This window comes from Nicotiana tabacum, chromosome 14 (genome assembly GCF_000715075.1).
Source record: "Nicotiana tabacum cultivar K326 chromosome 14, ASM71507v2, whole genome shotgun sequence".
Classification (NCBI taxonomy): Eukaryota; Viridiplantae; Streptophyta; class Magnoliopsida; order Solanales; family Solanaceae; genus Nicotiana; species Nicotiana tabacum.
The window spans coordinates 54,335,066-54,407,154 of record NC_134093.1 but is presented as its reverse complement, the minus strand read 5'-3'; the positions used below and the strand labels follow the sequence as shown (position 1 = coordinate 54,407,154).

At 40.3% G+C, this 72,089-nt stretch overlaps 2 protein-coding genes and 1 non-coding gene across 3 annotated transcripts; all 3 read left to right on the top strand.

The window, feature by feature from the left end:
• Positions 1-13,873: 13,873 nt before the first annotated feature.
• On the top strand, positions 13,874-13,980 carry LOC142169285 (small nucleolar RNA R71). Its single transcript, XR_012698993.1, has one exon. It is a non-coding gene; the product is annotated as a small nucleolar RNA R71 (small nucleolar RNA).
• A 46,311-nt stretch (positions 13,981-60,291) lies between these two features.
• LOC107816912 (G-type lectin S-receptor-like serine/threonine-protein kinase LECRK3) lies at positions 60,292-62,615 on the top strand. Its single transcript, XM_075230133.1, has 2 exons — positions 60,292-61,127; positions 61,193-62,615. The coding sequence occupies exons 1-2, from the start codon at positions 60,292-60,294 to the stop codon at positions 62,613-62,615; spliced, it is 2,259 nt and encodes a 752-aa protein (XP_075086234.1).
• A 1,065-nt stretch (positions 62,616-63,680) lies between these two features.
• LOC107816911 (G-type lectin S-receptor-like serine/threonine-protein kinase LECRK4) lies at positions 63,681-66,339 on the top strand. The gene has a single exon (XM_016642658.2). It carries the CDS (start codon positions 63,899-63,901, stop codon positions 66,251-66,253), a length of 2,355 nt encoding a protein of 784 aa, XP_016498144.1. The 5' UTR covers positions 63,681-63,898; the 3' UTR covers positions 66,254-66,339.
• Positions 66,340-72,089: the final 5,750 nt, after the last annotated feature.

Sequence of the window (72,089 nt, the reverse complement as noted above, 5' to 3'; positions counted from 1 at the left end):
CTCGCATATGCTTTTACTGTTTTATGACTTGCGGGGATGGTTAGTTCGGGATTTAGAAGGGTTCGGGTTGAAATCGGAATACTTGGTTCCTTAGTTGGCTTCGGTCAATATTTTGAGAAAATGACCCCGGAATCGGGATTTGACAATTCCAATAGGTTCGTATGATGATTTTTGACTTGGGCATATGTTCGAATCGGGTTTTGGACGTCCCGGGAGCATTTCGACGCCTAATAGTGAAAATTGGTTCTTTGAAGGTTGTAAAATTCTTTAAATATGGTTTGGAGTTGTTTTCAGAGTAAATGAGGTCCGTTTGGTATTCGGAGCATGGTAATAGTTCTGTATGGTGATTTAAGACTTGCACGTAAAATTTGGTGTCATTCCGAGCAGCTTAAGTATGTTTCGGCACGTTCAGAGCAAGTTTAAAGAATTTGAAATTTCTAAGTTGAATCAATTTGGTTTGGGGTATGATTCTTTGTTTTAATGTTGTTTTATGCATTTTGAGGGTTTGAGAGAGTCCGTTTTATGATTTCAAACTTGTTGGTATATTCGGGCGGGGGCCAGGGGACCTCCGGGGCCTCGGGTGTTAACCAAACGAGGCTCGGACCAAGTTTGGACTTAGGAGCAATGGTTGAAGTTTCCATATTCTGGTGTAACCGCACCTGCGCATGGACAACTGCAGGTGCGAGCTTGCAGAAGTGAGCCACAAGCCACAAAAGTGGCCGAGAGGGGGGCTGCCAGTGACCGTAGAAGTGCGGAAATGGGCCGCACCTGCCATGGCGCAGGGGCAAGAAAGGCAGCACTGGAGCGAACGGAGGTCGCAGGTGCAACGCACGCACCACAGAAGCGAACCGCTGATCGCAGAAGCGGACGAGCTGGCTAAGGGGAAAAACCGCATTTGCGAGGTCCATTTCGCAGATCTAGAGCCACAGAAGCGAAAAACTGTTGGGCAGAATGTCTTAAAACAGGGCTCATCCATTTTTGAGCTCATTTCCTCCATTCTTGGGCGATTTTGGAGCTTTTTGAGAGGAGTATTGACCTAGCAACTTGGAGGTAAGTTAATTCTACCTATTGTGAGTTAAATAAATCGATTATGGGTAGATTATAACATGTAAATTATGAAAATCAAGGGTTTAGATGAAAAACCTAGGTTTTTATAAAAATGAGATTTTTACCACGAAAATGGTTATTGAACGGGATGCAAATTGTATATTTGAGTTTGTAAAGTTATGGGTGACGATTTTCTCTGCAAATTTCCAGAATTCGGGCACGTGGGCCCAGGGTGAATCTTAGGAATTTTACCAATTTGGGTTGATTAATTAATCTAACGATTTAATTTTGAAAATTTGAGCATATATTGATTAAATTATATAACATTTGGCTAGTTTTGGATTGTTCGGCACCAAATTGAGTCTTTAACACGAAATTGTGATCGGGAAGGGAGCTTTGAGACGAGGTAAGTCTCTTGTTTAACCTTGTAAGAGGGAATTTACCCCATAGGTGTTGAAAATAAATATTTGCTCCGAATTGTTGGGGCTACGTACGTACAAGGTGACGAGAGTACATGCGTAGCTACTATTAGGCTATTGTTCGGGTAGTTTTATTACTTAATTCATGAACTACTTGGAATTTTGCACTATACTTGTTAAATTCAAATGCCTAAATTATATTAGAACTTGTTAGAGAAATTTTGAAAGGTAGTTAATGAAATTTGTATTACCTTGGAGCGAGTCGAACGCTTATAAAAATATCCTTCTCTTCCCGTGGAGCGGGTCGAATGCCTCAGCAGTAGATATAAATCATATCTATGGATCATGTTGCACGTACCTTGGCAGTGTACACCACACTCTGGATCGGGCCGTACGACCTCGGCATAAATCATGCTAAATAATAATAATTACACGATGCTTTGACACTTTATTGCAGCTTGTGATGATAAATGATTTATTGGAAATTATTAATTATTAGAGAATTATGTATTTCTGCTTGTTAAGGAAATTTTTGTTATTCACATAAACCATGTTCATTTAAAAATATTTATCTTAATATTATGGACCCATAGTGAGTGTCGAAGTCGACCTCTCGTCACTACTTCTTCGAGATTAGACTTGATACTTACTGGGCAAACGTTGTTTACGTACTCATGCTACACTTGCTACACTTTTTGTGCAGGAACTAAGACGTGTTTCAGGTGGTCCTTCTGGCGTGTACCCCTGATATACCGAGGCCTAGTAGTGAGCTGCTTCCTGAGTCGTTCTGCAGCCCTAGAGTCTCTCTCTCTTTTGTATTTATTTGTATTTTGTCAATTTCGTATCCAGACAGTGGTTAGGAGTTTGTATAATCTACTAGATGCTCATACACTTGTGACACCAGGTCTTGGCACATACTTTAGTTGAACTGTGGGTTGGAATTATTATTTTGGATTTTATTTATTTAGGCGTTCTATTTTCCTTAAATCTTGCAAGTAAGGAAAGTATAATTACTCAAAAATTTATTAAAAGAGAAAATATAAGTTAAATTTATTGGTTGGCTTGCCTAGCGGATATGTTGGGCACCATCACGACCTATAGGTGAAATTGGGGCATGACAACATGGTATCAGAGCACTAGGTTCACGTAGGTCTCACGAGTTATGAGCAGGTCTTATAGAGTCTTGTGGATCGATACAGAGACTTCTGTTCTTATCTTCGAGAGGCTATACGGTGTGAGGAAACTACCTTTCTTCATCTCCAATTGTGCAGTTGATGTAGTAATAAGTATCTTTCTCGTATTCTCTCACAAATGGTGAGAACGCGCTCTACCGAGGTTCCAGACCAGGGAAGAGTTGCTCACCATATTGTTAGAGGCCGAGGGAGGGCTCCAGCCCGTGGTAGGGGACGAGGACATCCCAGAGTTTTTCCAGTTATGACACCAGTGGATCCAGTAGAGGATCCTATCATCGAGGAGCAGGTCAAGGTGCCCGCAACAGAGCCAGCTCCGTTAGATTTCACATCCGTACCAGGATTTTAGGAGGCCATGGGCCGAATGTTGCGGTTCATGGATACCATGACTCAGGCCGGTTTATTTCCTGCAGACCCAGCCACATCTCAGGTGGTAAGGGGGTTGAAGACCCTACCGCGCAGGCTCATGGGCCTGCAACTGCGGTATATTAGACTCGGGGTGCACTGCCCGTGGGCAGAGCCCAGCCTGTGAAAACAGCTACATCTAAGCCTAGAACAGCTACGGTCGGCGAGCCGGAGAAGCTATTGGACAGATGGACCAGGCTACATCCTCCTGTCTTTGGGGGTGAGCGACATGAGGATCCCCAGGACTTCGTTGATCTGTGCAGGGTCAGACTGCACAACATGAGGATATTGGAGTCCCATAGGGTGGACTTTGCTACCTTTTAGCTGTAGGGCAGGGCCCGTAGATGGTGGCAATACTATCTTCTTGGTAGGCCAACAAATTCTCCTCCCATGACTTGGGACAGGTTCACCCGTATCTTCATGGATAGGTATATTCCACCCTCCCAGAGGGAAGAGTTTGCAGTTTCAGTTCGAGTAGCTCCAGCAGGGTTAGATGTCAGTGACCGATTATGAGGCGAGGTTCTCTGAGTTGTCTCGCCATGCACTTATTATATTACCTACTGGTGCAGAGAGAGTGAGGAGATTTGTTGCGGGTTTGCACACTGGTATTCAGGCCACCATGGCCCGAGAGGTTGAGATAGGGACTTCTTATGAGCTGGTTATAGAGATAGCCTAGAGGATTGAGGGTGTGCGTCAGCGTACCCAAGAGCAGGTTATGAGAGTTAAGCAGTTTAGATATTCTGGGGAGTTCAGAGGTGCCCCGTCTGGGGGTAGAGGTCAGTTCATGAGAGGGCAGTCCAGTAAGCCCCCATATCCAGCACCACCACCTCCTCAGGGTGCTCTAGTGCGATCTTATTTCAGTGATATGCCAGAGAGTTCTTACCGCCCACCGGCTTTTCAGGGTTCTTCCATTGGGTATTCAGGTCATCAGGGCCAGACCTCATGTCAGCAGTCCATCGTACCGAGGGGTTGTTTCAAGTGTGGGGATTTTAGTCATACGTGGAGATTTTGCCCTAGACTTCGGGGTAGGCCCATGGAGTAGGGTCAGCAGCCTATGATTACAGCACCAGTTGCTCCACCAGCCGTCCGTCCGCCCAGAGGCAGTAGGAAGGTGTGTAGGGGTCATCCTAGAGGTGGAGACTAACCAAGTTGTGCTCCAGCTCGGTTCTATGCTTTTTCGGCCAGACCAGATGCATTTGCCTCAGATGCCATGACCACATGTATTATTTGTGTTTGCGGCAAAGATGCATTTGTATTATTTGATCCAGGGTCTACATATTCCTATGTGTTATCTCTATTTGCTCATTTCCTGGGTGTTTCTCGTGAGTCCTTGGGTACTCCTTGTTTATGTGTCAACTCTTGTAGGCTATTCCATTGTTGTGGATCGGATCTATCAGTCCTGCATTGTTACATTCTATTGTTATGAAACTATAGCAGATCTTCTACTACTTGGTATAACCGACTTTGAGATCATCCTGGGCATGGATTGTCTATCCCCATATCATGTCGTCCTAGATTGCCATTCTAAGATCGTCACCTTGGCGATGCCGGAGTTACCTAGATTGGAGTGGAAGGGTTCGTCTGCCGGTGCATCTAGTCAGTTTATTTCCTTCTTAAAGGCTCGACACATGGTTGGGACGTGTTGTTTATCATATTTGGCCTATGTGTTGGGACACTACTACAGAGATTCCGGTGAAGGATTCGGTGCCAGTAGTCCGAGCGTTCTCCAATGTGTTTCCTTCTGATCTTCCAGTCATACCACAAAATTATGATATTGATTTCTATATTGACTTGGCTCCAGATACCCAACCTATATCTATCCCACCATATCGCATGGGTCAGAAAGAGTTGAAGGAGTTAAAAGAACAGCTTGAGGAGTTGCTAGCCAAAGGGTTCGTCAGACCGAGTGTATTGCCTTGGGGTGCACCAGTATTATTTATGAAGAAGAAGGATGGAACTATGCGGATGTGTTTGATTATCACCAATTGAACAAAGTTACCATTAAGAACAAGTACCCGTTGCCACGTATTGATGATCTATTTGACCAGTTGCAGGGGTACTAGGGTGTTTTCTTTGATCGACTTGAGGTCGGGGTACCATCAATTGAAGATTCGGGATTCGGATGTTCCGAAGACTGCTTTTCGGACTAGATATGGTCATTATGAGTTTCTAGTGATGTCCTTTGGTTTGACTAACGGCCCGGTGGCATTTATGGATTTGATGAACATAGTGTTGAGTCCATATATTGATTTGTTTGTCATTGTCTTCGTTGATGACATTTTGATCTACTCGCACAGTAAGGAAGAACACGAGCAGCATATGAGAGTGGTGCTTCAGACCTTGCGGGAACAAAAACTATATGCTAAGTTCTCAAAGTGTGAGTTTTGGATAGACTCTGTAGCATTTTGGGGGCATATTGTATAGGGCGAAAGTATTAACGTTGATCCCAAAATGATCAAGGCAGTTCAGAATTGGCATCGTCCCACTTCGGCGACTGAGATCAAGAGTTTCCTAGGATTAGCAGGTTATTATCGTCGGTTCGTTGAGGGATTTTCATCTATTTTAGTACCTTTGACTAGATTGACCCAGAAGGGTGCTCCGTTCCGATGGTCCAATGATTGTGAGGTGAGTTTTCAGAAGCTCAAGACATCACTGACTACAACACCAGTGTTATTGTTGCCTTCTAGTTCGGGGATGTATACAGTGTATTGTGACGCTTCACGCATTGGCCTGGGTTGCGTATTAATACAGGAGGGGTGAGTTTTTTCATATGCTTCACGTCAGCTGAAGCCTCACGAGCAGAATTACCCGGTGCATGATTTGGAATTAATTGTTATTGTTCACGCTTTTAAGATTTGGAGGCATTATCTTTATGGGGTGTCTTGTGAGGTTTACACTGATCATCGCAGTTTGCAGCATTTGTTCGAGCAGAGGGACCTAAATTTGAGGCATCACAGATGGTTTGAGTTACTAAAAGATTATGATATTACTATCCTATATCATCCGGGCAAAGCAAATGTAGTTGCAGACGCCTTGAGTAGAAAGGCGGAGAGTATGGATAGTCTGGCTTTTATTTTAGCAGAGGAGAGGCCATTAGCTTTGGATATTCAGTCCTTGGCTAACAGACTTGTGAGACTGGATATTTTAGAGCCTAGTCAAGTTCTAGCATGTGTTGTTTCCCAGTCTTTACTATTTGAGCGAATCAAGGCTCACCAGTTTGACGATCCACACTTATTGGTTCTTCGAGAGACGGTACTATGGGGTGGTGCCAAGGAAGTTACCATTGGTAACGATGGTGTCCTGCAACTCCATGATCATCTTTGTGTTCTTGATGTGGATGGGATAAGGGAAAAGATCCTAGAGCAGGCACACAATTCTCGGTATTCTATTCATCCAGTTGCTACGAAGATGTATCGTGACCTGAGGCAGCATTATTGGTGGCGGTGGATGAAGGACATAGTTGAGTATGTAGCTAGGTGCTTAAATTGTCAGCATGTTAAGTATGAGCACTAGAGGCCAGATGGCCTACTTCAGCAGATGACTTTATACCGGAATAGAAATGGGAACACATTTCTATGGACTTTGTAGTTGGGTTGCTGCGGACCTTGCGGATGTTTGATGCAGTTAGGGCCATTGTAGATAGCTTGACCAAGTCGGCACACTTTATTCCGGTTGTGACTACGTATACTTTAGAGAGGTTGGCCCAGATTTATATTCAGGAGATAGTTCGGTTGCACGGTGTGCCAATTTCCATCATATCATATAGAGGCCCTCATTTTACTTCACATTTATGGAGAGCAGTACAAAGTGAATTGGGGACACATGTATAGCTCAACACAGCCTTTCATCCGCAGACCGACGGGCAGTTAGAGCGGACAATTCAGATTTTGGAGGATATGCTCAAGACATCTGTGATTGACTTCGGAGGTCGGTGAGATCGTTTCTTGCCTTTGGCCGAGTTTGCTTATAATAACAGCTACCAATCCATCATCGAGATGGCCCCCTTTGAGGCTTTATATGGTCGGCGATGTCGTTCGTCCATCGGATGGTTTGAGTCGGCGAGGCTAAATTATATTGTATTGATTTGGTGAAGGATGCCTTGGAAAAGGTGAAGTTGATTAAGGAGCAACTTCGTACAACACAGTTTAGACATAAGAGTTACGCGGATCAGAAGGCGCGTGATTTATCATTTATGGTGGGTGAGAAAGTACTCTTGAAGGTTTCACCGATGAAGGGAATCATGAGATTTGAGAAGAAAGTCAAGTTAAGCCCAAGGTTCATAGACCTATTTAAGGTGTGGAGGCGAGTTGGGGAGGTTACTTAAGAGCTTGCTTTGCCTCTTAGTCTATCGGGAGTTCATCCAGTTTTCCATGTATCTATGCTCCGAAGATATCATGCCGACCTATCACATGTGGTAGACTTCAACGCAGTTCAACTAGATGAGAGCTTGGGTTATGAAGAGGAACCAATTATCATTGTTGATAGGCAGGTTTGCCAGTTGAGGTCCAAGAAGATTTCTGAGGTAAAGGTTCGGTGGAGGGGACAACCAGTCCAGGAAGTGACTTGGAAGGCGAAGGAGGGCATGCGGAGAAGATATCCACACTTATTCAGCACTCCAGGTATAACTCTTAACCCGTTCGAGGATGAACGTTTGTTTAAGAGGTGGAGAATGTAACGACCCAGTCGATCGTTTTGCCTTCTAGAACACCATTCCCCTAACTAAGACTTTCTGTATGTGCGTTTACTGTTGTATGACTTGCAGGGGTGGTTAGTTCGGGATTTGGAAGGGTTCGGGTTGAAATTGGAACACTTGGTTCCTTAGTTGGCTTTAAAAAAGCTAATTTTGACTTTGGTCAACATTTTGAGAAAACGACCTCGGAATCGGGATTTGACTGTTCCAATAGGTTTGTATGATGATTTTGGACTTGGGCATATGTTTGAATCGGGTTTTGGATGACCCAGGAGCGTTTCGGCGCCTAATAGTGAACCTGGTTCTTTGATAATTTTAAAATTCTTTAAATTCGGTTTGGAGTAGGTTTCGGAGTAAATGAGGTATGTTTGGAATTCGGAGCGTGAGAATAGTTCTGTATGGCGATTTAAGACTTGCACCTAAGATTTGGTGTCATTCCGAGTAGTTTAAGTATGTTTCGGCGCGTTCAGAGTAAGTTTAAAGAATTTGATGTTAAGAATTTGAATCAATTTGGTTTGGGGTATGATTCTTAGTTTTGATGTTATTTTATGCATTCTGAAGGTTTGATCGAGTCCGTTTTATAATTTCAAACTTGTTGGTATGTTCGGGCGGAGCCCCAAGGGCCTCGGGTGTTAACCGGACGAGGCTAGGACCAAGTTTGGATTTAGGAGCAATGGCTAAAGCTTCGAGCTTATGGTGTAGCCGCACTTGCGCATGAACAGCCGCAGGTGCTAGCTCGCAGAAGCGAGCCACGAGCCGCAGAAGTGGCCAAGAGGGGGGCTGCCAGTGTACGCAGAAGAGCAGAAATGGACCGCACCTATGATGGCGCAGGTGCGAGGAAGGCAGTGCAGGAGCGGACAGAGGTCATAGGTGCGACGCACGCACCGCAGAAGTGGTCTCTTTGAAGCAAGCCGCTGATCACAGAAGTGGACGAGCCGACTAAGGGAAAAAATCGCATCTGTGAGGTCCATTCCGCAGAAGCGGTTGTCGAGCCGCAGAAGCAAAAAACCGCTTGGCAGAATGTCTTAAAACATGGCTCAGCCATTTTTTAGCCCATTTTCTCCATTATTGGGCGATTTTAGAGCTTTTTGAGAGGAGTATTCACCTAGCAACTTGGAGGTAAGTTAATTCTACCTATTGTGAGTTAAATACATGGATTATAGGTAGATTATAACATCTAAATTGTGTAAATCAAGGGTTTAAATAAAAAACCTAGGTTTTATAAAAATGAGATTTTTATAACGAAAATGGTTATGGAATGGGATGTAAATTGTATATTTGAGTTCATAAGGTTATGGGTGACGATTTCCTCTGCAAATTTCCGAAATCTGGGCACGTGTGCCCGGGGTGAATCTTAGGAATTTTACCAATTTGGGTTGATTAATTAATCTAATGATTTAATTTCGAATTATTGAGCATGTATTGATTAAATTATATAACATTTGGCTAGTTTCGGATTGTTCGGCACCAACTTGAGGCTTTAACGTGAAATTGTGATCGGGAAGGGAGCTTTGAGATGAGGTAAGTCTCTTGTCTAACCTTGTAAGAGGGAATTTACCTCATAGATGTTGAAAATAAATATTTGTTCCTAACTGTGGGGGCTACGTACGTACGAGGTGACGAGAGTCCGTGCGTAGCTATTATTATGCTATTGTTCTGGTAGTTTTAGGACCCAATTAATGAACTACATGGAATTTTGCACTATACCTGTTAAATTCAAATGCTTAAATTATATTATAACTTGTTAGAGAAATTTTGAAAGGTAGTTAATGAAATTTGTATTACCTTGGATATAAATCATTAATAATGTTTAAGTCAAATGTTTATAAAAATATCCTTCTCTTCTTGTGGACCAGGCTGAATGCCTCAGCAGTAGATAGATGCATCTATGGATCGTGTCGCACGTCCCTCGGCAGTGTACATGACACTCTAGATCAGACCATACGACCTTATCATAAATTGTGCTAAATAATAATAATCACACGATGCTTTGACACTTTATTGCAGCTTGTGATGATAAATGATTTATTGTAAATTATTAATTATGAGAGAATTATTTATTTCTGCTTTTTAAGGAAATTTTTGTTATTCACATAAGCCATGTTCATTTAACAATATTTATCTTAATATTATGGACCCATAGTGAGTGTCGAAGTCGACCTCTCCTCACTACTTCTTCGAGATTAGACTTGATACTTACTGGGTACACGTTGTTTATGTACTCATGCTACACTTGCGGCACTTTTTGTGCAGGATCTGAGACAGGTGCTTTAGGTGTTCTTCCGGCGTGTACCCCCTATATCCCGAGGCCTAGTGGTGAGCTGCTTGCTGAGTCGTTCTGCAGCCCTAGAGCCTATCTCTCTTTTGTATTTATTTGTATTCTGTCAATTTCGTATCCAGATTGTGGTTAGGAGTTTGTATAATCTATTAGATGCTCATACACTTGTGACAGCAGGTCTTGGCACACAGTTTAGTAGAATTGTGTGTTGGAATTATTATTTTGGATTTTATTGTTTTAGACGTTCTATTTTCCTTAAATCTTGCAAGTAAGGAAAGTTTAATTACTTGGAAATTTATTAAAAGAGAAAATATAGGTTTAATTCACTGGCTGGCTTGCCTAGCGGTGATGTTGGGCGCCATCACGACCTGTAGATGAAATTGGAGCATGACATTATCTGCATAATTTTTAAACAAGTAAGGTTCATTCCACAAATAATACTTTATATCAAATATAAGCTTTTTTCTTTGTTGGTAAGAGATTTCTTGGGGTGTCCACTTTCCAACTAAGTAGTTTGCAATATTTGCAAACCAGGGTGGTTGAGTCACTATTGAGTTAACTGAGAAAATGTGTTCATCAAGAAATTCTTCCTTTATCTCACTAAACTCAAGGGGGAATTTTCTAATCTAGACAAATGGTCAACCACTTGATTCTTTATTCCTTTTTTTTTGTCATTTATCTCAAGGTCATATTCTTGTAGAAGTAAAATCCATCTTAACAATCTAGTCGAGCATCTTTCTTTGCTAAGAGGTATTTTAAAGCTGCATGATCAGTAAAAATAGTGACCTTGGTTCCTATCAAATAAGATCGAAACTTATCAAAAGCAAATACTACTGCTAGTAACTTTTTTTTTTTGTTGTGGCATAATTTAGTTGAGCCTCATTCATTGTTATACTAGCATAGTAATTGCGTCGAAAGATCTTATCCTTACTCTGGCCTAAAACAACTCCAACTGTTGTATCACTAGCATCACACATGACCTCAAAATATTGATTCCAGTCTAGGGACAAAACTACATGGGTAGTTGATAACTTTTCCTTAAGGGTCTCAAATGCTTTCAAACAATCACCTGAAAAATCAAACTTAATATCTTTCATCAAAAGATTAGTCAATGGTGTTGAAATCTTTGAAAAGTCATTTATAAACCGTCTGTAAAAACCTGCATGACCTACAAAGCTTCTAATGCCTTTAACAATTGTGGAAGGGGGTAATCCTGCTATAAGATCAATTTTAGCCTTATCAACTTCCATCCCTTTAGCAGTGATTTTATGTCCTAAAACAATTCTCTCAGTAACTATAAAATGACATTTTTTCCAATTAAGAATCAAGTTTGTCTCTTCACATCTCTTAAGAACTAAGGTCAAGTGGTGAAGACAATCCTCAAATGTTTTGCCAAAGAGTGTAAAATCATTCACAAAAATTTCAAGAAATTTTTCGGTCATGTCTGAAAAACTTGTTGACACGCAACGCTGAAATGTACAGGGGCGTTGCATAGACCAAATGGCATTCTCCTATAGGCATATGTTCCATGAGGACATCTGAAAGTTATTGTTTCCTGATCGTCAGGTGAAATTGGTATTTGGTTATACCCTGGATAGCCATCAAGAAAACAGTAAAAACCATATCCTGCAATTCTTTCTAACATTTGATCAATAAATGATAAAGGAAAATGATCTTTTCTAGTGGCATCATTGAGACGTCTGTAATCAATACCGACTCTCCATTCTGACAGTTCTTGTAGGTATAAGTTCATTACTTTCATTTTTTATAACCATCATACCTCCTTTCTTTGGTACTACCTGAACATGGCTTACCCAAGGGCTGTCTGAAAAGGGATAAATAATACCTGGTGCTAAAAGCTTTACGATCTCCTTTTTTACTACATCCCGCATTGCTGGATTTAATCTCCTTTGGGGCTAGACTATTGCCATGTAGCTATCCTCCATGACGATTTTGTGCGTACAAACAGCTGGATTAACCAGTTTGATATCTTCTATAATCCATCCCAAGGCTCCTTTGTGTACTTTCAACACTTCAATCAGTATTTCTTCTTGTCCTGTAGTAAGAGAAGATGAAATAATTACTGAAAATAATTCTTCCTCAAGATAAACATATTTTAAACTAGATGGTAGAACTTTGAGTTCAATTTTTGGTTGAACTTGTTCTGGTTGCATCTCCTCATCTTCAGAATCTTTTTCTAGTATTTTGTCTTATCTTCTGATGATAGGATAATCATTTTGTATAGTGCCAGATTTGGCCAAACATCTTTCTATTGACTCTGAAATTAATTGGTCATCTTTGAATTCATCTGTAAGACAATTAAGCATGTCAATCGAAATACAAGAAGATGATGTCTCATCTCTTAAAAATCTTAATATCTTTTACATATAAAAAATGACTCTTTCTTCATCAACTCTCAAAATTAGTTATCCTTGATGAACATCTATGATTTCTCTACCTGTGGCAAGAAATGATCTACCCAAAATAATTGATTCTTTGGGACATTCCTTTATTTCAAATACTATAAAATCTACAGGGAAAATAAATTTATCTACTCTTACAAGCACATTTTCAATTATTCCCATAGGTTTCTTAGTACTTTGATCTGTAAACTGAAGAAAAACACCTATGTCTTTCATTTCACCAAGATTTAATTTTCTAAAGATAGAAAATGGCATCAAGTAAATTAAAGCTCCAGAATCACAAAGTGCTTTTTCAAAATATACTCCTCCCAAAGTGCATGGAATTGTAAAACTACCTCCATCACCAAGTTTTTATGGGATTTCTTTTTGTAGAATAGCACTGCATTTTCCAGTAAGTATCACTACAGAAACATTTTCCAATTTCCTTTTACTTGACAAAATTTCTTTTAGGAATTTTGCATAAGAAGGCATTTGCAATAAAGCATCAGTGAAAGAAATATGAATGTGAATTTGTTTTAAAATCTCCAAAAACATTGAAAATTGATCATCAAGCTTTTCTCTTTTCATTTTTTGTGGAAAAGGAATTGTCACAGGGAAAGGAGTCAATTTTTACAATATTTGCTTCTTCTTTTTTATTGACGTCTTTCTTTTCAGATGGTTCGGAGGGTATTTCAACCATCTTACTATTGTTTACCTGTTGTTCTAACTGGTCTGCATAGGGTTCATCAAGCTCCATACCTGACCATAAGGTGATGGCCTTAAGGTGATCCTTTGGATTTTTCTCTGTATTATTTGGAAAGGGACTTTGAATCTTTTCTGACACAAGACTTGAATGCACTTGTTGAGGCCTTTGCTAATATAACCCTGCTTGTTGATAAGGTCTGTAGTTTGGTTGCCCACGGTTCTGATTCTGGTATCCTGATGGACCTTGTACTTGTTGCTTCTGTAAGCTTTCAGAGTTCTCTACATCATTAGTATTGCTCCATTGAAATCCTTGATGATTTTGTTCCATTGGACTCCCAAAAGGGTACGGTTAATAACCGAAAAAATGGACATGTTCGACATTATGATTGTTTGCTTGAAATTCATGGTTCATATGGTTTCCTCCACACATGTCACAAGCTTCAGACTGGCTTGGTTATTGTGTATTCATCTGAAACGATTCAAACTTTTGTGCCAAAGAAAAACTTTGATGTGTTAGTATATTTAAAAAATCAACCTGATTTGCCATAGCAGCCTTCTTGATCATTACACACTCAAATGGACATTGGATTGCATTCTCAGAAATATCGTTCAATAATTGCAATGCTTCTTTCGTGGTTTTTTCCATTACAGAACCTCATGCAGCTGCATCAATCACATTTTTAGAAGAGAGTTTTAACCCATGATAAAAAAAAATATACAATTGCCTATGTTCAGGAATGTCATGGTGGGGGCATTTTTTTAATATTGCTTTTAATCTTTTCCAAACTTGATAAACTGACTCAGTGTCAGTCTGCAAGAAATTAAAGATGTCTTGTCTTAACTTTATAGTTTTAGCAGGGGAAAAATATTTGTTTAAAAATTTATGAGTCATTTGGTCCCATGTAGTAATGGAACCTTGTGACAAACTTCGCCACCAAGTCTTGGCATCTCCTTTTAAAGAAAAAGGAAATAGCCTTAACTTGATAGCTTCAGGAGGTACTCTGTAATGACCTAACCGGTCGATTTGAGAATTTGCACTTCGCTCGGTCGTTTATGGGCATGAGTAGCTCTGTATGATGTATTATGACTTATGTGAATTGTCAGTTTTGGTATTCAGGTTATTCGAAATCGATTTAGAAGAAAGAATTTCATTGTTGAAGCTTTAAGTTTAAAGAGTTGATCAAGTTTGACTTTTTATGAATTTGACCCTGGAAGGAGTTTTGATGGTTCCGTTAGGTCCGGATGGTGATTTTGTACTTGGGCATATGCCCGTATTCGCATTTGGATGTTTCTAGAAGGTTTCGGCACAAATTGGAAAAAATTGGGAATTTGAAGGTTTGGAAAGTTCAAAAGTTTGACCGAGAGTTGACATCTGGATATCGGGTTCGGATTGTAGTTTGGGAGTTGAAATAGATTCGTTATGTCATTTGCGGCTTGTGTGCAAAATTTGCGCTCATTACGATTTGATTTGATATGTTTCGGCACGAGTTTTGGAAGTTGAAAAGTTCAAAGTTCATTAAGTTTGATTTGAGGTGTGATTTGTCAACTCGATGTTGTTATACGTGATTTGAGGCCTCGAATAGGTCTGTGTTATGTTACTGTACTTGTTGGTATATTCGGACGGGATCCCGAGTGGCTCGGATGAGTTACGGACAAGGTTCAGATCACTTTCATTGCATAGTGCATTGCTCAAGGTTGTTGGTTCTAGTTCGATCGCACCTGCGGCTAGTTTTACGCAGGTACGATGGCTGCAGAAGAGATAAAGGTGATGCAGAGGCGAGATGAGTGCTGGGTGAGGAACACCGCAGAAGCGGAGATTTGGGCGCATATGTGGATCGCAGGTGCAAAGTGATGAAGCGTAGGAGCGAGGTATTTCGCAAGTGCGGATGGTGGCTCGCACCTGCGATGTCACATAAGCGGATATTATGTCTGCAGGTGCGATGGTACATTTCTCAGCGGATTCCGCAGAAGTGGCGGTTATGTCACAGAAGCGACGCTGCAGAAGCGGCTAATGTGCCGCAGGTGCAAAAATTTGGGTTTTGGTTTTTTCTTTATTTTTGCGATGTGGGACTCGTATTGAGGCGATTGTTTGAGCAAATTTCATCACAAGGATTGGGGTAAGTATTCTACACTTGGTTTTGATCTTATTCCATGAATCTATCTTCATTTTTGGCAATTGGTTGATGAATTTTAAAGAGAAATTTGGGGTTTTAGCCTAAAGTTTCATAAAATAAATTTTTGAGTTTTGAACACCGATTCGGAGTCGGATTTGAATGAAACTAGTATGGTTGGACTCATAATTGAGTGGGTTGTCGGATTTCGTAATTTTTGTCGGGTTCTGAGGCACGGGCCCGGGTGTGACTTTTGGCTGGTTTTGGGTTTTGATTAAGGATTCGATCTTTATCTTTTGGAATTATTTCCTTGGGCTTTATTTGATGTATTAGAGTTTCTTTTGGCTAGCTTTGAGCCATTCGGAGGTCGGTATGAGTGAGATGTCATTTTAGAGCATCGCTTGCCTTGCTCGGTATTGGAATTAGCTTGTTCGAGGTAAGTAACACTTCTAAACTTAGTGCTGAGGGTATGAAACCCCGAATTATGTGTTATGTGGTCGATGTTGTGGTGCCGTACATGCTAGGTTACGGGTGTGTGGGCGTGCACCGTGTGAATTGTGACTATGTTATTCTGTAGTACTGTGTAGTTACCTGATCTTACCTATAACCATGCAATTTCTACATTCTTGAACTATTGAGCTGTGATCCATGTTAGAAACCATGTCTACGCTACATGTTTATCTTTCTGAGACCCGCTGAGGTCATTTCTACGGTTGAGTTATCTTCTTTCAATGCATTACATACTCAGCCATGCGCATTCATATGCATATCATATCTCTGTCTCTGTTGTTAATTATTGATATATCATATCATCATTTTCGGGCTAGTTTCACCGCGAGAGAAAGACTGGAGAGATTGATGACTGAGTGAGGCCAAAGGCTTGATTATGAGTGACATTATGGGATCAGGCTACACGTTGGAGCGGTTATACTGATTAATGATAGCGCTTGGGCTGAAGGAGCCCCTCGGGAGTATGTACACACCTCCAGTGGGCGCGGTTGATTTATATTGAGGGATGGATCTTCCCTGGACATGTCTCTTATCTGAAGCATTTATATTGAGGGATGGATCTTCCCTGGACATCGATCTTGTCCAAAGCATTTATACATGGGTATGGATCTTCCCCACGAGCTGGATTGGCCCTACTCAGTACTGAGTGACCTATGATCAGTTGATGTATACATTCCGGGATGGATCTTCGCTGGGCCGGATAGGCCATAAACAGTACAGAGTGATTGAGCATGATGAGTGGAAAGTGTGAGCCAGTAGGATTGAGTACTCTGAGAGTGTGAGTACATGAGTTCATCTCTGAGATACATTGTGTTGACATGCACACATGACATACAGGCATAGAGATGTATTTTCCTCATATTGTATGGTATCACGTCATTCATGACTTCTCACACATATTGGCATATGGTCATAGGGATGCATTTTACATTAGCTATTTGGAAAGAAAATAAAACATCTTATATATTATTGAGAGGATTTTTGGGAAAATTACTGTTTTCAAACTTACTCATACTTTTGGAAACTTCGGTTAATGACTTGGGTTTTCACTGATATATACTTGAAAGGCAGAATTATTTTTCGGGAAACTATAAATAAGCTGAGCATTTCATCTTTGAATTACTTCTTTTATTACTTGTTTTACGTTATTACGAATTGTTATTGGCTATTGGTATGGGACCCGACCTTGTTCTAGCTTGTCACTACTTTCAACCTAAGGTTAGGTTTGTTACTTTTTAAGTACATGGGGTCAGTTGTACTCATACTACACTTCTACACCTTGCATGTAGATGTTCACTGATGATGTTGCTATGTTCGATGAGAGCTGGACTTGAAGACGTACCTGTATTCCAGTTGCAGCTGCCTCTTGTTCATGAGTGGTTGGATGGCTATATGATGAGTATGATGTGACTGCGGGATGTGTTCCGACATATTGAATTTGACGAGAAGAGTTTGCTTGTGATGTAAAAAGCACTATTTGGTGATTGATTTCTGTCATGATTTGATGTAAAGTTTCTGGTTATGGATGTGTTGAAGGATCTTTCATGAGGATTAATTGTGGAACAAATTAGAATCGCATGCCTTGTTGGTGAGTTCAGACTCAGGAAGATTAAGTGATTGCGTAGTAGTTGTGGCTATGAAAGGGTATAAAGATATGTTAGTTGAGGCTAAGCATGTGTGTTATAACATGCGAGGTGATCTACAGATGTATGATTTTTATGATATTGAGTGGAGGATTTCTTATCCACCAGTGGGTTATATTTGTGCGATTTAAGTTTGGATTGGTTGTAGTAGTTGACCTGACTGTCACAAGGGTGAATCCGAGATTTGCAGATAATTTGAAGTATTAGATGGTTTGCGTTACAGGAGCTCATGAAGGATTTAGTTGAATCTCGATGTAGTATTATGGCAGTAATAGAGTATGGGCATTGTGAGTTATTGTGTGTTTTGATCTATGGCTTTGGGCCAAGTGGCGGAGTCTGCTATCAATAAGTTTATTGCACGGTTATGTGTTGTATTGGTTTCGGTTTGAGGTATACTTGTGAATCAGTTATGACTTGCAGAGGTTGAGTTCGAGAATGACTCGAGTAAGGAAATTTCTGGATATGGGTTATGTTACACTTTGTGGGTATATGGGAAACATTGAATGATTGAGTTGTTATTTGTAAAGGATGTAGTGTGCATGGAGGAGGGATTCACTCAGTTCCTTAGAAGTGTGGATTATACATTTCAGTATCAAGAAGGTGAAGGAAACAGTTTTAGGTTCACGTAAAGTCTTTTGAGAGCAGGTGTCTCGATTGTGGTGCTTTTGGGGTACTTAAGAGGGTATTCAATGACTTATGGGCCTTACGACGTTGTGGTTCTATGCTAGGGTTCGTGGGGTGAGTTGTGGTCAAATATCATGATATTTTAGCAAGGAGAAGTATTAATTTGAAGACAAATTTGGAAGGGACTCGCAGAAATAGGACAACTTGGTAGTAGGTTGGATCAGCATGGTAATGGATATGATCGGTTCTTTGGGTGCTTATGATGTAGGGGTTTCTATAGGTTCTTTGTGGAAATACTCTTGGGTTTGGCGACATGCATGGCTTGGTTGAATTAGAGAGATTCAATTCTGATGACTTGATTATGTGCAAATGGTTTCCAAAGCATTCTCGAGGATTTCTAACACGATTTGAGATGGATATTTCCTACCAGCATGAGGAGCATGTTGAATATTATGATTTTCTACCGGATGGGATCAAATGGAAGGATTCTGGCTGATCGGATATGTATTCTACTTGTGATTCAGAATGATTATGAAGTTCTCATATTTTTCATATGATGGCATGATAGATGCGGTGTGTTGTGTGGGATTAAGGTTTGCGTGTGCAAGGTCACGGTTTAGTTTTGAAGGGGAGGTCATAAATTCTTAGATGACATGGACGATTTTCGATGTTTAGATGAATGCTATAACTATTTGGTATTGCATGAGTAGAGTGTACATTTCAGAAGGCGCACTATGTTTTGAATTATGGATATTTCATAGGTATTGCGGCACTCTCCTGGTTGATCGACTGCTGATTTTAAGATGTTTCTATGTGGCATAAAAGAATGGGAAAAGTATTCCTCGTGGGATGATCGTGTATGAGAGATATGTTAGACATTCGAGCGGTGGAGATGGGATCAGATATGGTGATTCGTGTATTCTATGGATTTGGAGACTGGGAGTTTTCGGGAGCAGATTGTTTCATGGTTGTGGACTGTGAAGTCGTGGCCAAAGCTAGCCAGATGATAGTATATGTTATAATTCAGTCATTGTGGACTTTCGAAGGGTTATTTATCTATTTGTGGGTGACCAGAGTTGATTAGGGGGTCTATTGGTAGGCCCAATTAGGATGTGTATTCTACACCAAATCTGATTTGTTGGCTCCATACTGCTATTGTTGAGAGATGTGCAATTCAGTTGATGTTGAGGTTATTCGTGTTCTAAAATGATCTGTGAGTTACTCTTCTATGCTACGAGGAGTTTTGATTCATTGGTTATATGCACACATGGTGCGGTTCTATTGGCGGCCTTATAGCGGAATTTAAGCGAGATGAGTATTTGGGTATTGCATGACTGATTGCGTATTGGTTATATTCTTTCAGGTTTTGTGTGGCATTGTGTCATTTTCCTCTCCGTGGTTATTGATTTGGAGGAGCGTGGCTCGAGGTATATAATATGGACCAGCGTGTGGATGGGATCACGCATTACAGCAGAGTTATGTTAAGGTATGAACCTTGTGTTAGAATCGTGTGATGGTTCTACGGTGTGTGATGGATTTTCAGCATTTCGTTGTGGCGGTACTTGTTAATCTTGCGGGGCAGTTCTCTTATTTGAGTTATTTTCCATGACTGAGTACATTTGAATTGTTGCGTATTGGTGCACGGATGGCACGGTTTGTGGCTCTAGGTAGTATTGGTGTGACATGTCAGTAGAGTAGATGGTATTTGATAAGATGAGGTCATCAGATCTAGAATAGGTGTTATCAGATCTGATTGCGATATATTTGAAAGGATAATGTCGTTGATCGTCTTAGAAATTGGCTATATTTCTTGTCGAAGGAGAGGGAGCTCCATAAATTGTTGATCTGATGAATGGTTATGAGTTTCTACATGTCTCTTTCATCATCGGCTGTGTACGAAGGTTTTTGAACGAGGTTTTGTTTGATATGAGGTTTATTACCAGCATTGTGTTATTTTGAGTAGCTACTGTGATCGGAAATTTTTCCATGGGTATTTGAGTTATGTGGTATATCCGGTGATTGTGTCATGGGTTATGGTTATGGCTTGATGCAGTTTGTTCAGACTTATACAGTGTATGGATGCGAGATTCCGGTCTTATAGGAAATTTCGGATGTTGGAAATTGGATTCTAAGGCTTATGGGATAGGTCAAATTAAGAAATTTTAGTTATGTTGTGTAATCGGACTTATATAGGATTGGGTGGCGTGGGATCACCCCCGGGTATGTGCATGGTAAGTTTACACAGTAGTTTGATGGCTTTGGAAACAACTCTTGGCACATTCGAGGACGAACGTATGCTTAAGTGAGGGAGGATGTAACGACCCGACCGGTCGTTCTGGGCATTTGCACTTCGCTCAGTAGTTTACGGGCATGAGTAGCTCCGTATGATGTATTATGACTTATGTGAATAGTCCATTTTGGTTTTTAGGTTATTCAGAATAGATTTAGAAGAATGAATTTTATTGTTGAAGCTTTAAGTTGAAACAGTTGACCAAGTTTGACTTTTTATGAATTTGAACCTGGAATGGAGTTTTGATGGTTCCGTCAGGTCGAGATGGTGATTTTGGACTCGGACATATACCCGGTGTCACGACCCAACTGGAAGGTCATGACTAGAACCCGGGCCATACTTGCCGAGCACCAACGTACATTTTATCTAACCTTCCTTATTATCTTTAAAGGCCGACAAGACCAATATAAATGGTAGACATAGATCATGAACATCCAATAATGAAAGATAATGTCATGAACATACGTAACATGGGACGACAAGACTGTCAAGAAACTATATATAAGGTACGAGCTACCATGGTGACATGAAAGACTATACAACAAAAATCAGCCGACAAGGCATTCCAAACCATACATGAGTCGACACCTGTCTATGAGCCTCTAAAGGAACATAAGTGCTACAACATTGCCGGAACAGGGCCCCCACGTACCCATAATGTCTATAACAAAAATGCATACCAAGACCACGGCAAGTCCGGAGAAGGGATCTCGCCAATAACCGCTGAACCGGATAGCCTACTGTGATGGGGGAGCTGCGTCTACCCGTCTATCAAGACCTGCAGCACGACATGCAGCGTCCACAAATAAAAAGGACGTCAGTACGAATAAAGTACTGAGTATGTAAGGCAGGAAAGCATAAGTAAGAACAATAATGTAAACAGTGATAGGGAATATACAACCTGTGACATCTGGGTACCTCTGAGGGCTACTGACATGAAATACATGATACATACATATATATATATATACATAAACGTTTAAAACATATGCCTTTGTGGGCATCATCATCATCATATCGTACCCGGCCATAATAGGCTCGGTAAAACGTACCCGGCCATCATAGGGCTCGGTAGAATCGTACCCGGCCACGTGGAGCTCGGTAAAACCCAACTGATCAGTGGTTGCACAATAGGTGCCGTACCCGGCCGACTATAGCGCGGCTCGGTAGAGTAAAATAGATACATATATATGATGCATGCTGGACTCATTGGAATCACATTTTGAACCTTTCGGAGTGACGTAAGATCGGTATCCTTCGTACACGTTATTAGGATTAACTCTTCATCAAGAATCTTATAAGAATCAGGAACTACCAACAACATTGATAATATAAGAATAAGAGAAGTAACATCAATATCAATCGTTTCATAAGAAGGGCAGCAATGTAAGTACTGCTATCTTCTAAGAGTAGAGTATCTTTGGGAGCTCGTTCAATACATTATGTACAATTGGAGTCGTGCAAAAGAATGAAGGGGATAGCTTCACATACCTTGTATATACTGCCCAACCTCAAGCTATGCAAATGTCACGACTCCTTAGTCTACAATAAGAGAAATGACACTATCATTATCGTTTAAGCGTCGTAACTATTATGTATCGACCGCAACCTATTTTACGATGAAACGGATAGCACCTCCCCTATTTATATGACTTCCCAAAAGTCAATACAATCACCAAACAGCCAAAACAACATCATTAATAATCATATTGAGCCTCCAAAATAGTCCACCAACCAACAACATTACTACCAAGCCTTTCGATATATATTTCACAAGTTCTAGCTTCAACGACTTAGCCGCAACTTGGATAATATTAAATATATATAGAGTAAGAGGCTCCTTACCTTTAAACAGAAAGAAAAACTCCAATTTGACCTTAATTTGCCACGAAATATCCCTCCAATTCTACCACAAGAACAAGGAAGCGAAACTAGCAATTAATTCGGGTTTTTCGGTACTAGAATTACTTTAGAAGACTTGAAATCACCTAGGGTTGATATTAAAAAATTGAAGGTGTATTTACAGAACATAAAACACTTAAAACAACCTCCCACACGAGCTGGAACAACACAAAAATCAGCAACAACAAGAAGAACAAGAAACTTACTAGCGCCACGGGATTCCCGACATTTAATTTGTGTTGTTTGCCCTTTGTTTGGGTCTTGGATCATGAGAGAACCTTGAGAGACTGTTTTTAGGGTTCTAAGGTCTGAATATAATGAAATATAATGACTTCAAACGGGGTTGAGGTATCATATATATATCCATAAGTCTTAAACCGCCTATGTGGGCCCCATAGAGCAGCTTGGCGCACTCTCGCGAAAATGCGAATATCTCTCTATTCCGAGATCATATCGACAAACAATTTAATGCGTTGGAAACTAGACTCATAGATCTTCAATTTGATAGGTAGATCACCCCATAATTCCAAGCACATTGGGAGAAAAATGCAGTAACATTTGACCTAAAGTTTAAGTAAAATTATAAACCTAAGTTGCGACAACTTTTATCGACTTTTGTTTTATAACTCGCTTGACTTCAAGACTTATGATACGGATATTATATGATTCAAATACATTAAAACAAGACCTCTTGGGACAGTTAATCACCTCTAGTGTTCCCCGAAAATACAGGTTACAACATCCTTGATTCGTTTAACTTCTAATACTTGTTAACCACTCTTATACACCCTTGTATCGTTTAAGACCAATAGGATTAACTTCTTATCATCTAAAAGATAATATCTTCTTGGATTTATGTCGAATAACTTACAGCGTGATCTATGGTATGCGAATTTGGGTTGTAACACCCGGATTCGAATTTGGATGTTTCTAGAAGGTTTTGGCACAAATTGGCAAAAATTGAGAATTTGAAGGTATGGAAAGTTCAAAAGTTCGACTGAGAGTGGACTTGTGGATTTCAGGTTCGGATTGTGGTTTTGGGAGTTTGAATAGATTCTTTATGTCATTTGGGGCTTGTGTGCAAAATTTGGGTTCATTCCGGATTGATTTGCTATGTTTTGGCACAAGTTTTGGAAGTTGAAAAGTTTAAAGTTCATTAAGTTCGATTTGAGGTGCGATTTGTCGATTCAATGTTGTTATGCATGATTTGAGGCCTCGAGTAGGTCCGTGTTATGTTATTGGACTTGTTGGTATATTCGAACGGGATCCCGAGTGGCTCGGTTGAATTTCAGACGAGGTTCGGATCACTTTCGTTGCATACTGCATTGCTCAAGGCTGTTGGTTCTGGTGTGATCGCACCTGTGGCTGGTTTTGCGCATGTGCGATGGCTGAAGGATTCACAAAGGCATCGCAGAGGAGAGGTGAGCACTGGGTGAGGAAGACCGCAGAAGCGGACATTTGGGCGCATATGCAGATGCGTATGTGCGAAGTGATGGAGTGCAGGAGCGAGGTATTGCGCAGGTGCAGATGGTGGCTCGCACCAGCGATGTCGCAGAAACGGATATTTTGTCCACAAGTGCGAGGGTCAAGTTCTCAGATGATTCCGCAGAAGCGGAGGTTATGTCACAGAAGCAACGCCACAGAAGAGGCTAATGTGCCGCAGGTGCGAAAATGCTGGCAGAAGCTATAAATCGAGGGTTTTGGTTTTTTCTTCATATTTTGAGATGTGGGACTCGGATTGAGGTGAATTTTGGAGCAAATTTCATCACAAGGATTAGGGTAAGTATTCTACACTTGGTTTTGATCTTATTCCACGAATCTATCTTCATTTTTGGCAATTAGTTGATGACTTTTAAAGAGAAATTTGGGGTTTTAGCCTAAAGTTTCATAAAACAAATTTTTGAGTTTTGAACACCGATTCGGAGTCGAATTTGAATGAAACTAGTATGGTTGGACTCATAATTGAGTGGGTTATAGGACTTTGTGAGTTTTGTTGGGTTCCAAGGTGCAGGCCCAGGTGTGACTTTTGGCCGGTTTTGGGTTTTGATTAAGGATTCGATCTTTATCATTTGGAATTGTTTCCTTGGGCTTTATTTGATGTATTTGAGTTTCTTTTGGTTAGATTTGAGCCATTCGAAGGTTGGTATGCGCGAGATGGCATTTTGGAGCATCGCTTGGCTTGCTCGGTATTGGAATTGGCTTGTTCGAGGTAAGTAACACTTCTAAACTTAGTGGTGAGGGTATGAAACCCCGAATTACGTGTTATGTGGTCAATGTTGAGGTGACGAACATTCTAGGTGACGGGTGTGTGGACGTGCACTGTGTGAATTGTGACTCTGTTATTCTGTGGTATTGTGTAGTTACCTAATCTTACATGTAACCATGAAATTTCTACGTTCTTGAGCTATTGAGCTGTGATTCATGTTAGAAACCATGTCTAGGCTACATGTTTATCCCGTTGGGACCCACTGAGGTCATTTCTGCTGTTGAGTAATCTGCTTTCATTGCATTACATACTCAGTCATACGCATTCATATGCATATCATATCTCAGTCTCTGTTGCTATTTATTGATACATCATATCATCATATTCGGGCTAGTTTCATGACATTGTGAGCCCACGAGAGAGAGAGACAGGAGAGATTGATGACTGAGTAAGGCCAAGGGCCTTATTAAGAGTGATATTATGGATCGGGCAGCACGCCGAAGCGTTTATACTTATTTATGATAGCGCTTGTGCTGAAGGAGCCCCTCTAGAGTCTGTACACACCCCAGTGAGCGTGGTTGATTTATATTGAGAGATGGATCTTCCCTAGACATGCATCTTGTTTGAAGTATTTATATTGAGGGATGGATCTTCCCTTGACATGGATCTTTTCCGAAGCATTTATACCTGGGGATGGATCTTCCCCACGGGCTGGATTGGCCCTACTCAGTACTGAGTGACTTATGATCAGTTGATGTATACATTCCGGGATGGATCTTCCCTCGGCCGGATTGGCCATATACAGTCTTGAATGATTGAGCATGATGAGTGGAAAGTGTGAGCCAGTAAGATTGAGTACTCTGAGAGTGTGAGTGCATGAGTTCATTTCTGAGATACATTGCATTCACATGCACACATGATATATAGGCATAGATATGTATTTTTCTCATGTTGTATGGTATCACGTCATTCATGACTTCTCACACATATTGGTATATGGGAATAGGGATGCATTTTACATTGGCTATCTGGAAAGAAAATGAAACATCTTATTAATTGTTGAGAGGATTTTTGAGAAAATTACTATTTTCAAACTTACTCATACTTTTGGCAACTTCGGTAAACGACTTGGGTTTTCACTGATATACAAGAAAGGCAGAACTATTTTCCGGGAAACTATAAATAAGATGAGCATTTCATCTCTGAATTACTTATTTTATTACTTGCTTTACATTGTTACGAACTGTTGTTGGCTATTGGTATTGGACCCGACCTTGTTCCAACTCGTCACTACTTTCAACCTAAGGTTAGGTTTGTTACTTATTAAGTACATTGGGTCGGTTGTACTCATACTACACTTCTGTATCTTGCGGGCAGATGTTGACTGATGATGTTGTTGTGTTCGATAGGAGCTAGACTTGAAGACGTACCTGCGTTCCGGTTGCAGCTTCCTCTTGTTCATGGTAGCCTTAGATTCATAAAACTCTATTTCTGTACGTTTCGAATAGATGATGTATTTATTTCATACCAGCTTTGGAAATTCTATTCTTAAAAGCTCATGATTTGTACTACCTTTCCATGGGGAGTGTATAAGATTCAGATAATCTTTTCTATTTAATTATTTTATTAATTTCATTGGAATTAGATATTGTTAATTGGCTTACCTAGCGGGTTGGAGTTAGGTGCCATCACTACTAGTTGGATATTGGGTCGTGACATACTCCATTATACTTAGCTGTTTCAACAAGTTCCAAAACGTCAATCAAATGACTGTGTGGATCTTCACTTGCGTCTCCAGTGAGGATGCAAGACCGTTGAATCGTTTGAATCAGGCCTGTCCTGATTTCAAAGTTATTGGCTGCCATTGGGTGTTTTCTGACACTAGATTCACAGTTGAAGCGGTCAGGTCCACCATAATCCCTTAGGATTCTGTTTGATAGCCTTGGTGCTACTTCATCAAACTGATCCTCTACATGGACTGGTGGTTGAATGTTTTCTAATCCCTGATTCTCCATTCCTTCACGAGCTATGCTTTGAGAAGATGATGTTTGTCCTTTCCTACACAATCGAAGAGATTTTTCAATTTCTAGATCGTAACTAGCCAACTTTTTTGTAGAAGAGCGGGTCATAAACTACCCGAAAGTTTTAAATAAAGGAAATGGAAACCCTTTTTAATTTGTTTGTAGAAAATTAAAGTTGTTCCTAAAATAATGATAGTACTAGATAAAAAAAATACGAACTATTGTAGTAGTATTACTAAATAACAATTAATCGTTTTTGGAAAAATTAATAAAAATAATAACTTAACAATAATTATAATAATAAGTACTCAAATTAGTAAAAAAATATTTAATGTGAGGTAGATGTATGCCAATCCCCGGCAACGGCGCCAAAAATTTGATGAGGCCAATGTGTATTTTAACTATTATTTGAGAGAATCAAATTGATGAAAAGTGAGTGAGGTTTAAAACTTGTTAATTGAAAGATTTATAATTTTAAAAAAAAAGAGTTGGGAATCATTGAATTCACTTGATAATATTACTATAATAAAATCTCAATTTCTAAATTTATTTATTTAAAGAATAATTAGTTATTTCTAATAAAATTATATTTCTCTCTCTAAGAAATAACCAATTAATAACACTCCGTGTGAATTATGTTAATTAATCAACATAAGACTAGTGACGTTGAAACAGAAATATTTTTCTTGCTTGAATTGTGCTAAAAGAAAGTAAAAAATTCGTGAGAATATTCTTACTAAGGATCAATAATTTTGCCTACAACAATTCCTCCGTGAGAATTAAAACTGAGGCAGGCAAGATTACTGACTTGAAATAATAGTTTAATGAACAATTACTTTTACTCTACTATTTTATTCATCAATTATTATATATTAATTTTGCTCCGCGAGAATTACAAAATTAATATATGAATAACTTAGAGATAAAATATATCGACGTGATAATAGAGTAATTAAAAACCATCATTTCAGCACTTTGTGGAATGTAATAAAAATTTCAAGCCAAGAATATATAAAAACTGAGATAGTATTATAAAATATATCAATCTTCATCAACTATCTCAACGAAAAGAGATTACTCCATTGTGGAGTAAGAAAAGCTAAAAAAGATATTTACAAGACTAGAAATATTTAAAAGACTAAGGAAATGTTTTTACTATAAAGAAAGAAGACCAAGACTAGTTCTTGTCTTACAAAAGATGTTTTCCCTTATACAAAGAGAGCTTGCTATCTATAGGAAATAATGAGTAGCTTTTGTCATGTTCCACTTTTGCAAATGTGAAATCCACGTATGCGAAGTGACCTTTGTGTACGTAGATTCCATATATGCAACTATGGCACTTGTGCTTCACTCTTGACTTCAAGAGTTAGTCTTGCAAATGTAGGTTCCATGTATGCGAATGTGACCTTTGCAAATATAGATTCCACACATGCATCTATGACTCTTTTGCTTCCATTCTTGACTTCATGGGTTAGACTTGCAAATGTGTGTTCCATGTATACGAATGTAACCTTGCGTATATAGATTCCACATATGCAACTATGCTCCTTTTCATCTCTAATTATCTCTTTCCATAAGCCCATATGTATATTCCACATTTGCGAATATATAGATGATGTGTGCAACTATGGCTTTGCTTCATTCTCTTGTCTTTTAGCCTTTTTCCTTCTTTTTCATAATTACTTCTTCCTACAAGATTTGTTAGAAAGTGTGCGAGGATAGGATATCATTATTCATATTTTATTTTAAAAAATTATTTTTTTACATATGAAATTACATGAATACTTTATATCCATCAGGTATCCTCTCTTCTTCTGGAGCAGGCCGAACGCCTCGGCAGTAGAATAGATGCATCTATGGATCGTTCTGTATGTCCCTCGGCATGGTACATGTTATTTTGGATCGGGCCGAACGATCTCGGCATAAATCATGCTTATTAATACTCGGAGCCTAATCATACTTGACATTATTATGTGGCTTGTGAGGTTAAAATTATTTAATGACATAAATTTACTTGGGGTTTATAAATTTGTGACAGAATTAATTGTTCCTGCTTGTTAATCAGTTAGTGTTATTATTTATATAACCCACGTTTATTTATAATTTCTGTATTTATATTGTTAGCCCATAATAAGTGTCGAAGTCGACCCCTCATTACTACTTCTTCAAGGTTAGACTTGATACTTACTAGGTACATGTTGTTTATGTACTCAAGCTACACTTCTGCACTGACCGTGCAGGATCTGAGACAGGTGCATATGGAAATGTCACCGGCGCGCACCCTCCTACCCGAAGGTCTAGTGGTGAGCTGCTTTCCTGAGCCATTCCGCAACATCCTAGAGTCTCTCCTTTACTTTCATTCATGTCTATTATTATTTCAGACGATAGCTAGAGTTTTGTATAATCTATTAGTGTGTATACACTTGTGACATCGGGTCTTGGCACACACTAGTAGACTTATGGTTTTGGATTATTTCTATGGTTATGATAGGACTCAGCTGCTCTCGTTTTATTTATTTTAAACTTGTTGTTCCTTAAATCTTTTAAGTTAGGGAAAGTTTAAATTACTTGGCATTCTATTAAAAAGTGAAATCACGTGGTTATTTCACTGTTGGCTTGCCTAGCGGCGCCATCGGGTGCCATCACGGTTTATAAGAGAATTGGCTCGTGGCAACATGGTATCAGAGCCCTAGGTTCACATAGGTCTCATAAGTTATGAGCAGACCTAATAGAGTCTTGCGGATCGGTGCGGAGACGTCCGTACTTATCTTCGAAAGGCTATAGGGTGTTAGAAAACTTCTCTTTCTTCATCTCCTATCGTGCAGTGATGTGGTACTAAGTATCTTTCTTTTATTCTCTCATAGATGGTGAAAACGCGCACAGCTGATGTTCCGGATCAAGGAGGAGTTTCTCCCCCTGTTGCTAGAGGCCGGGGGAGGGCTCCACCCTATGGTTGAGGATAAGGATGTCCCAGAGTTGCTCCAGCTATGCCACTAACGGATCCAGTAGAGGATCCTATTATTGAGAAGCAGGGTGAGGTGCCTACAGCATAGCTATCCCCGGTAGATTTCATGTCAGCACCGGATTCCAGGAGGTCATGGGCCATATGATATGGTTCATGGACTCTATGACCCAAGCTGTTTTATTTCCAGCAGACCCAGCCATATCTCAAGCGGGAGGGGGAGCACAGACCCCTACTTCTCAGCCTCCAGGGCATGCAACTACCATATATCAGACCCCGAGTACACTACCCGTGGGCGGAGCTCAGCCAGTTGCAGTAGTTATACCAAAGCCTAGATGAGTTGCGGCTGGCGATCCGCAAAAGCTATTGAACAGATGGACCAGGTACACCCTCCTGTCTTTGGAGGTGAGAGATATGAGGACTCCCAGGACTTTATTGGTCGGTGCAGGGACAGACTGCACAACATGAGGATATCGGAGTCCCTTCGGGTGGATTTTGCTACTTTCCAGCTGGAGGGCAGGGCCCGTAGGTGGTGGCAGTCCTATCTTCTTGGCAGACCAACAGATGCCACTCCCATGAATTGGGATAGGTTCACCCGTATTTTTCTGGATAGGTATATTCCACCCTCCCATAGGGAAGAGTTACGATTTCAGTTTAAGCAGCTCCAGCAGGATCAGATGTCAATGATCGACTATGAGGCGAGGTTCTCTGAGTTGTCTTGCCATGCACTTATGATACTTCCTACCGATACATAGAGAGTGCAAAGGTTTGTCATAGGGTTGCACACTGGTATTCAGGCCACTATGGCCCTAGAGTTTGAGATGGGGACTTCTTATGAGCTAGTTGTATAAGCAGTTTAGGTATTCTGTAGAGTTCAGAGGTGCCCTGGCTGCGGGTAGAGGTCAGTTCGTCAAGGGTCAGTCCAGCAAGCCCACATATCCAGCACTACCGCCTCCTCGGGGTGCTCCAGTGTGACCCTATTGCAGCGCCATGCCAGAGAGTTCCTACCATCCACCATCTATGTAGGGTTCCTCCAGTAAGTACTCATGTCATCAGGGTCAGACTTCAGGTTAGCCATCCACCGTGCCAAGAGGTTGTTTCGAGTGTGGGGATCTTAGTCATGTGCGGAGGTTCTACCCCAGGCTTCGGGGCAAGGCAGTGCAACAGGGTCAGCAGCCTATGATTACAGCGCCAGCTGTCCCACAAGCCGTCTGGCTTCCCAGAGGTGGAGGGCAGGTGGGTAGGGGCCATCCTAGAGGTGGAGGCCAGTCCAGTGGAGGCCAGTCAGGTGGCGCTCCAGCTAGGTTCTATTCTTTTTCGGCTAGACCAGATGTAGTGGCCTCAAATGTTGTGATCACATGTATTATTTTAGTCTGCGGTAGGGATGCTTCAATACTATTTTATCCAGGGTCTACATATTTATATGTCTCATCTCTGTTTGCTTATTTCCTGGTATTTCCTGTAAGTCTCCGGGTGTTCATGTTTATGTGTCCACTTATGTGGGCAATTTCGTTGTTGTGGATCAGATCTATCGTTCATGTATTGTTACATTATATGGTTATGAGACTAGAGCAGATCTTTTATTACTTGATATGACCAACTTTTATGTCATCCTGGGCATGGACTGGTTGTCTCCATTTCATGCCATCCTTGATTGCCATGCCAAGGACTATTACCTTGGCAATGCCAGAGTTGCCTAGATTTGAGTGGAAGGGCTCGTCTGTCTGTACATCTAGTCGGGTTATCTCTTTTTCGAAGGCTCGACACATGGTTGAGAATGGTTGTTTGGCTTATCTAGATTATGTTCGTGACACTACTGTAGAGGCTCCATCGATTGATTCAGTGCCTGTAGTCCTGGAGTTCTCCAATGTGTTTCCTTCTGATCTTCCAGGCATGCCACCATATCGTGATATCAATTTTTGTATTGATTTGGCTCCAAGTACCCAACCTATCTCTGTTCCAATGTATCACATGGCTCCGAAAGAATTGAAGGAGTTGAAGGAGCAGCTTGAGGAGTTGCTAGCAAAGGGGTTCGTCAGGCCGAGTGTATCGCCTTGGGGTGCGCCAGTGCTATTTGTAAAGAAGAAAGGTGGGACTATGCGGATGTGCATTGATTACCGCCAGTTGAACAAAGTTACCATTAAGAACAAGTACCCGTTGCCGCATATTGATGATTCATTAGACCAGTTGAAGGGTGCCAGGGTGTTCTCTAAGATCGACCGTAGGTCAGGGTACCATCAGTTGAAGATTCGGGATTCGGATGTTTCGAAGACTGCTTTATGGACTAGATATGGCCATTATTAGTTTCTAGTCCTTCGGTTTGACTAATGCTCCAGTGGCATTTATGGATTTGATGAACCGAGTGTTCATGCCGTATATTGATTTGTTTGTCATTGTCTTCATTGATAACATTTTGATATACTCATGTAGCATGGAGGAGCACAAGGAGAATTTCAGAGTGGTGCTTCAGACCTTGCGGGAACAGAAGCTATATGCTATGTTCTCCAAGAGTGAGTTCTGGTTAGATTCTGTGGCATTCTTGGGACATGTCGTATCGGGCGAGGGTATTAAATTTGATCCCAAAAAGATCGAGGTGGTTTAGAGTTGGCCCCGTCCTACCACAACGACTGAGATTAGGAGCTTCCTGGGGTTAGCAGGTTATTATCATCGGTTTGTGGAGGGCTTCTCATCTATTGCAACACTTTTGACTAGATTGACCCGGAAGGGTGCTCCATTCCGTTGGTCCGATTATTGTGAGGCGAGCTTTCAGAAGCTCAAGACAGCTTTGACTATGACACCAGTTTTAGTGTTGCCTTTCAGTTCAGGGATGTATACTGTGTATTGTGACGCTTCACGCATTGGTTTGGGTTGCGTATTGATACAGGATGGGCGAGTTATTGCATATGCTTCATGTCAGCTGAAGCCCCAGGAGAAGACTTACCATGTACATGATTTGGAGTTGGTCGCAATTGTTCATGCTCTTAAGATCTAGAGGCATTATCTTTATGGGGTGTCCTATGAGGTTTACACCGATCATCACAGCTTGCAGCATTTGTTCAAACAGAGGGATCTCAATTTGTAGAGCGGGTCGAACGCCTCGGCAGTAGAATAGATGCATCTATGGATCGTGCCGCATGTCACTCGGAAGTGTACACATTTTTCTGGATCGGGCCGAACGACCTCGACATAAATCGTGCTTATTAATACTCGGAGCCTAATCATACTTGATATTATTTTGTGGCTTGTGAGGTTAAAATTATTTAATGACAGAAGTTTACTTGGAATTTATAAATTTGTGAAAGAATTAATTGTTCTTGCATGTTATTGAGTTATTGTTGTTATTTACATAACCCACGTTTATTTAGAATTTCTATATTTATATTGTTAGCCCATAGTAAGTGTCGAAGTCGACCGCTCGTCACTACTTCTTTAAGGTTAGACTTGATACTTGCTTGGTACATGTTGTTTATGTACTCACGCTACACTTTTACACTGACCATGCGGGACCCGGAGGTCAAGTGGTGAGCTGCTTTCCTGTACCGTTAGGCAGCATCCTAGAGTCTCTCCTTTACTTTCATTCCTGTCTATTTTTTATTTCAGACAGTAGCTAGAGTTTTGTATAATCTATTAGTGCTCATACACGTGTGACACCAGGTCTTAGCACACACATGTAGACTTGTGGTTTTGGATTATTTCTATGGTTATGATTGCAATCAGCTGCTCTCATTTTATTTATTTTAAATCTGTTGTTCCTTAAATCTTTTAAATTAAGGAAAGCTTAAATTACTTGGAAATCTATTAAAAAGTGAAATCACATGGGTAGTTCACTGTTGGCTTGCCTAGTGACGACGCTAGGCGCCATCACGGCCTATAAGAAAATTGGGTTGTGACAATTGAAGTCTACCAAATGCAATTGATGTAATTAAATTGGGCATAACATAACAACTTGCTTGTCTTCTCCAGCACCTCATCTATAATCCAAGAAACACGCTGAAAAATACTCCAACGTTCAATAATGCTTGGAAAAAAAATTCATTCTAAAGGAAGATAGTGTCACGACCCGGAATTCTCACCGTCGGGACCGTGATGGCACCTAACATTTCACTTGCTAGGCAAGCCAACGTTAGAAAATCATTTAACCAATTCTTATCCCATTCAGTAAATAACAGCAAATTAGCTAAGGTGAAATATAATGAATGCGGAATAATATAAAAACTGCATTAATTACTACCACCCGGATCTGGAGTCACAATTCACGAGCATTCTAGAATTCACTACAAGTAATAGTCTGAAAGAAATACAACTGTTTGAATGAAATAAACAGTAGAACAAAAAAGATAGATGGGGACTTCAAGGTCTGTGAGCGCCGACAGATCTACCTTGAGTCTCCGGATAGCGGTCCAATAGAAAAATCTCGATCAACCCGAGCCGATACCAAAATCTACACAGAAAGTGTAGAGTGCAGTATCAGTACAACCAACCCCATGTACTGGTAAGTGTCGATCCTAACCTCTATGAAGTAGTGACGAGGCTAAGGCAAGGCACCTACAAATCAACCTGTATAATTTAACAGTGTATATACAAATAACAGTAATGAAGAGCTAGACAAGAATTATCGGGAGGGGGAAACATGCTGGGGGAAAATATGAGAAAAGGAACTACAGCAGAATGATAACTGGGACAACCAATATTCTATGAATCAATAGAAACAACGAATACAGTAAAGGAAAAAATGCACGACATCACCCTTCGTGATTTTACTCAATCTCACCATAAAATCAATAAAAACGGCACGACATCATGGCACGACATCACCCTTCGTGCATTAACACTCACAATATGGCACGGTATCACCCTTCATGCATTAACACTCACAATATGGCACGGCATCACCCTTCGTGCATTAACACTCACAATATGGCACGGCATCACCCTTCGTGCATTAACACTCACAATATTGCACGACATCACCCTTCGTGTATTAACACTCTCCCTTACCATAATGCAATGAACAATTAACAACAGGGAGATAAAATAACAAGTACAAGCCTTACCTCAACATTTGGTTCAACAATATCAATCTCAACTTTGAAATAAATACTCAATCATCACCAGAAAATCCATAAACATGATAAGAACGATCAATTTGACAACACTAATGTAAACACGTAGCAATTAGGCATAGGAAAGAGACAATATAAGAATAACGGAAGAAAACATGGAAAACAGGTAAATTGGCGGCGCATAAGTACTCGTCACCTCACATATACGTCGTTCACATGAATTTCACATAGCAAATAATCTAAGGTTCCTAATTCCCTCAAGTCAGGGTTAGACACAACACTTACCTTGCTCCGAAGGCCACTTAATTCTCAATCACGGCTTTTCCTCTAGAATTCACCTCCAAACCACTCGTATCTATTCAAAAATGACTCAATAATATCAAATATTGCTAAAGGAATCAATTATATTGCATAAATTAAATTTCCCAAATTTTCCTCCAAAAGTCAAAAATTGACCCTGGACCCGCCTGGTCAAAACCCGAGGTTCAGACCAAAATCCATTTACTCATTCACCCTCGAGCCCAGATATATTATTGGTTTTGGAATCCAACCTCAAATTGAGGTCTAAATCCCCAAATTTCTGAAATCCCTAGTTTCTACCCAAACCCCTAATTCTACCATGAAAACTCTAGATTTTAGGTTGATAATTCATAAAATGTAATGGGTAATTTAAAGAAAATGGTTTAGAAACACTTACTAACACTTTGGGGAAGAAAACAACTCTTGAAAATCGCCTCTAGTCCGTTTGGTTTTTGAGAAAATGAAGAAATGGCTAAATTCCGTGTTTGGATTCTGTTAAGTGTTGGGTGACAGTGTGCATCGTGTTCGCGAGGCCACTGTCGTGTTCGCGAAGAGTATCGACTGCCAAGCCTTCACGTTTGTGAGACATTGCTCGTGTTTGCGATGGTTACCCCCTGGCCTTTGCGTTCACGAGGCCATGCTCGCGTTCGCGATGAAGGATCACTAACTCTCCCCCAGGTGTGCCTAACACTACGCGTTCGCGAGGAGCTGGTTGCATTCACGAAGGGTAACGCCCCCATCGCTTCGCGTTCGCACCAAGCCTTCGCGTTCGCGAAGAAGAAAATTTCAGCTAACCAGTATACTCTTCGCGTTCATGAGAGTACCTTCGCTAACGCGAAGAAGGACAAGCCAGAACACCAGAATCTGTAGAAAACTAGATTTTCCAAAGTCCAAACATCCCGTGGCCTATCCGAAACTCACCTGAGCCCTCGGCACTCCAAACCAAACATGCACCCAAGTCTAAAAACATCTTACGAACTTTCTCGTGCGATCAAATAGCAAAAATAACACCTAGAACTATGAATTTAGCACCAAATCAAATGAAATTCTTAAGAACACTTTAAAATTACTATTTTCTTAACTGAACATCCGTATCACGTCAAATCAACTTCGTTTCTCACCAAATTTGACAGACAAGTCTTAAATATTATAATGAACCTGTACTGGGCTCCGAAACCAAAATACGGACCCGGTACTAAAAATGCCAAACATCAATCAATTCTTAAAAACCATTAAATTTCATATATTTAATTTTCATCAAAAATTCATAAAAGTTTTTCGAAAACACGCCCGGGCTGTGCACGCAAATTGAGGAGGGTAAAAATGAGATTTTTAAGGCTTAAGAGCATAGAATCGATTTCTAAAACATAAGATGACATTTTGGGTCATCACAGATAGATATTCTGAATTTAGACTTGCATTATAAAATGATATATGTGAAATGTGATGGTTTTTATAGAAATACAAAAAATAAGCTCTTGGATTGAAAAATACTCGTTTATATATTGCTTGAAGTACAAATCACTCATTTATGTTGGTGTCTTACAGGTTTGGTTGCATTCTAAACAAGTACGCATTCACTTTTGCGAGAAAAAACTGTAAGTGAAATACATATCTTTAACACACACACGCACAAAACACACACATATATAATAAAAACTACACCTTTCTAAATGAAGTATTCATACTGCAGGACAAAACTTCAGCGTGTTTAGTCTGAAGTTTTAATAAATGAACTAAATAACTTCATCATATTTTCTCTGAAGTTTCGGAAAAACTCATTACAAAAATTGTAGACTACTGGACAAAGCTTCAGCATAATTATTGTGAAGTTTTAGGAAATGAACAAAAAAATATTCCGCATGGATGAGTCTGACTCTTAAAAGATATAGTTATAGCCTTATATATGCCTATTAACGGAAAATGTTTGCAAAAACACTTCAGCCTATAAAGTGTGACTATGAAAATCTATAGATGATAACTTCAGATAAAAAAGGTTCAAGTTTCTAACTTATATATGCTAACTTCAGTTTATAAGGCATGAAGTTTTAGGTTGACACGTATTATTTATTACATTAAAATGAGAATGCAGCCTTCAAAATTGAAAACAATTATACACAAAAACGTAATGCGATTTTCATTTATATAACATATTACAAGACAAAAACCACACAAAACAAAAGAAGAGCCATAAAAAACATTAACAAAAAGACAGACGAAAAACATAAAAAGGGGATTAAAAAACTAAGCATCACCACCATCATCATAACAGTACTCCTCAATTTCTCGATATATCTCATCATCATCCGAATTAGAGATAATTATAGGATACTCGAGAAAAATACCACAAAGTCTCATAAGATCCCACATTAACTTGATGAATTGATCACACAACTAATTTTGTTCAATTATTACCCTCTCCATAAGATAAGAAAGACTCTTCAAGCTATTTTCCAGCTTGGCATAGTCGTCCCTGATAGGAAACTTAAAAGAATCAAACTGCTGGACAACCTTGTCTAACGAGGTTGAATAACTTTGACAACTGCGTTTGAGGTTCAGCCTATTCTGGAATGATTCATCGGCTAAAAACTGTGGTCTGATTCTTTCCCAATCAGCCTTTATTTGCTCCCACTTCTGCATTAGATTAGCCACTGGTATGCTACTATTCCAATCAGACTTTAAACTCTCCCACTTCTGCATAAGTTCATCCATTGTAAGTTTTCTACTTCCGCTAGCATCAAACATTGTTTCTTTAAAAAAGCTAAAAGGCTATAGATGAATATAAATTTAAAAAAATATGATAGAAGTGTCACGACCCAAAATCCACTATAGATCGTGATGGTGCCTAACGCCGCCGTCAGGCAAGCTAACGGTAATTAACTAAATTAATTACTCACCTTAGAAATTTGAAATCACAATATTTCCTTAATTAGACAGTATAAAAATAGAATTTACAGAGTAAATGAAAATATCTACACGAACCACAATAGTGAATAACCTGTAAGAACCCCCAAAACCCGGTGTCACAAGTGCATGATCATCAACTAGGAAAAATATGATAAATGCAACATCTTCCTGAAATACAAATTAGACAAAAGTATATAAATAACTTTGATGGAGACTCTGTATGTTGTGGATTCGTAATATGGGATGCAACTCAACGTAATTCCCTGCGATAGGTGCGCCTCTGCGCATAAAAGATCACTAGACATATACGTACCTGCACAAAAATGTGCAGCAAGTGTAGTATGAGTACGTAAATCAATGCGTACCAGTAAGTATCAAGCCTAACCTCGAAGAAGTAGTGACGATAGGTCGACATCGACACTTACTAAAGGTTCAATAAAGCAACTTAATAAAGGTGTAAGCATATATGAAATGCACAGCAATAGTGGGGTAAATCTATAAGGTTTATAATCTTCCAATTATTCCTTTTAAAGCATAAGTTTCTCGATCTTGTATTCTACATTAATATCTTATAAAATTTCCAAGTGTCAATACCAATTAAGTAAGAAATACCATAAAATGTCGGGCTTCAGTGGGAGGTTTATCTTGTGAATATTCGAACTACTAACGATAACGCACGATTCTGCCGAGGTCGTTCAGCCCGATCCAGAATAACGTGTACACTGCCGACGGATGTGCAGCACAACAAAGATGCATCTATACTGCCGAGGTATTTGGCCCACTCCACAATAAAGAAGGACACTTTATGAACCTCCGAAATGAGAAGCTATAACAAGGCTAACACATAAGGACGTACAATTTCTATTAACGGTCGAGTAATTTGCACAAAATTCAAGTATGTTAAATTTTGGTCTTTTACTATTTCTTCTAACAATTTCCAATATGATTCAAGTACTTCAATTAATAAAGGATGCAAACATTACAAGTAATTCATAATTTGGGTCCTAACTACCCGGACATAGCATAATTAGTAGCTACGCACAGACTCTCATCATCTCGTGTGTACGTAGCCCCCACAATTAGTAGTAGATATTAATTTAAATCACCCATAGGGTAAATTCCCTCTTACAAGGTTAGAAAAGAGACTTACCTCGCTTCGAAATTCCATAGCCGTCTCCAACACCACTCTAACCCCTCAAACTGATGTTTGTCGATCCAAAACTATGCAAACAAAATGTGCAAATCAATCAATATGTGTTTTAATATCCATAACTAATCAATTTAAACAATTTCCAACTCCGCTCGAAAAGTTGTCAGTGGGGCCCACGTCTCGAAACCCGACGAAACTCACAAAATACGAAAATCCATCAAATTATGAGTTCAACCATACTAATTTCACTCAAATCGGACTCTGAATCGGTATTCAAAACTCGAAAATTTATTTTATGAAATTATAGAAATTTCCTTCGATTTCTCTTGAAGATTCGATAATCATATACCAAATATGAAGATTAATTCATGAAATATAATTACAAGGGAGTGAAGAACACTTAACCCAAGTTGTGTGGTGAAATTCCTCTCAAAAGTTGCCCAAACCGAGCTCCGAAATCTGAAAAATGGGTGAAAATATCGAACCCTCAAACTTTAAGGGTTCTGTCCAGTCATTTCCGCTTCTGCAGACACAAAAGCTGCTTCTGCGGAAGCTTCCTCGCTTCTGTGGAAGACCACTGTTAGCAGACCATCACACATGCGGAAATTCTTCCGCTCCTGCGCAACCGCAGGTGTGACACACCCTAGTGCATCTACGCACATTCCCGCACCTGCGACCCTTACTTCGCTTCTGCGCACATGCAGGTGCGTTGCCCCTTCCGCTTCTGCGACTTCACACCCAAGCTGATCTAGCCACTTCTACGGATCTCACCTCGCTTCTTCAAGGCAAATTCTGCGTCCAAACCTTCGTAGAAGCGGTCACACCAGCTGCTGCCAGCTTCAGCATTTCCTAAGTCCAAAAATAAATCCGTTAACAATTCGGAATCCACCCGAGGCCCTCGGGACCTTAACCAAATACACCAACACGTCCCAAAATACGATACAAACTTAGTCGAGCCTTCAAATCACATCAAACAACGCTAAAAACCCGAATTGCACTCCAATTCAACCTTAATAAACTCAAGAACTTCAAACTTCTACATTCGACGCCTAAACCTATCAAATCAAATCCGATTGACCTCAAAGTTTGCACATAAGTCATAATTGACATTACGGACCTACTCCCACTTCCGAAATCAGAATCCGACTCCGATATCCAGAAAGTCCACTCCCTATCAAACTTTCTAAAAACCTTCAAATTTCCAACTTTCGCCAATTGACCTCGAAATGACCTACAAACCTCCAAATCCATATCCGGACGTGCCCCTAAGCCCAGAATCACCATACAGAACTATTCCCAGACTCGGAATCCCAAACGGACATCGATAACATCAAATTCCACTTCAACCCAAACATAGGAAATTATTAAGCCTTCAAAACACTATCCTTTAGTGATAAGTGCCAAAATACTCCTGGACCACCCGATATTCGACCCGAACATATGCCCAAGTCCGAAATCATAATATGAACCTATTGGAACCTTAAATTCCCGATTCTGAGGTCGTTTGCTAAAAATTCAAACCTTAGTCAATTCTTCAAACTTAAAGTTTCTAAATTTAGAATTTTCTTCCCGAATCAACTCCAAACCTCCCGAAATTCGATTCCGACCACGTGTACAAGTCATAATACATGAAGTGAAGCTACTCAAGGATTCAAACCGTCGAACGACGCGCTAGAGTTCAAAATGACCGGTCTGGTCGTTACATTCCCCCCCCCCCCAACTTAAACATACGTTCGTCTGTGAACGTGCTAGGAATTGCTCTGGAGTTATCCAAAATCATAGTTTCACACCTTGTGCACCTACCCGTGCTATCACAATTCCAATTTGGCACCTCAACTCGAGCCGCATTTAAGGTCCTCCCCTTTTATCCAATCAATAAGCTTTAGAACCAAATTCCAACCTCCAAATTTCTTTACAATACCTGATTCTAACATACGAACACCGTATCAATCACTACACACTGTACTTAAACACGATTTTGCATCTATGCAGAAATCACACCACGTACCACATAAGTCGGTTGCCCATAATAACATCCATCAACCATAATAGCTACAATTTTACGAATCGGATGCCCGCAATACACCTCATAATACAAATAATCCTAGTTTCAATCCTCATAATTCTTCCATGATAGAGAAGATATGTAGAAATTCATAACCACCTACTGAATCAATCAAATAATGGAGTCGCTTCTCCTATCAAGGACCATAACCTCATCCTGAACTGAATAACGATATCCTCTCTTTAATATACCTTGTATAAATTTGATTGCACTGGTTTCAGGTCCAATAGTCTCATCTTACCCAGTATAAGCTACCCAGGCAATGAGCCACCTCAAACACTGACCAAGATCTCGTATGACACCAACCATGCACCAACAGGCTACAAACTTAAATGTGATGTATAAGGAAAAGCAAACTCTAGAGTGGAACTTCCCAGCCCACGTAACAAATAAAATGGTCGAACAGACACTATAAACTCTCCTCAGTGAATGAGAAACAAAGAACACAGAAACAAACATATGGAACTGTACCCACCATCTCACTGTTACGGCGTGCAACCCGATCCATCATGACATTGTTGCTACTAGCAACACGATCCCAACATTAAATACCCGTGGCAGTATGCCACCCGATCCGAACATAAAAATCAAGAATAAAACACACACATTAAGTTGTAATTCTTATACTTACAAAATGCCCGGATATCGACCACAAGCACAGCTAGTGCATAATACAAATCCTGGGAAGGCGAATAGCACCACACGCTATGAAAATCAAGCACAACTAAGGTGCGATAAATGACATGCATCTCGAGAGCTATCCCGCTCATATAACACCGCAAGCTACACAGGACCTTAACACATGTGTGAATACTCAAGCCATCTCACAACCCACGTGGTACAATATAGGCTACACGGAATAGCTGACAACAGAAATAACATCCAATGCCCGACGACTCCTTCGTAAGTAATGTTATGACGAATGAACACGTCCGACCTTACGTAGAGCACACATTCACAATAGACCCACCAATGGACCTCAAACCGATTCTGATCATACCATACTGGGCTAACAACCTTTCAAGGATCTACAATGGACCTATTCATGACATACACAGCAACCGTCCCAATTCGGAACAAACTCTCACATTAACGATAGTACCCAAAAATCTCCATACTTGGTTTTAATCTTTAGCAATCAAGTGACTAACATATCACACTTATACATATTTCCTCGTGGAGTACTCTCCCACAACCTTCCGCTCAAGTAGCAAAGTTTGCACATCCATACCACCAACCGTACTACTTCTGTAAAGCAAATTAAGAATCCGCAAATCAATACACAAAGCCCCTTACCTAGGACGTCGTTCAAAGACAATGCCAACTTACTCTGAAAATTTGAATTCACCCCTGCTTATCCAAGCGAGTGACATCATTGTCAGCACTGAACCGCAACCTTGACTTTAAACTTCCAGTTCCTATGCCACTCACTGCACTTATCATGCTACTGCGCGATAATACACGTATTCCATAACCCTTGAACTACAAGTGCACTAAACACTTTATTGGCTAGAAACCTTTCATTTAGCTCATTTCAGAAGAACCTATGCAACACGCAACTGAATTCCCAAACCGCATAAAATACAAACCTCAAGTTGTGGTCTAAACTGTCGCAACTCTTCCGGAAATCCATTTATACCATAAAGCCATTTGAATCGAATACCTCCCAAATCAATCAAGTTGTGGTGATGCTCAAGCCCACGCGTACAACCACAAACCACCTGTGTAACTTCACGCTGAATGAGTTGATTACTGCCACAGTCATGCTGATTCAACCATTACTAACCAACCCAAGTCCTTTAAATTTACAAAACATAACGAACTAAATCTGCACTCATCCCGAGTGACGAAGCATCACGAGACCACCCCGTCTCAATACTCCTAAACCATATCATACTCTCCTTATACTCGCAATAGCATCCCCAACTAGCACACCCATTCTGCAAGACCTCCCGCAAATCTGAAGTTATTTCTTCCTTTACTCTAATACTGCACCGCATACCCGATGATGACATAGAACATTCCAAGTTCCGTTCATAATCCGCTGCGAAGACTCGATCCTTAACCATACAACAGACCCGAAATACTTAGGCACTGCACTTTAATTCTTGAACCCACTAGGACCATTGTTAAGAGTCACCCACTCTGACCCGGTCTCGAATATAACCAAACTTTATTGCTCTGCTAACACATGAATACCCTCACAAAGAAGCAATTGGCTGAATCGATAAGACGGAGTTTTGCACACATTTCTTAAGTTCCTTACTCGAATTACTCCTAGTGTTTTCTTTTCTTAGTTATAAATAGTTTACTAATGCACCGATAGCTAGAAGCTGCACAAGCAGACAACCATGCGATCCAATCATAGACGGTGGGGCTCCCCCACTTAGCTTTAAGCTACCATCACATAATGTAGAGCCCACCATGATTCCTCCTTTTCAATTACCATGATCTCGCATCGTTAACTCGCCAAATTCTCGAAATCCATTTGTTAATCTTTCCCTGAACATTATGAGCCATCAGCCACAATCACATATCCGACCTCTTACTGGGTAGCGGGTAAAATTCTTCATAGAAGCTTCATCATCATCTCTCAACCGTTATACTTCTCACAGGAGATAACCCACCTATGAACTTCCATGCCGACATCTTCCAACGACGTTACGCTGGGTGCAACTACCATGCATTCAGTAAACCTCTTGAGCCTATGCTCGCCCACCAGCCATACAAGTCCGTTCACTCCCTATTGACATCAACTGAGAGTTCAACAATAGCATCCATCTCAAGTCATATTGCATCTAAATGATAATCAAATCTTCACACCCCTCCTCATTTCAAGCAAACTTCTTCCTGTTATATTAAATCTCTCTCCATAAAATGATTATTATTCCAAATACAATACGTAGGCCAAATCATTTTTCATCACGATTCCCAAGTCGTTAAACAATTTCTCAAGGCACGTGATTATTCTACCATGAAATTCATATGCTACTCTGCCTCTCCCACTTTGGTCAAACCATCTCCTTTAAACAACTTTTCAACTTCCGCTTCTCATACTTGACCTGCTAGTAATTCGACCACCGTAAGACACCTCCCTGTGTCCTTCCTTATTCTTCATTACCGAGAGTTGTATCAAATCAAAATCCATATCTGTAAACCTGAGCTAATGAATTGCTACCAGCTTTACGCCTCCTGGAAGATCATCTTTCTCGAGCTGTCACATTAGAAATACCAATTTGACCCTGAACCGCAACACACCACAGCTCATGCACTATTTCATAACACCCCGCGCCTTTGGCAAAAATCAAAAAGACCATAGCACCGGTAAACTGAAAATGGGTTCAAACCAGGATGACGTCACCGCATCACAATGAAAATTCCACACGCTCAAAAATACCAACTCTCGTTACTCCATCAACCCAAACCCGAACATTCATAGTCCAATCGCGTTTCCTTTAATAGAATTAAATACTTAACCTTTAAATCATGCACCGAGAAATCCTCTTTCGAGTCATTCACTAGCTTGACACATAGACATGCACCATACCATTACACCAACTCTGTGCATAGCCTCAAAACTGTAGGAATTACTGATACTGAGCTAAAATGATTGAACCTCCTTTCGCAAGAAGACGATAATAACTTGTTAGAATGCGTAGGGAGAAACATCCTGCTCCACGTATGTAGTACCACTGAAACTCCTTGATGCCCAATAGACACGAGTGTTCAACATCGTATAAGAATGAGTAGGAAGTAAATTAAGGCACAAGCCTCAATGGAATCGAACTGCACGATAAAGGAATCAAGAAGGGAAGTGCTCCTAACAGCCCTGTAGCCTCTCGAAGATAAGTACATATGCCTCTGTACCGATATGCAAGACTCTACTATACATGCTCATGACTCGTGAGACCTACGTGAACCTAGTGCTCTGATACCATGTTGTCACGACCCAAAATCTACTATAGATCGTGATGGCGCCTAACGCCACCGTCAGGCAAGCCAACGGTAATTTACTAAATTAATTACTCATCATAGAAATTTGAAATCAAAATTTTTCCTTATTTAGACAATATAAAAATAGAATTTACAGAGTAAATGAAAATATAAGCATGAACCACAATAGTGAATAACCTGTAAGAACCCCTAAAACCCGGTGTCACAAGTGAATGAGCATCAACTAGGAAAAATATGATAAATGCAACATCTGTCTGGAATACAAATTAGATAGAAGTATATAAATAACTTTGATGGAGACTCTGTATGCTGTGGATTTGTAACATGGGATGCAGCTCATCGTAAGTCCCCGCGATAGGTGTGGCTCTGCTCCCAAAAGATCACTAGACATATACGTACCTGCACAAAAATGTGCAGCAAGTGTAGTATGAGTATGTAAATTAACGCGTACCTAGTAAGTATCAAGCCTAACCTCGTAGAAGTAGTGACGAGAGGTCGACATCAACACATACTAAAGGTCCAATAAAGCAACATAATAAAGGCGTAAGAAGATATGAAGTGCACAACAATACAGTTGCACTAAGGTTGGGGTTTACTTGTTACACCCTATATTTTCGTACGTAAAAATGCATCGTAAGCAAACTAATGTAGGACCAAAAATGAGATAATATTTAAAAGTATATAAAGTAATTTAATCATGTTACCTCTGAGGTTACAAATATTGAAGATCATGAACAACAAGTACAAAGAGGGTTGGACGGTTCAGAAGCTAAAGCAATTGAAGAAAAAAATGTTTCGTCGAAAGTCGACAAGTTGGGAATGTTATAACATGTACCTTTGGGGTGAGACTAGGGTGCTTAACATGATAAGGAGATTATGTTATGATTTATATTAGTCGTATGACATCCGTGTGTTATGTTTTGAAGTCAAGCGAGTTGTGGAACAAATGTCGATGAAAGTCATCACAAGTTACATTCATAAGTTTTACTGAAACTTTGGGTCAAATGTAACTGCGATTTTCTCCCAATATACTTAGAGTTATGGGGTGTTCCACCCATCAAATTAAATATCTATGAGTCTATTTTCCAAATCATTAAACCGTTTGTTAATACGATATTGGAGTAGAAAGATATGGGCATTTGTGCGATACTGCGCAAGCTGCTAGGTGACAAGTAGGTGTGTCACCTACTTGCTTAAATGAGAGCCCAAAAAATGGGCCATTTCGGGTCGTCCAAAGAGGCCTTTTAAAGGCCTATTTTCTTCATATATTAGACTTAAAATAGAGCATAATAACCAGACATAAGCTCTGCAAAAAAAATCCTCCCAAAAATTTTCCACAAACCCTAATTGATTTTCTCTCCCTTTCAAGTTCTAATTGGAGGTAAAACCTAGAGTTTGAAGAACCAAGATAAGAGCTGAGTTATCCAACAAATAAGGTGAGTTTACTTCTCTCTTTCATCCAATTTTTCTTCTGTAAATTCATGGTAAGTCGTTCTATACTTGTAAGAACTCACGGGACGGTGATCGGAAGCCGTGAGTTCGAGTTATTCACTTGTAGCGGACTGTTTTGTGGACTGTTTTGTGTTGCTGTTGGGCTGCGTGTTTTACTACTATTTTGTAGAGTTTTGGAGGAGGAAGGGGGTTTATAAACACCATATAAATGTAGGGTGGTTGTCTGGTCGTTCGTCATAACATTTTCGGGTCGCTTGACACGACTACGGTGGTCGTTTTGTGTATGAAGAGATTGGGGTGTGTTGGGCTGTTTTGTAGTATTTGATGGCGTATATAGGGCTGAAAAATGGTGTATATATGTTGTTATTGTTCTGTTCTTGTATTGTTGGTGTTGTCTTGAATTTGGAGGAAGTAAGGATTATAGGGGAGATGCTGCCCGTTTTAATACAAAATAAGTTGTCGTTCGTTGTGCGATAGTTGTACCTTTCGTAACTTAACGATAGTATTATTATCATTCTTGTAGATTAAGGTGCTAAGAGGTGTGTTCAACTTGGTGATTAGAAGTATTGTGATAAGGTATGTTAAGGCTAAGCCCTTCCTTCATTTTGGCATGATCTCGTGGCTACATGTGTTAATAATGAGACATAAAGCGAAGTTCGTATTCATGAATTTATTCACATTATTCTAGTCTCATAAGTTACAATATTATTCCTTATCGAGACTTCATATTCAGTTTAGTTTTATCTTTATTCAATCAAGAGAGCAAAGGGTCTATATATATATATATATACAGTATTACACCATTTTCACCACCATCGAGCTATAATCGGTGGGCAGGCCCCTATTGGGCAACCTCTGATCAGATGGTAAGTTATATATACCGAGCCTACTGTGGCCGAGCGCCTATGAGCGAGCCCAGGATGGCCGAGATACAGAGCCCAGTATGGCCGAGCGCCTATGAGCGAGCCTACTACGGCCGAGCATTTACACGTACCGAGCCTTATAGGGCCGGACATTTATTTTACTTACTATATTGAAGGAGTTTAGTCACTATCAGCAGGTAAGTATATCTCCAGATCATCTTTGACTCCCAGTTACTTCCAGTTATTATATTATCAGTTTAGTTTTGATTTTCAGTTATGTTATTGCCTTACATACTCGGTACATTATTTTGTACTGACGTCCCTTTTTCGGGGACGCTGCATTTCATGCATGCAGGTTCAGATAGACAGACGAGTAGACCTCCTCAGTAGGTGTTTCCAAAGTTTAGCCTGATCGGTAAGCTCCACATCCTTCGGAGTTATCGGGTCTAGGTTTTTGTGTGCATCTTATGTATGTATTTATATATATAATATGGGTAGGTCGGGGCCCTATTCCGATCACAATATATCTATCAGCAGAGGCTTGTAGACATATCCTGTTGGTTAGTGCAGTATGTTGGGTTTGTAGGCCTGGTATGTATATTTGATGGTTTGTCAGCTATAGTAGCTATGACGGCCTTGTCGGCCTAGCTTTATATTGATGTTTAGTTAGCGCTAGTTTCCATTCAGTTTTATATTTTGCTTCGCAAATTATCTTGCAAGGTGGCCCCATGGCCAAAGTATGACATTATATGTTCAGAGTCCCTTAGTCGCAATTTGGTACGCCAGGTTAGGTGAGGCACCGGGTGCTTGTCTCGCTCCTAGGTTCGGGGCGTGACAAACTTGATATCAGAGCAGTTCTGTCTTAGGAAGTCTACAAGCCGTGTCTAGTAGGGTCTTGTTTATAGATGTGTTGTGCACCACATTATATAAGCAGGGAACTACAGGGCATTTAGGAGTTGGTTACCCTTCTTTGAAATCTAAATCGTGCCATAGAACCGAGTTATAGGAAATTTGAATTAAACTTATGTGTTGGTATTTGCATGCACAGATGACGGTGACTAGGAAGACTACGGCTAGCCAGAGAAGAGATACAGCAGCAGGTGAGGGGACCAGCAGGGTACCTCCAGTAGATGGGGCCCAGTCTGAGGCTTAAGGCGAGACCCCTACTCAGCCATTACCGGCTCCTCCACCAACTACGGAGATTCCTAGGGAAACCGCACATCCAGTTCCCTCTCCACTTCCATCAGATCAGGACTTGAGAAGTGCGGTGCATTTGTTGACACAGTTGGTAGCTACCCAGCAACAGGCTAGGGCATTAGCTAGTGCAGGAACTTCTGAGGGGTCTGGGAGTTCAAGGGTCCGAAAGTTTATTGCTTTGAGTCCCCCAGAGTTCACGGGGACATATCAGAGGGAGGACCCACAGGATTTCATAGAACAGCTTCACAGGATCTTTTGTGTTATGCATGCCACGGAGAAAGAGGCAGTTGAGCTAGCAGCTTTTCGACTCTGAGATATAGCCATCCTTTGGTACGAGGGATGGGAGAGGTCCAGGGGACGTGATGCACCTCCAGCTATTTGGGAGAATTTTTCAGATGCCTTCCTTGACCAGTACTTACCACGGGAGATCCGACAGGCTCGAGTCGATCAGTTTCTAGCCCTCAAGCAGGGTAATATGAGTGTTCGAGAGTATAGTCTCCATTTTGACTCATTGGCCAGATATGCACCATCCATAGTTGCTACTATGCGGGACAGGATTCACAGGTTTATAGCAGGGTTAGCCCCAGAGTTAACCGAGGCATGTGCCACCGCTGCATTGCAGGATAGTATGGATATCTCCCGGATTCAGGCATTCGCCCAGAATATAGAAAGGGGTAGGCATCGGCAGCAGGGTACAGAGAGGGCTGAGCAAGGGCAACGTAAGAGGATGAGATTTCCCAGGTCTCAGGAGCAATCTCAGGGTAGTTATAGGACCCAGTACTTCGGACAGCCACCTAGGCCTCCGCCACCTCAGTTACACCCAACGAAGACAATTGATGAATCTCTCTAGCTAATTGTCTTTTCTCGGGCTCTACATGTGCTAAGCTACCCAGAGATCGGTGACTTAATGCATCTGCTACAACATTAGCTTTCCCTGGATGGTAGAGAATGTTAACATCGTAATCTTTCAATAACTCAAGCCATCGCCTCTATCGCAAATTCAACTCTTTCTGCTTGAAGATATATTGTAGGCTTTTATGATCAGTAAATACATCAACATGAACACCATATAAATAATGTCGCCATATCTTAAGTGCATGGACAACCGTAGCTAACTCGAGGTCATGGGTCGGATAATTCCTCTCGTGCTTCCTCAACTGCCTTGAAGCATACGTAATTACCTTCCCATGTTGCATCAGGACACATCCTAACCCGACACCTGATGCATCACAATACACGGCATAACTCTCTAGACCCTCTGGAAGTGTTAGAACTGGAGCTGAGGTCAACCTATTCTTAAGCTCTTGGAAACTCCGCTCACAAGCCTCTGTCCATTGAAACTTAGTTTCTTTCTGTGTCAACTTCGTCAATGGTGCCGAAAGGGAAGAAAAACCCTATACGAACCTCCGATAGTATCCTGCTAAGCCTAGAAATCTACGAACCTCTGTCGGAGTGGTAGGTCTAGGCCAAGATTTCACGGCCTCAATCTTCTGAGTGTCCACCTTTATCCCTTCATCTGATACAATATGCCCCAAGAATGCTACAGACTTCAACCAGAACTCATATTTAGAAAACTTAGCATACAACTTACGATCACAGAGGGTTTGGAGTACCGCTCGCAGGTGGTCCGCATGCTCATCCTCTGAACGAGAATAAACCAGAATATCATCAATAAATACTATCACGAACAGATCTAAAAATGGTCGGAATAGGCTATTCATCAAGTCCATAAATACAGCAGGTGCATTAGTCAACCCGAAGGACATGACAAAGACCTCGAAGTGGCCATATCGGGTCCTGAAGGCTGTCTTCGGAATATCTTTTTCCCGAACTCTGACCTGGTGGTACCCCGACCTCAAATCTATCTTTGAAAAGCATCTAGCCCCTTGCAACTGATCAAACAAGTCATCGATCCTTGGAAGTGGATACTTATTCTTAATAGTTACCTTGTTCAGCTGCCTATAATCGATACACATCCTCAGCGAGCCGTCTTTCTTCCGCACAAATAGTACTGGTGCACCCCAAGGTGAGGTACTGGGCCTGATGTAACCTTTCTCCAGCAAATCTTTTAACTGCTCCTTCAACTCCTTCAATTCGCCAGGTGCCATTCTATACGGAGGGATGGATATTGGTTGAGTTCCTGGAAGCAAATCGATGCTAAAATCAATCTCTCGCTCTGGAGGAATACATGGAAGCTCATCTGGAAACACATCTGCATACTCTTTGACTACGGGAATAGATTGAAGTGTAGGTATCTCAGCATCTGCATCTCTAACTCGCACAATATGATAAATGCACCCTTTTGCGATCATTTTCCTCGCCTTCAGATAGTGAATAACTTGTGAATGAAAAATAATTTTTTTGCTATTCTTTCAATGATGTAAGTGAAAACAAAATTGGATTTGTGAATATACATTTTTTTTTTGTGAATTATGTGATGTCAATCTTATAAATTTTTGTTCTATTCGCGTTAATTAGTCTGAAGTTGTCTTGAAATGTATCAAATACTTTTGTCTCTTTTATCATGAACTTAAGCATATTTTGTGAAACTTCAACATATTTAGTCTGAAGTTTTAGCAAATGAACTAAAAAACTTCTGCTTGTTTAGGCTGAAGTTTCAGATAAAACTCATAACAAAACTAACAACTGTAGGACAAAACTTCAGTAAGTTTTTGTATGAAGTTTTAGCAAATGAACTAAATAACTTCAGCGTCCACTAGCATGAAGTTTTAGCTTCAATATGAAATAGCTTCAAGCTATATTAGCATGAAGTTTTAGCTTCAGCATGTTTAGTGTGAAGTGTTAGGAAATGGACAAAAAAACTTTAGCATGGATAAGTTTGAAGTTAAGCAAAAACTCAATAGAAAATTATGTACCGTAGGAGAAAACTGCAGCATGTTTAGTATGAAATTTTAGCAAATAAACTAAATAACTTCAGCATGTTTAGTCTGGGGTTTCGGAAAAACTCATTACAAAAATTGCAGACTGCTGGACAAAATTTCAGTATGTTTTGGTATTTTTTAACTTGAAATTTAACTTGTTTTGTATTTACCAACTACATTTTATCTTTTACCACATACTTCATCTTACATTTAATTTGTCTGACCATATAGTAAGTGACCTGAAAAGTTACTTTTGCATTTATAAATAATAAATGAAGTTTTTCAATTTGATTATGTGAAAACTTTGGCTTTTTAGGCTGAAGTTATTTTTTTACTATAGAAAAACGGTGGACTTATTAGGCCGATGTTACATTTCTTTTTGAATTTACCACGTACTTGTTGTCTTTTACCACCAACTTATCTTGTTACATTCAATTTTTCTGAACGTAAAACAGCAAACAGACTTGAAAAATTACCTTTGCATTTATAGATATTAAATTGATTAGGTGCAAACTTTGGCTATATTAACAATCTCTTCAATTGAAAATTTCATAGTCATCCATAGACTTCTTGTAATGACCCGACCGATCGTTTTGAGCTCTAGCACATCGTTCGGCGGTTTGAGGCCTTGACTAGCTTCACTTCAGGTATTATGACTTGTACGTGTGGCCGAAATCGAATTTCGAGAGGTTTGGTGTAGATTCGAGAAGAAAATTCTAAATTCAGAAGCTTTAAATTTGAAGAATTGACTAAGGTTTGGATTTTTAGTAAACGACATCAGAATCAGCAATTTAAGATTCCAATAGGTTCGTATTATGATTTCGGACATGGGCGTATGTTCGGGTCGATTATCGGAAGGCCCGGGAGTATTTCGACACTTATCACGAAATGTTAGTATTTTGAACGCTACTAAAAAATCAGGTTTTAGCGACGGACAAATTCTGTAGCTAAATAGAAAAATCCATCGCTAATATCATTTAGCGACGGATTAGCAACGAATTATCAAGAAATTCTGCTAGCTACGAGAGTTTTAGCGACAGATTAGCGACGACATTCGTAGCTAATTCTATTTTTTTGTAGTGGAAGGCTTAATAATTTCCTAAGTTTGGGTTGAAGTGGATTTTGATGTTATCGATATCCGTTTGGGATTCCGAGCCTGGGAGTAGTTACGTAAGGTAGTTTTGGTCTTATGGGCGCATCCGCATGTGGATTTGGAGGTCTATAGGTGGTTTCGGGGTCAATTGGCGAAAGTTAAAAATTTGAAGGTTTTTGAAAAATTTGATCGGGAGTGGACTTTTTGGATATCGGGGTCAGATTTCGATTATGGAAGTGTGAGTAAGTTCGTAATGTCAAGTATGACTTGTATAAATTATCTGAGGTCAATCGAATTTGATTTAATAGGTTTCGGCATCCAATGTAGAAGTTTGAAGTTCTAGAGATAATTACGCTTGAATTGGAGTGCGATAGTTTTAGCATTGCTTGATGTGATTTGAAGGCTCGACTAAGTTCTATCGCATTTTGGGACGTGTTGGTATATTTGGTTAAGGTCCCGAGGGCCTCGGGTGGATTCTGAATGGTTAACGGATTTATTATTGGACTTAGGAAATGCTGAAGCTGGGCAGCAGCTGGTGTGACCGCTTCTGTGGAGGTTTGGTCACAGAAGCGGCCTCGCAGAAGCGAGGTGAGGTCTGAAAAAATGGCTTGGGCATCCTGGGCATGAAGTCACAGAAGCAGAAGGGGGCAGCGCACCTGCGTGTGCGCAAAAGCGAAGTAAGGGTCGCATGTGTGGGATTGTGAGCAGATGCGCTAAGGTGTGTCGAACAGGTGGTTACGCAGGAGCGGAAGAATTTCAGCAGGTGCGAGGGTCTGCTTACAGTAGTCTTTCGCAGAAGCAGAGCCGCAAAAGCGGCTCTTGTGTCTGTAGAAGCGAAAATGACTAGACAGAACCCTTTAAGTTCGAGAGAAATTTTACCACACAACTTGGGGTAAGTGTTCTTGACTCCATTGTAATTATATTTCATGAATTAATCTTCATTTATGGTGTATGGTTATCGAATCTTCAAGGGAAATCGAAGGAAATTTCTATAATTTCATAAAACGAATTTTCGAGTTTTGAATGCCAATTCAGAGTCAGATTTGAGTGAAATTAGTATGGTTGAACTCGTAATTGGATGGATTGTCAGATTTTGTGAGTTTCGTCTGGTTCTGAGATGTGGACCCTACTGCTAACTTTTCGAGTGGAGTTGGAAATTATTTAAATTGATTAGTTATGGGTATTAAAACACATATTGATTGATTTGCATATTTTGTTTGCATAGTTTTGGACCGACAAGCATCAGTTTGAGGGGTTAGAGTGGCGTTGGAGCCGGTTATGGAATTGCGGAACGAGGTACGTCTCTTGTCTAATCTTGTAAGAGGAAATTTACTCCATAGGTGATTTAAATTAATATCTGCTACTAATTGTGGGGGCTATGTACGCATGGATTGACGAGAGTGCGTGCGTAGCTACTAATTATGCTATGTCCGGGTAGTTAGGACCCAAATCATGAATTACTTGTAATGTTTGCATCCTTTATTAATTGAAGTACCTGAATCATATTGGAAATTGTTAGAGGAAATAGTAAAAGACCGAAATTTTACATACTTGAATTTTGTGCAAATTACTCGACCGTTAATAGAAATTATACATCTTTAAGTGTTAGCCATGTGATAGCTTCTCATCCCGGAGGTTCATAAAGTGTCTTCCTATCTTGTGGAGCGGGACGAGCACCTCGTCAGTATAGATGCATCTATGGATCGTGTCGCATGTTCCTCGGCAGTATACACATTATTCCGGATCGGGCCGAACGACCTCGGCAGAATCGTGCGTTATCGCTAGTAGTTCGAATATTCACACGATAAACCTCCCACTAGAGCCCGATATTTTATGGTATTTCTTAATTAATTAGTATTGACACTTGGAAATTTTCTCAGATATTTATGTAGAATACAAGATCGAGAAACTTATGCTTTAAAAGGAATAATTGGAAGATTATAAACTGTCACGCCCCGAACCTAGGAGCGAGACAAGCACCCGGTGCCTCACCTAACCTGGCGTACCAAATTGCGACTAAGGGACTCTGAACATATTATGTCATACTTTGGCCATGGGGCCACCTTGCAAGACAATTTGCGAAGCAAAATATAAAACTGAATGGAAACTAGCGCTAACTAAACATCAATATAAAGCTAGGCCGACAAGGCCGTCATAGCTACTACAGCTGACAAACCATCAAATATACATACCAGGCCTACAAACCCAACATACTGAACTAACCAACAGGATATGTCTACAAGCCTCTACTGATAGATATATTGTGATCGGAACAGGGCCCCGACCTACCCATATTATATATATAAATACATACATAAGATGCACACAAAAACCTAGACCCGATAACTCCGAAGGATGTGGAGCTTACCGATCAGGCTAAACTCTGGAAACACCTACTGAGGAGGTCTACTCGTCTGTCTATCTGAACCTGCATGCATGAAATGCAGCGTCCCCAGAAAAGGGATGTCAGTACGAAATAATGTACCGAGTATGTAAGGCAATAATATAACTGAAAATCGAAACTAAACTGATAATATAATAACTGGGAGTCAAAGATGATCTGGAGATATACTTACCTGCTGATAGTGACTAAACTCCTTCAATATAGTAAGTAAAATAAATGTCCGGCCCTATAAGGCTCGGTACGTGTAAATGCTCGGCCGTAGTAGGATCGCTCATAGGTGCTCGGCCATACTGAGCTCTGTATCTCGGCCATCCTGGGCTCGCTCATAGGCGCTCGGCCATAGTAGGCTCGGTATATATAACTTACCATCTGATCAGAGGTTGCCCAATAGGGGCCTGCCCACCGATTATAGCTCGATGGTGGTGAAAATAGTGTAATACTGTATATATATATATATAGACCCTCTGCTCTCTTGACTGAATAAAGACAAAACTAAACTGAATATGAAGTCTCGATAAGGAATAATATTGTAACTTATGAGACTAGAATAATGTGAATAAATTCATGAATACGAACTTCTCTTTATGTCTCGTTATTAACACATGTAGCCACGAGATCATGCCAAAATGAAGGAAGGGCTTAGCCTTAACATACCTTATCACAATACTTCTAATCACCAAGTTGAACACACCTCTTCGCACCTTACTCTACAAGAATGATAATAATACTATCGTTAAGTTACGAAAGGTACAACTATCGCACAACGAACGACAAACTTATTTTGTATTAAAACGGGCAGCATCTCCCCTATAATCCTTACTTCCTCCAAATTCAAGATAACACCAACAATACAAGAACAGAACAATAACAACATATATACACCATTTTTCAGCCCTATATACGCCATCAAATACTACAAAACAGCCCAACACACCCCAATCTCTTCATACACAAAACGACCACCGTAGTAGTGTCAAACGACCCGGAAATGTTATGACGAACGACCAGCCAACCACCCTACTATATGGTGTTTATAAACCCCCTTCCTCCTCCAAAACTCCACAAAATAGTAGTAAAACATGCAGCCCAACAGCAACACAAAACAGTCCACAAAACAGTCCGCTACAAGTGAATAACTCGAACTCACGGCTTTCGATCACTGTCCCGTGAGTTCTTACAAGTATAGAACGACTTACCATGAATTTACAGAAGAAAAATTGGTTGAAAGAGAGCAGTAAACTCACCTTATTTGTTGGATAACTCAGCTCCTATCTTGGTTCTTCAAACTCTAGGTTTTACCTCCAATTAGAACTTGAAAGGGAGAGAAAATCAATTAGGGTTTGTGGGAAATTTTTGGGAGGATTTTTTTGGCAGAACTTATGTCTGGTTATTATGCTCTATTTTAAGTCTAATATATGAAGAAAATAGGCCTTTAAAAGGCCTCTTTGGACGACCTGAAATGGCCCATGTTTTGGGCTCTCATTTAAGCAAGTAGGTGACACACCTACTTGTCACCTAGCAGCTTGCGCAGTATTGCACAAATGCCCATATCTTTCTACTCCAATGTCGTATTGACAAATGGTTTAATGCGTTGGAAAATAGACTCATAGATCTTTAATTTGATGGGTGGAACACCCCATAACTCTAAGATATTGGGAGAAAATCGCAGTTACATTTGACCCAAAGTTTCAGTAAAACTTATGAATGTAACTTGTGATGACTTTCATCGACTTTTGTTCCACAACTCGCTTGACTTCAAAACATAACACACAGATGTCATACGACTAATATAAATCATAACATAATCTCCTTATCATGTTAAGCACCCTAGTCTCACCCCAAAGGTACATGTTATAACATTCCCAACTTGTCGACTTTCGACGAAATATTATTTTCTTCAATTGCTTTAGCTTCTGAACCGTCCAACCCTCTTTGTACTTGTTGTTCATGATATTTCCCCCGTACCTTTTTCTGCTTATGTGACTTTCCGGGAGGTTTTGTTTTTGGTTTAGGAGAGTTTTGGGACACTTACTCCCTAAAACGGGAGCTTAAGTCTTAAGATTTTGACCGTAGTCATAACTGTGTGAATACGACTCAGGAATGGAGTTATGTTAGTTTCGTTAGCTCCATTAGGTGATTTTGGACTTAGGGGCATGTACGGATAGAGTTTTGGAGGTCCGTAGCTTATTTAGGCGTGAAATAGCGAAAGTTGAATTGTTGGAGTTTTGGACCGGTAGTGGAAATTTTGATATCGGGGTTGGATTCCGATTTCGAAAGTTGGAGTAGGTCCGTAATGTTGAATTTGACTTGTGTGCAAAATTTGGGGTCAATCGGACGTGGTTTGGTTAGTTTCGGCATCAATTGTCGAAATTGAAAGTTTCAAGTTCTTTAAGTTTGAATCGGAGGATGAGTTGTGATTTTAGCATTATTTGATGTGGTTTGAGGGCTCAACTAAGTTCGTATGGTGTTTTAGGATTGGTTGGTATATTTGGTCGAGGTCTCGGGGGCTTCGGGTGAGTTTCGGACCCCCAACAGATCGATTTTTGGACTTAGGCGGTTGCTGAAGTTTTCTGGTGTCTGAGTCCTGGTTTCCTTATACGCGATCGCGTGGGGTGATCCGTGATCGCGTAGGCTTAGCTGGGCAGAGGATGGAATTATTCTTCGCATTCACGGACTTGGACATGCGAACGCGTAGTGATGCGAGGTGGTGCTCGCGAACGCAAAGACAAGGTCACGATCGCGTAAGGTTAAGTGTACCAAAGCTGGGCCACACGCTTTGCTCATCATGAACGGGTGAGGACGTTCACGATCGCGTGAGTATGTGAGCCAGAGCATCGCGTTCGCATGGTGTTTTACGCGATCGGGTATAGTAAATTTATGGGGAAGCAAAGTTGCTCTTCGCGATCGCGAGGCTACTTCCGCAATCGTGATTAAGGCATCACTGGGCAGTATTATGTTTCCAAAAACGGGGGTTTTGACATTTTTATCAATAACTTGAGTTGGGAGCTCGGATTTGGACGAGATTTTGAGGGATTTTCAAAGATATCGATTGGGTAACGATTCTTAACTCCTTTATGGTTATATCCCACTAATCTATCATTAATTTCCTCTTTAATTTCGGATTTTGGGGTTGAAATTGGAAAATATTTGGAAGAACTTCTTCAACAAAGATATCGAGTTTTGAAAGGGGATTTGTGGTAGGATTTGAGTAAATTTTATATGGTTAGACTCGTGAGTGAATCGTATTTTGTGACTTTTGCCCGATTCCGAGATGTGGGCTCGGGTCAACTTTTTAGGACGGATTTCGGAATTTTTATCTAAATTTTTATTTCATTAATTATATTAGTTTATTGTAGTTATATTTATGATATGTACTTATTTTTTGTTAGATTTGGGGCATTCGGAGTCAGATATTCGTGGAAAAGACATTGTTACCGATGGATTTAGCTTGGTTCGAGGTAAGTGACTTGCCTAACCTTGTGGGGGGGGACTCCCCATAGGATTTGTACTGTTTTTGATATATGAATGTCGTGTACGTGAGGTGACGAGTTCGTACACGGGCTAATTGTATAAAAACCCAATTTTCTACTAAGTAATAACCTGATTTCCTTCTTATTTGAGTTTTCATCACCATGTGTAGTATCCTGCTAGCTTAGAATAGCATGCCTACTTGCTTTAACTGTTTACTTGAACTACGTGCAGCATTTTAGTAAATTTACTTGTCTTTCCTTAACTGATGCATAGGTTGAACTGTAAAATTTTGTGTCGTAACTATTGAATTCTATTGTTTTCGCTACATATTTACTTTGGGACTGCAGAACGGTATTTCGGGAGATCCCCATGTACTGCATATTTACTTTGGGACTACTGAACGGTATTCCGGGAGATCCTATTGTACTGCATATTTACTTTGGGACTACGGAACGGTATTCCGGAAGATCCTCATGTACTACATATTTACTTTGGGACTACGGAATGGTATTCCGGGAGATCTCCCTGTACTGCACATTTACGTTTGGGACTACGAGACGGTAGCTCGGGAGATCCCTGATTGTGTTCCTGTGTACTGAGCTGTTACCTTCTATGATTTCATTGTTGTTAAATTTCAACCTTTATTTTACTGCGGTATTACACTCTATCTTGTTTTATTATATATTTACCAGTAACGCCTTGACCTGACCTCGTCACTACTCGACCGAGGTTAGGCTTGGCACTTATTGGGTACCAATTGTGGTGTACTCATGCTACTCTTCTGCACATATTTTTCGTATACAGATCCAGGTGCTCCTTATCAGCGGCACTATCAGTGAGCCGTGACAGCTTTGGAGACTTTAAGGTATATCTGTTGCGTCCGCAGACCTCGGAGTCTCCTTCTACTCTTTCTCATGTCCATTATCTTCTGTATTTTTCCTTTGTTAGACTCTGATGTATAGAGACACTAGATTTTCCTTATGTAGTTTGTGATTCACGATGTTTCGGGTTTTGGGATCCGCTGTATATTTTTGGACAGTTAGTTGTTAAATTTATGTTTTCATTTCATTATTCCGCAAATGTTAGGCTTATCTAGTCGTAGAGACTAGATGCCGTTACGACGTCATACAAAGGGGAAATTGGGTCGTGAGAGAGTTGCATATGCTGACCATTCTAATATGTTTTAGGCTGCTAAATATATTTGAAATCTTGTGCCTACCGAATATTATAAGTTACCAGCGAGTGGCTACATATGCAGCATAGTATGCAAAGACTTTTCAATCTTAATTATTTTGATGTTTGAGTCATATACCTTTTCCAACTAGTCTTTTGTGACCAAATCCTAAATAACATTATGTGTAAAAGTCTGTGATCGTTTCCGTGACTTGGGAAAATTAAGCCCACATAAATAATATTTACGGTATACGATTATAATAATTGCGGATTACTAAAATACTGTAATCAACGGTAATAATAAGAAAAACAAAGATACCGAGATTTTTTATGTGGAAAACCTTTTGAATAAAGGGAAAATCATGGCCCGAGAGGAGCAACTGATTTCACTATAGCAAGGATTTACAATTTGTGGTACCGACTAAAATACTCCAAGACCACTAAACACTCAAAAGAAATAATCCTCTTTTGATTTTTCCATCTCACTATAATACCGCTCAAACTCTCTATATTTTTCCTCAAGTGATATTTTGCTTTTTACTCTGTAAATCAATCTCTTTCTCTTTATTTGGTGTGTCTTAGAAATGAAGATAGATGTACCTATTTATAATTGAAGAATACCGATATTGATGTACTCAATTACATCGCTATTTACTTCCCAAACCTTTTCTAAATTGATTCGCTTGAAAAAACCAAAAGTAAGCTTATCTTCTTTCACGTGGGCCATGGGATGAACCCAATATTGACTTACCATACTAACTGTTTATGAGAACATTAACTTCCAATATGGAAAAAAGAATGCCATATGCGTTATAATATGCAAGTCTCAATCTTCACTATCATAAAAAAGAAAAAACAATTTTTTTCCATTCGTATCTTACTTGCTGATTCTTGGTATTTTCATGTGTAAAAATGGTTTCTTGGAGAATCCTGTTACGGAGTGTCTTATTTCAGCTTACCTTTCTTTGTTCATTTTCTCAAGAAAGTAGAGATATTCTCCCTCTTGGTTCCAACATCTCAGCTGGAAGTAAATCTTCACACTGGCTTTCACCCTCTGGAGATTTTGCCTTTGGGTTCTACAGTCTTAAAACTGGACTCTTCCTTGTTGGCATTTGGTTTGATAAAATCCCCGAACATACTCTCATATGGTCAGCCAATCGCGATGATCCAGTTCATGCCGGATCAAAGGTTATTCTAACACTGAGTGGACACCTTGTGTTGACAGACTCTAACAGGAGAGAGTTTGTTTTGTACAATGGTACAGGCACAAGTTTTGCTGCTATGCAAGATGATGGAAATTTTGTCCTGAGAAATTCATCCTCAGGAGTCTTGTGGGAAAGCTTTGATTTCCCTACAAATACTATTTTGCCTGGACAAGTTCTTGTTATGGGGCAAAAGCTATTTTCTAATTCCAATGGAACAGTGGATTACTCGACGGGAAAATACAGACTAGAGATGCAGATGAATGGGAATGTGGTTTTGTCTGCTTATAGAACTCCTGATTTGGGGTACTGGAATGCTCAGACTATAAACCACAATAATGTATGGCTAGTTTTCAATAAGACTACTGCTACTATGTTTATTGTGAATGGAAGCTCAATCATAAGCAACATGATAGCAGACCAGCCTTCTTCAGTTCAAGATTATCGATGGTCACTGACAAGGGAGATTTCCAACAGCTTTACCGTAGCAAAGAAAATGGGAACGGTTGGGATGTTGCGTGGCAAGCTATCACGCAGCCTTGTGTTGTGAGCAACATTTGTGGTGTATATGGCTTTTGCCAATTAACTGATAATAAGGTAATCAATTGCAGTTGCTTGCCAGGCTATTCTCCCAAAGATCACTATGATCCATCTCGAGGGTGTTATCCGAATGAGGTGAAAGATTTCTGTGATCCGAATTCTTCACCTTCGGATGTCTCTATCCAGAGAATAGCTAATGTTGATTTTCCTAATAGGGAATTTTCAGAACTGGAAAGGGTGTTTGATATTGATGAGGAGATTTGCAGGCAGGAATTATTGAATGATTGTCTTTGTGAGGCAGCTGTCTTCAGTGGTAGTACATGTTACAAGAAGAGGATGCCTATAATGAACGCTAGAAGTGTTTTTCCTGAAACAAATAACATGGTTGCATTCCTTAAAATTAGCAACTCTTACAAAAGACACTCTGTCTCAAAGGGTGTTTTAGTAGCAGGTGTGACAGTATGTGCAGTACTTGCTCCACTTTTTGCAGCAATTGCTATATACTATCACCCTTTCGTGCGAAAATATAGACATGCCAAAAACCCTCCGAAAAGAAAGCCAATTGAGCTGAATTTAAGGGCATTTTCCTTCCACCAGCTGCACGAAGCCACAAATGGTTTCAAAAATAAATTAGGCCAAGGAGCTTCTGGTGTGGTTTATAGTGGAATTCTCAAGTTAGAGGATGAAGAAGTTGAAGTTGCTATAAAGCAATTGGAAAATGGCGGTGAAGAAGATAAAGAATTTTTGGCAGAAGTGAGAGTGATAGGCCTAACACATCACAAGAATCTGGTTCGTTTGTTAGGCTTTTGCAACGAAAAGAATCATCGGCTTCTTGTTTATGAATTGATGAAAAATGGGGCTGTGTCAAATTTCATCTTTCAAGATGGACAAAGACCAAGCTGGAAGCTAAGAAGTGATATTGCACTTGGGATTGCTAGAGGCCTTTTATACTTGCATGAAGAGTGTGAAAACCAGATCATTCACTGTGACATTAAGCCACAAAATGTTCTTCTTGACAAGAACTACACAGCCAAAATTGCGGATTTTGGTCTTGCAAAGCTTCTTATGAAAGACCAGACACGAACAATCACGAATTTTAGAGGAACCATGGGTTATATGGCACCAGAATGGCTAAAAAACGTGCCCGTGACTACTAAAGTTGACATCTACAGTTTTGGCGTATTGCTGCTAGAGATTATTTTTTGCCAAAGGCACATGGACTTGAATCCAGTCGACGAAGCAAACGAAGAGTCCGAGTTGATCTTAGTGGATTGGGTTCTTCATTGTGTGAGAACTGAGAAGCTGAAAGCTGTTGTTAGTCATGATGAAGAAATTGTGGATGATTTTCGTAATTTTGAGAGGAAGACTATGGTAGGACTGTGGTGCTTGTGTCCTGAGCCAAATCTTAGACCATCTGCAGCAATGCTTGTTCAGATGTTGGAAGGAACTATAGAAGTAGGTGTTCCTCCTATGATTGATTCAAACATGCACTGAAGTACTTGTTGTATTGTTTTAATTTTCTTGTATTAGTCAAATCTATTCTACAGATAAGATTTAAAACAGATTGAAGATCTTGTCCGTCCCTAACCCTTGTCCAGGTGAAAATATACATACACAGTTGAAAAAAAAAATATGAAGAAAAATAACAAATACTTTAGGCTAAGACGCATATATCTCGCTCTATTTAAGGAGATTAAGGCCGCTACATTAGAATCTTCACTGATCCAACATTAATACTCTTGGATACAACAGCCCGGCAAAGTCGTATTACTCCTACAAACTCTGGACTAGTTATGAGTCCAAATCTCCATAGAAAAAAGCACATATTCCTTCAACTAATAATAATTTTTTTCTAGTAGCGAATAAGTTGGAGGCTTAGACATTTTTCTTTCTCTCAACTTGCTTTTTGCACAACTACACCTACTTTTGATGCATATTACAACACTATTTATGTGCATCATCACAAGAAGAAGCACTCATTTTTATAGGTGAATAAATAAGAATTTATTGGCATAATAAATTTGTAAGAACATGGGATCATGAACTGATTAAAATGAGAAGTCATGCAATTTACAAATAAAGTTTTAGATATTAAAATGCAATATATCTCCAAAATCCCATAACTGAGATGGAGATGAACTCCAACTACAGTGTAACCCAACATTTATTGACCAAGTCAATAGGCCTGGTTAATTTCAGTTTTCCTTTTTCAAAGTCTACAGCTACATAAAAGTTGAATTTGCCCACTTAACCAATCAAGAAATGACCTTTTGCCAATTCTAATGGCAGTTTAAATGGCATTAACCATGAGAAATTTGACTAAAAAGCCTAATCAACTGCATCGATAGATCACATGAACTGGTAAGGTGCACGGTACCATCTACTGAACTTTTTCCACAGATTTGGTCAAGTTACATGCACAGATAGATCCATGTATCTTGACTTGAATATTCATTATGCATGACTGAAGTCATCTAAATTAAATTCTTAACACTTGTGTTGTTTTTAACCATATATTAATAAAATAGACCATATAAGTTATTTGTATGACCCGTAACCTCTACTCAACCAGCAGTTAACAAGTGTAGATCAAAAGAAGAATCCCAATTGAATGAAGCAAAAACAATTTTCAAAGATGATGGCTTTAAGCATAGTGCAATTACTGGTTAGAAATTGACATTTGAAGATTAAGCAAACAGTTTTGTATATGAAAGAGTAAACTCTTTTCTTTCCTCTTGTCTGAAACTAAGCCTCATTGAGTTTATACTTTATACAAAATGAGAATATCACTTAATCTTCTTCCCTTTTTCCTTTTAATCCTTCATCACTACTCCAATGGCCAAAATTTGCCAAATATTAGCACAGGCTCTACTTTTACTGCTGGAGACAATGTTTCTTTGTTATCATCATCCGAGGACTTTGCATTCGGATTTTATCGTGTTTCAGCTACTCTTTTCCTAGTTGGAATTTGGTTCAACAAAATCCAGGAAAGAACACTCATCTGGTCATCAAATCGCGACAGTCCAGCAGAAACTGGATCCACTATTAGTCTAACAAGTAGTGGCCAGCTTGTGCTCAATTATGCAAATAGCACTGTCCAACAGATTTACAGTGGGAATGCAAAGTGGGGAATCATGCAAGACGATGGAAATCTTGTCTTGAGAGACTCCAGTTTAGGAAATGTTTGGGAGAGCTTTAACTTTCCTACTGATACACTCTTGCCAGAGCAAACTTTATTATCAAAAGGAAAACTCTACTCCAATGCAAATTCAAGTGAGAATTCCAAGTACTATACAGGGAAATTCATGCTAGAAATGCAATATGATGGAAAATTGGTATTATCTGCCTATCGTTTCGGGGACCCAGGGTATTGGCTAAGCAGTCAAGATCAAAAAGGAAATGGTGATGTGAATCTAGTTTTCAACAAGAGCAATGCATTGTTGTATCTTGAGAAAGGCCATAATAACACAATTTATTCTTTTTCATCGAGTGTCCCGGCCCCAGTTGAAGACTACTATCACCGTGCAACTCTAGACAGTTTTGGAAACTTCCAGCAGTATGCTTATCATAAGACTAATGATAGCAATTGGATTAGAGTATGGAAGATCCCTTCAGAGCCATGTATGGTGAATGCTGTTTGTGGGGCTTATGGATTCTGCAGCTCAAATGACAATGAAACAGTAAATTGTGACTGTCTTCCGGGCTATATTCTCTTCGATCAAGGTAATCCCAGCAACGGATGTCATCCTAAAACAATGGTCAACTTCTGTGCAAATCTATCTGCAGGAAATTTCAGGGTGCAGGCTATTAAGGATAGTGACATACCTTACCCGGAGATTGGGGATTATGAACATTATTTTGACACGGACGAGGAGGGATGCATGAAGCTTGTCAAGGAAGATTGTTATGCCATGGCAGCTACTCTAGTCAATAGGACATGTTCCAAGAAGAGGACTCCTATACTCAACGCCCGTAAAACTTCTATGACAAAAGGTAGCATTTCCTTCATCAAGGTTCCCATGAAGTCAGCAAAAGTTGGCCAATCGAGAAAGAAGAAATCCAACACCAGAGCTCAACTCACCGCTGGCCTTATAAGCAGCAGCTCCCTTGCTGTCTTATTTGGAGCCTTGGCTCTTTACTATCATCCTTCTCCTCGGAGGCTCATACGACGTAAATGGCAGCCTGATTTATCAAGAATAGGGATCAATTTCCGTGAGTTCACATACAAAGAATTGCATGAAGCAACAAATGGCTTCAGCAAGCTACTTGGAAAAGGAGCTTCTGGGAATGTTTACTCTGGGATTCTGAACTTAAAGGACATTCAAGTAGAGATTGCAGTAAAACGATTGGAGGAAGTTGCAGAGCCAAGTGAGAAGGCATTCATGACAGAGCTAAAAATCATAGGTAGAACTCATCACAAGAATTTGGTAAAGCTATTGGGATTTGGTATTGATGATAATCACTTTCTTTTGGTTTACGAGCTGATGAAGAATGGAGCGTTATCAGATTTTTTGTTCAAGGAAGGAATGCTGCCTACTTGGAGTCACAGATCAGAAATGGCACTAGGAATTGCAAGAGGACTGCTATATTTACATGAAGAATGTGATACTCCAATCATCCACTGTGACATAAAGCCTCAAAACGTACTGCTAGACAACAAATACAATGCCAAGATTTCAGATTTTGGGCTATCAAAACTCTTGAAGATGGATCAAACAAGAACAGACACTTGCGCAAGAGGGACAGTGGGATACTTGGCACCAGAATGGCTAAAGAATGCACCAATAACACCCAAAGTAGACATTTTTAGCTTTGGTGTAATGTTACTGGAGATTACATGTGGCAGAAGGCATATTGAGCTGAACAGGATAGAGCAGGAGGACGAAGACGACGAAGGAGATGATTTACTGCTTATAAATTGGGCTGCAGGCTGCACGAGAAGTGGTAGAATAGACAAACTTGCAAGAGGTGATCCGGAAGTTTTGAATGATATTACAAGATTTGAAAGATTTATCATGGTGGGATTGTGGTGTATCCACCCTAATCCAATTATTAGACCTTCAATGAAGATGGTAACACAAATGCTTGAGGGAACAATTAAGGTTGCAGTTCCTTCACTGATAGATTCGTAAATGTGGAATGTTCTGCTGGAAGAGTGAAGTTGTTATTGTTTCTTTTTCTTTCTTTTGAATGGATGACTTCAATGACTTTTCCTGAACACTACATAATGTACTGGTATACTTGTAACTCTTCTAATATTTTTGTATACGGTCAAAACCGGGCTTGCCCTTCGTATGACTGATCGAAACTAGAACATGATAGAGCAAGGTTCAAACTCGTGTTATATCGAACCATGGTGCGAAGTTAGATTGCCAAGCTCGTGACTCAGAGATCGATCAAGATCGAGATCGACTATGATCGAGACCGGTCAAGATCGAAACCGAGCAAGATAGAGATCGAGTGAGACCAAGGGAAGCTTACTGAGCCAAATAACGGAAAGCCGAAATATCCGCAATCGGGTGAGGATCGCGGCAGAAATCCCGGCACGTATCAAGAAGAGGCCAATTAATTAGCCTATCGTGGGATTCCTTACTGTATTTAGAATTGTATCAAGTGTAGGACTCCCCTACTATATAAAGGGGGTCTGATCATTTGTAAGGGACATGACATTTTACGCAATACAAAGCGATATACTACCTTCTTATAGCTTTCAATATCTTGCTACTCTGTTTTTATATCAATTGAATCTTCACTTGGTTAGAGGGTGATCAAACCTGAGGGCCAAGTCTATTCGATTCGTTTGGTTTGCATTTATTTCTTTCACAGTCAATTTTAACATTAATATATATATTTCCTCAATTTGTGCCAAGTTATATCACGTATATTTTCTCAATTTGTGCCAAGTTATATCAAGTTATTGAAGGAGAAGGGATCAACCTACGAATGATCTTCGAAATGTTGCAAGCTCACAGGCACCAATAGCTTAGTACAGAACCAAAGCCGCGCACCAAGCAGGGTTGAGCCCGATCCTCCCCGGGAAGTCACCCGCAAGGATGAATCAGTCGTAGATAGGTCAAACGAACGTGAATCGGGGGTTAGATCCAAAGTTATAAAGATGCTTGAGGAGCTGACAAAACGGATAGAATCAAGGGAGAAGAAGATCGAGGCTAATGACAAAAAGGTGGAAACTTATAATTCCAGGGTAGACCAAATCCTAGGAGCACCTCCGATATTGAAGGGCCTGGATTCCAGGAAGTTCGTACAAAAACCCTTTCCTCCAAGTGCGGCCCCGAAGCCAATCCCCAAAACATTTCGCATGCCTGAGATTCCTAAGTACAACGGAACGACTAACCCAAACGAGCATGTCACCTCTTACACAGGTGTAATTAAAGGGAATGATCTAGAGGACGACGAAATCGAATCCGTGTTACTAAAGAAATTCTGGGAGACCCTATCAAAGGGAGCTATGATATGGTACCACAATTTACCACCTAACTCTATTGATTCTTTTGCTATGCTTGTAGATTCTTTCATAAAGGCACACGCTGGAGCCATCAAGGTCGAAACCAGGAAATCAGACTTTTTAAAGGTAAGATAGAAAGACAACGAAATGCTTAGAGAATTCGTGTCTAGATTCCAAATGGAACAGATGGACCTACCACCGATCACCGACGATTGGGCAGTTCAAGCTTTCACCCAAGGCAGTTCAAACTCAATGTTCGAAGCTCGGTGGCTTCGCAGCAGTTTAAGCAGAATTTGATAGAATACCCGGCTGTCACTTGGGCCGCTGTACATAACTGGTACCAATCAAAGATCAGGATCGAAGATGACTAACTCGGGGCTCCTTCCGGGTCCTTTTATCCTATCAGACCTGTCGACAAAATTAAGAGGGATATCGATTGAGAACCAAGGTCGAACAGATATCGATACTAGCTTTATAATGGAGATCATAGGGGAAACGGACCTGGGCGCAACCCTGTACGTGGTGAAAGGAGAAATGATCGAGGCCACAGCACTCGTGGGATCATGAGCAAGAGTGGTTTCCACAGGCATACCGCACCTAAAGAAGCACCACAATTGTCAGAAAATAACTTCAATATTGATGCATCCGCCATCGTATCGGTTATCGTACGCATCAAAGATACTAAATGGCCACGACCTCTACAAACCGATCCAATTTTGGCAGACTTTGTGGATGACTTCATGCCGTCCCTAGTACTCGAGGTTGAAAGAGAGTTGTTGGTAAACTCGGGTACATCTTCGAGAATCTGGACCCTCTTTACGGACGGTGCTTCCAATGCAAAAGGGTCCGGACTCGGTAGTCGAAGAAGGCCATGCCGAGATAAACTCCATAAGCTTGACCTGGGGTTGGAGAAATAAATACACAGCGTATTTGAAAATCGGAAAGCTTCCCTCAGATCCAAAAGAATCAAGGGCCCTGCGCACGAAGGCAACACGATTCAACTTATTCGGAGACAAAAACTTGTTCAGAAGAATGTTCGATGGTCCACTAGTAATATATGTCTGGGACCAAGAGACACCGAGTATATCCTGAGGGAAGTTCACGAGGGCACTTGCAGAAATCATTCCGGTACCGAATCATTGATTCAAAAGGTAATCAGAGCCGGCTATTATTGGATAGACATGGAAAAAGATGCGAAAGAGTTTGTTCAAAAATATGACAAATGCCAAAGACATGCACCGATGATCCACCAACCCGAGGAACTACTCCATTCGGTCTTGTCACCGTGGCCATTCATAAAGTGGGGAATGAATATTGTTGGCCCTCTTCCATGGGCGTCAAGTAAAGCTCATTTTATTTTATTTATGACTGACTATTTTTCTAAGTGGGTTAAAGCATAGCCCTTCAAGAAAGTCAGGGAGAAGGAAGCCATCGACTTCATTTGGGATCACATCATATGTCGATTCGGGATGCCATCCAAAATTGTGTGTGATAACGGGAAACAGTTTATCGGCAGCAAAGTAACCAACTTCGTCGAAGAACGTAAGATCAAAAGAATCCTATCAACACCTTATCATCCTAGCAGGAATACCAACAAAACCATCATCCAAAATCTTAAGAAGAGGCTAATCAACGCCAAAGGAAAGTGCAGGGAAATGCTGCCCGAAGTTCTTTGGGCGTATCACACAACCTCGAAGTCTAGTACCGGGGATACCCCATTCTCGTTAGTTTATGGCGCCGAAGCTCTAATACCGGTCGAAGTCAGAGATCTGAGTATCCGGTTCTGATATGCAACAAAGGAATCGAATGACGATGCCATGAATACGAACCTTGAACTATTGGATGAAAGGCGTCAAGATGCCCTCATCCAATTAGCCGCCCAAAAGCAACGTATCGAGAGATATTACAATCGAAGAGCCAATCTTCGATATTTCAGCGTTGGGGACTTAGTGCTAAGAAAAGTCACCCTCAACACCCGAAATCCAAATGAAGGGAAATTGGGTCCGAATTGGGAAGGACCATACCAAATTCTCGAGGTTACCGGAAAAGGGTCCTACAAGCTCGGAACAATGAATGGAGAACAACTACCGAGCAATTGGAATATATCTCACTTAAAACGGTATTACTTTTAAGGTACGAAACCTTTCCATTTCAGAATAACACTTGTAGGTGGTCAACAAGAAACGACGATGGATTTTTTGGCTAACGGCACGAAGTCTTTAGGTCTGAAAGCATGTGTTGCACTCTTTTTCCCTTAGACCGATTTTGTTCCAAATGGGGTTTTCAGCGATGTTTTTAACAAGGCAACAATGAATCGTGCTAACTTAGAATCAAGCCCGATTACGAATCGGCACCGAAGATCAGCTCAACAATATCCAAGGTTCCTTTGCAATCAACCTCGAATACTAGGGGGCTACCCTCGGATATGCATTGTCTTCAAATATCAACTATAGCGAGGAAACTACTTCATAAAGGGAGGGTCTCGATATAAATGATTTATTGTAAGGGCCAAACGGTCAAAACGAACCGTGCCCATATAGATTGCTCGTGCCCTAGCATAAAACATGTACACATGTATGATTGATTCAATCGAGAATAAAGAGAAGTACTTTCCTTGCAATCATCTTATGTTTTAAAAAATTCCTCTTTACATCTGTTTAAAGAAATTCGTATTTTTGAAAAATAACAAGCCCAAGAGCAATACATAACCAGAATATGAACGATCACCCCCTCACTCGGGGACCGCCGTCCAACTTAAATAGTCCAAGTCATCGGGCCTCGGGGGAAAAAGACCTATTAGGCAACTCCCCGGTTTCTAAAGGCCACGGCCACGACCACCCCACTCGGAGACTGTTATATCGAGCAAGCCAGGATAACTTGGGAAAATAAGCCCAATGGACAGTTCCCGAACTAAAAGGCTACGGTCAATTCAACTCGGCTTGGAGATGTCCGAGACCCGTAAGAAAAATAGGCCTTCGAAAAAGAGAAAATTTTTCACAACCAGTTCTAAAGGCTGCCCTCGGCAAATTCATAAACTAGAGATATTTTTGGGGGAAAATCTTCGGTAACATCGAACTCCAACAACGCCTTAACCCAAAAAGGCAATAAAAGTAAGATTTGTTCGAACCCTCGAACATAACCTCATTGTTTCACGCTAAGGCATTTCGACTTTTGTGAACACAAGTAATAAAGCAAAGGAAAATTTGAGATCCGAAAGGGGAAGAAAACCCTTATATATATAATAGTTTTTACAAAAGCCAGATCGCCCTAATACAAAAATTTACAAAAAACAGAACGGCCTAAAAAAATATGTAAAAGAAATAAAAAATATAAAGGCCTAAATGGCCTGGTCTTCATCGGGCGTAACATCTCCATCCTCGGGATCTTCCCCGTCTTCGGATTCGTTCAAGCTGTCGGAGTCTTCCTCATGAAAGGCCAGCTTCCGGGCCCTGGTTTCCTCTGCCTTGGCATTCTCGATTTCGGCCATAATATCGAAGCCTTGATTACGAATTCCCTCGAGGGTTTCCCTTCGAGCTTTCCATTTTGCATGATCCACCATGATCTTGGCCTTCGCCTGGATGGCCTTGACATCAACTTTAAATTGGGCCACTTTAACATCAACTTTGGTGTTGTCTACGACCACCTCAGATTTGACCACTTCGAGTTCATTAGCCAAGCTTGCCTTATCATAAATAGCCAAGTCCAACTGAGATTGAAGCTCCTTGATTTTCTCGACCAGCACAGGGGCCTTCTCTTTTGCAACTTGGAGCTAGGCCTCAACCGACTCCAGTTGTGCTAGCACGGTTTCCTTCTTCGAGGCCAAGATGTCCATATTCTTCTTGAATTCTTTAGCCTCGGCTTGTATTGTATCTACTTGTTTCTGAAGCTCCCTGATCAGTTCGAGCCTCTGTCGGACCTGCATGATAGGATCGTTAGTTACTATATCTAATTCATCTTCACTATCATGAAGCACTCGGAATACCTGCTCGGCCATCTCGATATGCTTGTCCCGAGCCGTTATTAAATCGTCCTGAAGCTTCTCACTGAGAAGCTTATAGGTGTCATTTTCTTAGTGAGGTCCCGGACCTCGGCTTCATGATAAGTTAATTCCTCCCGATATCGAAAGAAAGCCTTGTGGTGCAACACCAATTCCTATAAGTACAGGGGAAGATGTTGTGGTTATTTACAACTTTAAAAGTTAGAATATATGAGAAAGGATAGACAAGCGAATTTACCCGATTTAATGCTTCTTGGGCTTCATTGAATAGGAAGGGAAACCCAGTGGCACTCGACGACAGTTCCTTCCTTGGTTCTGATAGGTCACCGAGCTCGGTGACATCTTCGAAAGCAGTGGATTCGACCCCATCCAAGTAGTCGTGGATATTAGTCACCCCCCTGAGGACTCAGCATACTGGCTTCACGGATCATGGCATCCGAAATCTGAGGAGATCCGCTAATGTTGACCGCTCCAAATTCGTCTATTGGGGCACTTTTCGCAGGTCATG

Excerpts from the sequence above, each read along its gene's own strand:
- LOC107816911 (XM_016642658.2), top strand. The coding sequence starts at position 63,899 with ATGAGAATATCACTTAATCTTCTTCCCTTTTTCCTTTTAATCCTTCAT.
- LOC107816912 (XM_075230133.1), top strand. The coding sequence starts at position 60,292 with ATGGTTTCTTGGAGAATCCTGTTACGGAGTGTCTTATTTCAGCTTACC. Across the intron at positions 61,128-61,192 it reads CTATCACGCAGCCTTGTGTT|TTGCTTGCCAGGCTATTCTC; the intron begins GTGAGCAACATT and ends AATCAATTGCAG.